The sequence below is a fragment of the Spea bombifrons genome, chromosome 1 (genome assembly GCF_027358695.1).
Source record: "Spea bombifrons isolate aSpeBom1 chromosome 1, aSpeBom1.2.pri, whole genome shotgun sequence".
NCBI classification, from domain to species: domain Eukaryota; kingdom Metazoa; phylum Chordata; class Amphibia; order Anura; family Pelobatidae; genus Spea; species Spea bombifrons.
Window position 1 is genome coordinate 162,893,554 of NC_071087.1, and position 71,423 is coordinate 162,964,976.

Sequence of the window (71,423 nt, forward strand, 5' to 3'; positions counted from 1 at the left end):
GCTAGATCACAGCTGAAATCCCTGCTTGAATACAGGTGACTTCACTCAGTATCTCTTTTTTACTCACAAGCCATGGTTTCCATGAGGACCATTATGAGAACCTTTTTGGCTGATACCAGACTCTTTATGACCGGCTGTTAAAGGGTTATTAGTTGAAGGCTCGGATTTTGACGTTTTCCAGGTATAATGACGGAAAATCTTTCTGATGAATCCGCCCCGAAGGACGTTCCAGAGCAAGAAGTCCTAATCTAACACTAGGGGGTCCGAGGCGGAGATGGAGGGGTATAATGGGGAAAAGAATACCCCCCCGAGCATGGGGCATGTGCCGCCTCGGGCACCTCCTGATTAATATTCTCCCAGTGATCTGGAGTCATTGCAGCTGCCTGTCCCCAGGAGGAGGCGGACGTTCCGGAAAACTTTCCTCCCAGCTTCGCCTTCCCCATCAAAAAAAACCCCCATATCTGCATTTTTCTTTTCCTTCCACAAACAGCCATAATTGCTTTTTTTCACTCCCACCTCTCCTCCCCTCCTTAGGAGGGAGTTTTAGTTAAAAGGCTCTCTCTGCCCCACCAGGTTTTATTCTCCTTTCCTGACTCCGGACGGACTTCCCAGAAGCTCCATTATTCCCAAAAAGCGAGACTTTCTTCTGCTTTGTTGCTAAGAGACGGCATGGAGTTTGGCAGAACATACCTTGGCTGCGCCTTCTTCTGGCTCATTCTTCAGGGTAAGTTTATGAATCCCCCCCCAAAAAAAAGTCAAAATATATATATATATAAAAAAAGAGGCAAAAAGTAGACTTTTAATGAATGAAAAAAAATTCAGACGGTTTCAGGACAGAAGACGCTTCTAGGTGCTTCTGGAATCCAACTCCCATCAGCACTGTATTCCGGCACTGAAAAGGTTAAATAAGGACACACACGCACACGCACACACACACACACACGCACACGCACACGCACACGCACACATATATATATATACACTGCTCATGCCCCTGGGCTGTACGGGAGCAGGTGATACGAAAATATCACATTTAACTCTTTCACTGCCGGGCCTTATTGTGCGGGAAATTAATTAAATATGACAGATCTGCCACTTTCCGCCTCAGATCTCGGCTGCCTCTGGAGTAAAGTAGACTTTTTAAAAGTCTAAAATAAGGATATTTTTAACCCTTAAGAAGGAAGGTTCTTGTTGAGGACACGTAGTTTTTCTTTGAAAAACATATATATTATTAAAAAAAATGAAAATAAACATAAAAAGCGAAATATATACTCATTATATGCAAAAAAAAAAAAAATACCGTAATAATAATAAAAATTACCAGTTATAAATTGTTCATTGTGATACAAAAAAATTTAAAAATTTCCCTGCCAACCTCTTCTAAAGAATGCGGAAGAAAATAAAACTGCATTTTGTTGGTACGATCAGTAATTATTTAATTAGATTAAAGGACGAAAAGGCTTCGCTGCATTACTTTTCGGGTAGGGAGGTCTGGGGGGGTCTGAGTTTTAGATATAAATATAAATATCCACCAACAGGAGTGTTTTAAGAGTTTTTCTTACACTTTTCGGTAATTTCTATTTTTTTGTTTTTAATATTTTTTACTTGTTTGAAGATGGAATCATTTGATGTTCATCCCTCCCTCTCTGGGCTCCATACCTGATCCTAGAAAAGAGTTTGACAGCAAATAAAAATCACTCAGCCCATCCTTATTCAACTCTCTTACTGTATTAGCCTCTACCACTTCTGCTGGGAGGCTGTTACACTTATCTCATGTCAGGGGAGTGTGGAGTGTGAGGGGAATGAGGGGAGTGTGGAGTGTGAGGGGAGTGTGGAGTGTGAGGGGAGTGAGGAGTGTGAGGGGAATGGAGGGAGTGAGGGGAGTGTGGAGTGTGAGGGGAATGGGGGGAGTGAGGGCAGTGATGGGAGTGTGGAGTGTGAGGGGAATGAGGGCAGTGAGGGGAGTGTGAGGGGAGTGAGGAGTGTGAGAGGAATGAGGGCAGTGAGGGGAGTGTGAGGGGAGTGAGGAGTGTGAGGGGAATGGGGGGAGTGAGGGCAGTGAGGGGAGTGTGGAGTGTGAGGGGAGTGAGGAGTGTGAGAGGAATGAGGGCAGTGAGGGGAGTGTGGAGTGTGAGGGGAGTGAGGAGTGTGAGGAGAATGGGGGGAGTGAGGGCAGTGAGGGGAGTGTGGAGTGTGAGGGGAGTGAGGAGTGTGAGAGGAATGAGGGCAGTGAGGGGAGTGTGGAGTGTGAGGGGAGTGAGGAGTGTGAGAGGAATGAGGGCAGTGCGGGGAGTGTGGAGTGTGAGGGGGGTGTGGAGTGTGAGGGGAGTGAGGCGTGTGAGAGGAATGAGGGCAGTGAGGGCAGTGTGAGGGGAGTGAGGAGTGTGAGAGGAGTGAGGGCAGTGAGGGGAGTGTGGAGTGTGAGGGCAGTGAGGAGTGTGAGAGGAATGAGGGCAGTGAGGAGTGTGAGAGGAATGAGGGCAGTGAGGGCAGTGAGGAGTGTGAGAGGAATGAGGGTAGTGAGGGCAGTGTGAGGGGAGTGAGGAGTGTGAGAGGAATGAGGGCAGTGAGGGGAGTGTGGAGTGTGAGGGGAGTGAGGAGTGTGAGAGGAATGAGGGCAGTGAGGGGAGTGTGAGGGCAGTGAGGAGTGTGAGAGGAATGAGGGCAGTGTGAGGGGAGTGAGGACAATAATGTTTTATATCAGGACTTCCTGTCTCTCTCAAGACCTCGGGCTGTACCGCATATGTGGTTGTAAATGTTCATACCCTACAAGTATCCCGGTTCAGTTTCAGCAGTCCCTCTTTTGGGACCCAGCTTCATCTCACCGTCTATGTCCCTCTCAGAATGTTTGGTGGGCACGGGGGGCATTGCAGTTTATTCTTATAAGTCCCAGTAACGTGCGCGGCCGGGCTAGCAATAAAAAGTCAGCGCTGGCACTTTAAGGCGGGAGGCTGCCGGATGACGTGAGTGCGATGTCTGGATACGAGCGGCCGCAGTAGATCACATTGCGTCCTCTGTAGAGAAACAGCAGGAAGCGGCTTCATAAAACCCATTGTTCTTCTAAATGCCCCGCTCAGTTACACAAATACCCCACAATAGGTAAATCAGTAAGTGACCCCCAACCTCCTAATAGATTGTAAGCTTGCAGGAGCAGGGCCCTCTTCTTTTCCGGCCCCAGCCTGCCTTAGTGTGAGTTAATATTATTGTCAAATTGGGTATTATCGATGTTAATGTAATTGTTGAATATTTTACAGCAGGAAAAATTGGCAGCCTACATGGGGGCCGGACGGGGGCCGATCTGTCAGCATGTTCCAGGTTTCTGTGTTTATGGTAACAGCGCTACAAAACTCGCTGGCGCTCTATAAATAAAGTTAGCGTAATATTCATCTCTCGCAAAACTTTTGGTAAAGCCACACCCCCGGCCACACCTCTAGCCACACACCCCAAACGAAACATCTCCCTATTGGGCTACTTGAAATATTGGGGGATACCTTCTCGTCGGGGAAACGGAAAAATCCTCCATGAGCCTCAGCCCAGAGGTGATTATACTGGCATATAAATCAGGACTCCTGTTTTGGAGGGGGGGTATCAGGACTCCTGTTTTGGAGGGGGGGTAGAAAGAAGTGAGGATGGGGCAGTTAGGGAAGTGGCTGTGAGGGAGGCCTTACCTGTCTTACCTAAATAGCCACCTCAGTTGGAGAGTGTCACTTGCCTTACAGCCGTCTATATGCTCAAACACCACACTGAACCGATGCTTTATGGCAATGCTAATGAAGTCTGTTCCTCCATTGATTTTCATTAGTCAGAGAGTCCAACTGGGTAGTTAAGACCAGGGTATTCTATTGTTCCCCAAAGGCAGTATGATAAGGAATCGGGGTGTTTGTCTAGTTGATTGGGGCTATAGCTGCCGCTTTTATTTATATTTATATTTATTTATATATATATATTTATTTAATATTTATCTATTATTATTATCACAGAAGTCCTTTAAATCTAGATATTCACCAATTCTTTCTTTTAACCCGTTTCCGTGAATTTCCGCAACTCTGATGAAAGAAATGGAAGCTGAATTTACACATTGTGCTCATACAATGCCGTACTGTTCCAGGGAGCGGCTCCATCACGCCAGACAAGAGCCATATTTAAAAGGCAAAATAACCCTTAAAATGCTGCTTTTGACAGTTTTTGCTGAGTGTGACCGAGTGGATCAAACACCACAGAACAATCCCCCCCCCCCCCGCCTGAACAGCATTTAGAACAGCATTTAGAACAGCGATAGGCAAAATACAAAGCGGAATCTGAAAGTAAGGTTTAGGAATCATAAGGCATTTTGTGAATGAATGTAGAATTTCCAACATTTTTTTTTTATCATTTTTACCCCATTTGTACTTTTTGCCCCATAATATAAAGTTTTCAGGCAGCTGCATATCAGCCATTTGTATGATTCTCACTCTGTTATCTGACCCCCGATCTACTAAACACCGCGACTCCTTATCATATTGCATGGGGGAAAGAATAGAATGGCTTAGTCTTAATATCCCAGTCAGACTCCCTGACTAATGAAAGCATATAAAGGAACGGGCTTCATTAGCATTGCCATAAAGCATCAGCTCAGTGTGGTGTCTGAGCCAGGAAAGTCACCCAAAATATCACATGACTGACAAAATGCTGTATACAGCGCTGGGGGGTTATATTACTGTATACAGCGCTGGGGGTTATATTACTGTATACAGCGTGGGGGGTTATATTACTGTATACAGCGCTGGGGGTTATATTACTGTATACAGCGCTGGGGGTTATATTACTGTATGCAGCGCTGGGGGGTTATGTTACTGTATGCAGCGCTGGGGGGTTATGTTACTGTATACAGCGCTGGGGGTTATATTACTGTATACAGTACTGGGGGTTATATTACTGTATACAGCGCTGGGGGTATATTACTGTATACAGCGCTGGGGGTTATATTACTGTATACAGTGCTGAGGGGTTATATTACTGTATACAGCACTGGGGGTTATATTACTGTATACAGCGCGGGGGTATATTACTGTATACAGCGCTGGGGGTTATATTACTGTATACAGCACTGGGGGTTATATTACTGTATACAGCGCGGGGGTATATTACTGTATACAGTGCTGGGGGGGTTATATTACTGTATACAGCGCTGGGGGTTATATTACTGTATACAGCGCTGGGGGTTATATTACTGTATACAGCGCTGGGGGTTACATTACTGTATACAGCGCTAGGGTTATATTACTGTATACAGCGCTGGGGGGTTATATTACTGTATACAGTGCTGGGGGTTATATTACTGTAAACAGCACCAGGGGGGGTTATATTACTGTATACAGCGCTGGGGGTTATATTACCGTATACAGCGCTGGGGGTTATATTACTGTATACAGTGCTGGGTTGTTATATTACTGTATACAGCGCTGGGGGTTATATTACCGTATACAGCGCTGGGGGTTATATTAGTGTATACAGCGCTGGGGGGTTATATTACTGTATACAGCGCTGGGGGGTTATATTACTGTATACAGCGCTGGGGGTATATTACTGTATACAGCTCTGGAAGGTTATATTAATGTATACAGCGCTGGGGGGTTATATTACTGTATACAGTGCTGGGTTGTTATATTACTGTATACAGCGCTGGGTTGTTATATTACTGTATACAGCGCTGGGGGTTATATTACTGTATACAGCGCTGGGGGTTATATTACTGTATACAGCGCTGGGGGTTATTACTGTATACAGCGCTGAATACCGATACTTCCAGCCCCCCCCTTGGCGTACCCCCTATAATAAAACCTCCACTTCAAACAGAACCCTCCTTATGGAGCAGCCACTTTTACTTCCTGTCCTCAGGATTTTGACAATTATTCCTCCCCATCAGTCCAGGCAGGGACTGTGGGGGGGGGGGGGGGGTGAGTTCAGCGCAGTAAATTGAGTTTATATGCTAGTTGTGTCACCTTTCATTTATGGTGGAAGACACTCTGGGTCTGACCCCTCTTTTGCACCTTATTCTGTAGGCATAGAGTCGCAGACCTTCATGATAAAGAACGTTCCCCTGGAGAAGTGCATTCACTCGGCCCACGACACCGGCCGCGTCTCGCTGGCAGCCTGTAAACTCCATGCCCTCCACCAGCACTGGATCTGGGACCCGGAAACGGGGTCCATCGTGAACGCCAAGAGCATGGAGTGTCTCACCGCACTGAAGACTAGCAGTGACTTCTCCACCTTGAAGATGAAGCCTTGTGACCGTAGTGACCATCAAAGTTGGACCTGTGATAATGCAGGTCACCTGACGCTGCGGGGCCACGAGCTATACCTGACTGCCAAGCAGGGCACCAAGAAGGTCTTTGTCTCGAAGGAGAGAGATAAGTTCGGCAGGTGGAGGACTCTGATGGACTCCCCAATCTGCAAGGAGGTTATTGAACCAACCGAAATATATGAGACAACAGCAAAGCAGGAGCTGGAGGAGGTCACTGGACCCATCCGTGAAAGTAGGTATTGGGGTCTCCTCTGCAGGTTATGTGCCAGGGACCCCTAGGCTTTGTAGGAGCAGCATGGGCAGAATGGGTCAGTAGCCAAGTCTATTCATATTTTCTTCTTCCAGCTAAACTCACAACAGAAGAGACAAAAACCGTATCCGGCGTTCCGTTTATCGGCCGGAATGTATCAACCACGCATGGTCCGGGGCCGGTCTGTACAAAAGACAACGGTGAGTGATTTCAGGGAAAGTCAGGGAGATGCTTCGTTGGAGGGACAAACATGGCGATGAGACACATCCAAAAACAAGATGGCTGCCCTTCCATCTATTAGCCTTAATTTATATAAAAATAAAAATGTGAATGGCCGGGAACTCTCCAGGTTTGGCCCGGAGGCTTCAGGAATCACAGAAGGGACCTTAGATACTCCTGCCCCCTGTTCTGGTCCTACATACCCCCTTTCAGGTCTTTGGGGGGGGTTAAGGAGTAGATGAGGGGACGTTGGTCATTCCCAAGCGTCTCTACAATAAAAAGTAGATGCGGGGAAAGACAAATACGTCACTCGACAGCAACATTGCCGGTCAGTCTCTGAAGAGGGACCGCATTGTTACCCCGGTGGGACCGGCTGGAGCCCCCTACTGGTTGGCCCTGATAACGAACGCGCTGCATCTTACAGAGGTACAGAGAGAAATGTGTCGTGAGACGTGTTTAACATGCATTCTGAGGAGCGGGCCGGTTAGATAACCCAGGACCATGTATGACTGGAGTAACAGGGACTCACATTTTTCCCAGGTGACCTCGACCAACAGTTTGTCGGCGCGGAAGGGAACTCCATTGAGATGGAGAAGTACGAGAGGGTGCAGTCCGGTAAGTGGGGAATCTGGTATTTACCTAAACCGGGGGTCTACGCCTGGGAGGGTAATGGGAATAGAGAAACAAAAGCCCAAACGACTGATTTCCCACAGCTGGGGTACCAGAAACACACTCACACTCACGCTCACACATCTTCTGTACCCAACAAACTTTTCTCTTCTTTTGTCTACAACACATACTGACCACTCATACTCACCCCACAAATGCCATGCCGGCGTCCCTTTAAACCCCTCGTATGGACCACCGTGTGACGTCACGTTCTCCTCCCGCAGGCCGCGGCTGGATGATAGCCATGCTCATCCTAAGTCCATTGGCGTTAATGCTTGGAGCGCTCATCCTGGCCATGAGTGTCCGTTTCAACAAGTAAGTGCAAAGTTTTGGTGACTGAGTGAAGCAGAGACTCATGTGTTACGTCAATTTGATATATTTTTTTTATAATAAATTTCGGGGGGGGGCAGAGTTGTCAAGCAGGGGGTCTGTCATGGAAAATACACCGTGCGGGACCCCTAATGCCGAAAGGAACAGAAATCCAATTATCCTAATAAAATAAAAGGCTAATTACTATTTCCATCCACGTTCAGGGGCCGCGTAGCTTTTTTTACAGAAAAGACGTATAATCCCCCCGGTAAAAATATAAAATTAATAAAAATTTTATTTTTTTTTTACTTATTTTGGAGCATTTAGTAAAATAACCATTTTTTGGTCACCCTGCAGGAAGAGAAAGCTGCTCTCGGCTCTACCCTCTCGCCCCAGGTCCATTATTAAACTTGGATCGTCTTATGAGCAATGCCCTCTGACAGAGAAAGGAGAAGAAGCTGCGCGCACGGCCTCCGAGCCTCACTCACCCTCACTGAGGCACGGGGAGATTCTGATTGAGTGGAAGGACGGGACAGTCACTCCACTCTTTGATCCTCCACAAAACTGAGCTTTAGGGGAAATCAGTGATCAGCTTCATTCACGCAACATGCTGGTTTTTCCTTCACGCATTGCCACGTCCTGCCACGCCGGTCAACTAATCTCTCTACTAAACGGGAAATATGATTGCTATATGGGGACCAGCGTGGGCAGATGGAAAAGGACTGAATCCACCATCATCATGTACATTCACACACCTGTGTTAAAGCCATGAAAACCATCTCAGTGACTTAGCATTATGCTTCCCAATTTTAACATCCACCAAAGGCATGGTCAATGGAAATTCCCCTCCGCTTCCCACGATCCCTCAGTGCAGACGGCATCAGAATCCTCCTCTCAGCCCAAGGAGGAAGTTGTAAGCCGCTTCCTGTTCTCTCCCTGCGTCAGCCAAAGCAGGTAGTTGTAAGCCGCTTCCTGTTCTCTCCCGTCAGCCCAAGCAGGAAGTTGTAAGCCACTTCCTGTTCTCTCCCTGCATTGTTTTAGCGGATGGTGCGGGTGCCTCTAGCGCTAGAGATTGTTTCCAGCCGCGCAGGTCCCTCCGTAACGCTATTATCACAGATATCTCAGGGCGACGGGGCGATTTACACCATGTTGATAAACTATGTACACAAAATACACAATTCTCCTTAAAGCTAAATAATGAAATTTAACATCAGCTTTGTGATAGAATCCCTTCAAAAAAAAAACAAGACAAAAAAGTAAAAAAAATCTTTATCCTTGGATTCCTGTAGAATTTTTATATATATATTAAAAGTCATGTTATATTTTCATTTCATTTTTAAAGCTGTCCCTGCATTTTATATTTGGCTGCCTCTGGGATCATACACAGCGCCGTTCAGAGGTTTGGGGTCACTTAGGCATTTCCTTGTTTTTAAAAGAAAAGTCTATTTTGTCCATTAAAATAACATGAAATGGGTGAGAAATCCAGCACAGACGGGGTTAATGCTGTAAATGACTACTGAAGCCGGAAACTGCTGATTTTTAATGGAATCTCTTCATAGGCGCGCAGAGGCCTTTATCACTCCCATCACTCCTGTGTTCCAATGGCCCTTTATCACTCCCATCACTCCTGTGTTCCAATGGCCCTTTATCACTCCCATCACTCCTGTGTTCCAGTGGCCCTTTATAACTCCCATCACTCCTGTGTCCCAATGGCCTTTTATCACTCCCATCACTCCTGTGTCCCAATGGCCCTTTATCACTCCCATCACTCCTGTGTTCCAATGGCCCTTTATCACTCCCATCACTCCTGTGTTCCAGTGGCCCTTTATCACTCCCATCACTCCTGTGTTCCAATGGCCCTTTATCACTCCCATCACTCCTGTGTTCCAATGGCCCTTTATCACTCCCATCACTCCTGTGTTCCAATGGTCCTTTATCACTCCCATTACTCCTGTGTCCCAATGGCCTTTTATCACTCCCATCACTCCTGTGTTCCAATGGCCCTTTATCACTCCCATCACTCCTGTGTTCCAATGGTCCTTTATCACTCCCATCACTCCTGTGTTCCAATGGTCCTTTATCACTCCCATCACTCCTGTGTCCCAATGGCCTTTTATCACTCCCATCACTCCTGTGTTCCAATGGCCCTTTATCACTCCCATCACTCCTGTGTTCCAATGGTCCTTTATCACTCCCATCACTCCTGTGTCCCAATGGCCTTTTATCACTCCCATCACTCCTGTGTTCCAATGGCCCTTTATCACTCCCATCACTCCTGTGTTCCAATGGTCCTTTATCACTCCCATCACTCCTGTGTTCCAATGGTCCTTTATCACTCCCATCACTCCTGTGTCCCAATGGCCTTTTATCACTCCCATCACTCCTGTGTTCCAATGGCCCTTTATCACTCCCATCACTCCTGTGTTCCAATGGTCCTTTATCACTCCCATCACTCCTGTGTTCCAATGGTCCTTTATCACTCCCATCACTCCTGTGTCCCAATGGCCTTTTATCACTCCCATCACTCCTGTGTTCCAATGGCCCTTTATCACTCCCATCACTCCTGTGTTCCAATGGTCCTTTATCACTCCCATCACTCCTGTGTTCCAATGGTCCTTTATCACTCCCATCACTCTTGTGTCCCAATGGCCTTTTATCACTCCCATCACTCCTGTGTTCCAATGGCCCTTTATCACTCCCATCACTCCTGTGTTCCAATGGTCCTTTATCACTCCCATTACTCCTGTGTCCCAATGGCCTTTTATCACTCCCATCACTCCTGTGTTCCAATGGCCCTTTATCACTCCCATCACTCCTGTGTTCCAATGGTCCTTTATCACTCCCATCACTCCTGTGTTCCAATGGTCCTTTATCACTCCCATCACTCCTGTGTTCCAATGGTCCTTTATCACTCCCATCACTCCTGTGTCCCAATGGCCTTTTATCACTCCCATCACTCCTGTGTTCCAATGGCCCTTTATCACTCCCATCACTCCTGTGTTCCAATGGTCCTTTATCACTCCCATCACTCCTGTGTTCCAATGGCACGTTGTGTTCACTGATCCAAGTTTAAGTTTTAGATTGATGGTTAGAAAACCCTTTTGCAGAATACTTTTTTCAGGTACAAAGTGCAACTCTGGTGCAAATTAGCACAAGTAGTGCTTTCGCCATAGCAACCAAGAAAGTATCTCTGGGTCACTAACTTCACTTTCTTACCATTTTTGCACCAGGATTGATCTTTACTTTAAACAGAATCCTTCGTGGGGAAGGGGCAACAAAGTGCCCACCATGCCCAGCCTGGAGGTACCCCAGGGGTATTTCAGAAATGTTTTTTTTATTTGCTCTTTATCTTATATTAAAATTTTCTTTAATAATATAAGAGTAGGGCTGCAACAACTAATCGATAAAATCGATAATAATCGATAATGAAATTCGTTGGCAACGAATTTCATTATCGATTAGTTGAATCGATTATTATCGATTATAAAATGAGGGTTTTTTCAGAGCAAACGCTCTGAAAAATCCCCCTCATTATATAATCCGTTTAGTCTGACTCACCGTCTCACAGCAGCAGCTCCTACTTACTCCCCCTCCCTGTAATCACTGTGACAACTGGCCCCGCCCCTTCCTTCTCCAGGCCAGAACCACATGGCTGTGACACTCATCTAACTGTAAGTATATGTGTATATATATATATATAATGTGTATGTGTGTGTGTATATATATATATATATATATATATGTGTGTGTGTGTATATATATATATATATATATATATGTGTATGTGTGTGTATATATATATATATGTGTATATATATATGTGTATATATGTATGTAATATATATATATATATTTGGGCTACTGAAAGTTAGGGGAGGTGGGGGTTAATTTAGGGGCAGTTATGGTTAGTGGGGTGTTTAGGGTTAATTTAGGGGCAGTTATGGTTAATTGGGTGTTTAGGGTTAATTTAGGGGCAGTTATGTTAATAGGGTGTTTAGGGTTAATTTAGGAGCAGCTGTGGTTAATGGGGTGTTTGGGGTTAATTTGAGGCAGTTGTGGTTAATGGTGTGTTTAGGGTTAATTTAGGGGATGCTGTGGTTGATGGGGTCTTTAGGGTTAATTTAGGGGATGCTGTGGTTAAGGGGGTGTTAAGGGTTAATTTAGGGGCAGTTATGGTTAATGGGGAGTTTAGGGTTAATTTAGGGGAATCTAAATCCTGGGGGCAGTGAAGTGACATATCTGGGGGTATAAGGCATATACAGTATATAAGGCATATGTGGGGAGGGCAGTGTGGCATGTCTGGGGAGGACGGAGTGGTGTATCAGGGTGTATAAGGCATATCTGGGGGTAGAGTGGCATATCTGGGGGTAGAGAAGTGGCATGTCTGGGAGGCAGGGTGGCATGTCTGGGGAGGATGGAGTGGGGTATCAGGGGATATAAGGCGTATCAGGCACAGTGGCAGATGTGGGAGGCAGCGTGGAGTGGCAGATGTGGGAGGCAGCGTGGAGTGGCAGATGTGGGGAGGGCAGGGTGGCATGTCTGGGGAGGATGGAGTGGTGTTTCAGGGGGTATAAGGCGTATCAGGCACAGTGGCATGTGGGGGGTAGAGTGGAGTGGCAGATGTGGGAGGCAGCGTGGAGTGGCAGATGTGGGAGGCAGCGTGGTGTGGTATATGTGGGAGGCAGCGTGGAGTGCTGTAGTAGGCAGCGTGGCAGATGTGGGAGGCAGCGTGGAGTGGCAGATGTGGGAGGTGGCGTGGCGTGGCAGATGTGGGAGGCAGCGTGGAGTGGCAGATGTGGGAGGCAGCGTGGCGTGGCAGATGTGGGAGGTGGCGTGGCGTGGCAGATGTGGGAGGCAGCGTGGAGTGGTATATGTGGGAGGCAGCGTGGCATATGTGGGAGGCATTGTGGCGTGGCAGATGTGGGAGGCAGCGTGGAGTGGCAGATGTGGGAGGCAGCGTGGGGTGGCAGATGTGGGAGGCAGCGTGGAGTGGTATATGTGGGAGGCAGCGTGGTGTGGTATATGTGGGAGGCAGCGTGGAGTGCTGTGGTAGACAGCGTGGCATATGTGGGGGGGCAGCATGGCATGTCTGGGAGGCAGCATGGCAAGCCTGGCTCAAATGTGCATATATTGGGGGGCTGGTTGGGAAATAAAGACAAGAAATGTATTATCAAAGTTTTTTTATTCTGCTGTTTGTATTTAACATCATTTGTTTAGTAAATTATTTTAAATAAATGAAAAATTTACATTCATTTTTTTTATCCGATTAATCGGCCAACTAATCGATTATTAAAATAATCGTTAGTTGCAGCCCTATATAAGAGTATTAAGAGTATTTGAAGACACATTTTGATCTTCTTTAGCCAGCTTTTGGGTTTCAGATTGTTACTTGTTCCTCTATCTTTGTGTTTCATAGATCAAATTAAAATGTCTTAATGTTTTATAGTATGTGTCAGTGTCTATTCTTATTATTTTAATAATATATATATATATAGATATATATTAAATATTATTATAGTTATTGATATATATAATATTATTTTATTATAAAGTATTATGTTTCATGCATTAGAAGAAGAATCTAAACCCAATGTCGAGCTTCCGGTTGGGGTCTAGTTGTGTAGTCAGTTGTGTTATGTAGGTGACACTTTCTGGTTCGCTCCCCCCTCATACGAAGCCACGTATTGCAGAATATAAGAACGCGGCACGCAGCTTCCGTACGGATCGAGGCAGCATCCGTATAAACGCAGTTATGATCACGAGGAGATGAGTTCTTATGTGAAACGTTAATGTAAGTGAAATAATTATGTTATTATACGTGGGAATAATAATGGGGTTTCTGTCCCTTTCAGGGTCATTAAGCTAAAGCATTAACCTGCTTTATAAAAAAAAAAAAAAAAAAAAAGCCAAAACAGAGCCGGTCCAGGAAAAATCTTAGTGGTTTTGTTCAGTAACATTATATATTTCTACTGAGGTCATGAGAGGTCAAGCTCTCACCTGGGTCAAGGTTTGGGTGAATTTATGTCTAATTGGGCACTTTGTGTCTCCTTCTAGAATTCTAGGTCCTGTCGATGTCTTGAGTCGGTATTACCGTCACCAGGTGCTGCAGAGGGTTTCTACGTGGATAGAGGACGGATAATTTATTTTTTAACTGACAGCGCTATGGCATCTGCCGGCGCTATATAAATAAATGTGATGTAACATCGCTACGGAATCTGCCGGCGCTATATAAATAAATGTAATGTAACAGCGCTACGGAATCCGCCGGCGCTATATAAATAAATGTGATGTAACATCGCTACGGAATCTGCCGGCGCTATATAAATAAATGTGATGTAACATCGCTACGGCATCTGCCGGCGCTATATAAATAAATGTGATGTAACATCGCTACGGAATCTGCCGGCGCTATATAAATAAATGTGATATAACATCGCTACGGCATCTGCCGGCGCTATATAAATAAATGTGATGTAGGTTCCGTCAGCAATAGAGTCGGGATGCAGTCAATCCCCTGGATCTTTATGAGCTGGACTTAGTGAATACGCCCAATGGTTCCCCCTGGCTTCCTTCCTGTGCCACAAACTCACATGGGACCCACAGATTCCACCTAACGGTAAAAGTCCACGGAGGAAATGCCTGAAACTATTATTTAGGATTCCCGTAAAAACGCTCCTTAGCCGGACAACCCCAATCATCCAGCAGAGACCAAAGCGCTCACGGGAAGTCCTGGTATTTATTGTCCCTTGGACGGGATCCAGGAAAATGTTAAACTATTTCTTTTCCAATTTCATGCAGAAAACCGCACAGCGAAAAATAATTAACAAAAAATTAAAAAACATTCACATATCCTATATTATACTATATACAGTATACATATATATATATATATATACAGTATATACCATATATATATTTCCATATACGCACAGTACATATATATATATATATATATATATATATATATATATAATGAAAGCGACATATAGAAAGGTAAAATTAACATGTTATTAAACCAATTATAATGATCTATGTTATTAAATACATAAATAATTATATATTATTATTATCTAAAATGAGTTCGGCTCTTAAAAGAAACAAAAAAAAATACTTTGGGCTTAAAAGGTAATCGTTACTGAAAAAAAAAATTAATCCACTAGGTGGCAGCCTTTTGAAACTTTTATGTATAGCGCTGCGGCAACGTGTTTTTTTTTTTTTAAATTCTTTCTTTATTTAGTTATTCTTTTATTTATTTATTTTTTTTGCCTGTTTTTAGCACAGTATGGATGGAGATCCCTTTAGGTATCACTCATTCATCTTATGTATGCCAATGATGTCACCATGACATCACTGAGCTCACTGTATTGTTAATTTTTACTGGTTTGTTGATGATTTTTATTGTCACTCCCGGCCCCCTATTAACCCTGCGCTGATCCCACCAGCAGGGGGAGCAACTGGAGATCGTAACCCTGCGGGGTCTATTCTGCCCTCCAGAGGCGGTGATTTCTTGGATCTCCTAGCGTATTATCTAATTTTACAGACTTTCATGTATTTTGCATACATAGAATTGGGTATAAAAGACTGACTCTGATGATAAAGTAAACAGGCATTTATTTTCTCTGTGTTGTTAATGGGTTAATGGTGTTTGCAGTCACTCTGAATCGTGTCTACGCAAACATTTTGCATGGAAATTTGATAATGAATTTGCTGACAGATATTTATCTTACTGTACAGCTGTCTCTCGGATAACGTTGTTTCATTATAGTGCTGATGAGAAAACACTCACTCTCACCAATACTCCCACTCACTCTCTCATTGTCTCCCTACCGGCTCCCTCCACTGCTTCCATGTCACGGTCTCTTTTCCTCTTGCATCTTCTTGTTCTTCTTTCTTCATCCGCTTCTCCGTGAACCAGGCCTCCCGGCGCACTTCCGCTAAAAAGAGCGTGGAGTGGGTGTTCCCAGAGGCTCCGCCCTTTTATAGCAGCGGCCTGGGAGGGCGGTTCACGGAGACACTGAGGAAGACACAAGAGAAGCGGACGAAGACCGAAGAACAAGAAGATGCAAGAGAAGCGGAGCAGCAGGAAAGGTTAAATCCCTCTATTTCTATCAATATCCACCCCTCACCCCCAAAACCTGAGCTGCGCGGCTGGAAGCTGATGTGCCGTCCGCTAAAACTATGCGGGGAGAGAACAGGAAGCGGCTTACAACCTCCATGCTTGGGCTGACGTGGGGAGAGAACAGGAAGCGGCTTACAACTTCCTACTTGGGCTGACGCGGGGAAAGAATAGGAAGCAACTTTCAACTTCCTGCTTGGGCTGACGCGGGGAGAGAAAAGGAAGCGGCTTACAACTTCCTGCTTCGGATGCCGTCTTCATGAGAAGTGGAGTTGAATTTGCATTATGGAAACAATATTTAAAAAAAAAAAAAAAAACTCAGTAAGAACACAAGGGATGGATTTCTGCGCCGCTTTAACTCATATGTGATGCATTTCAGAAACGCCATCTTTACTGAGAGACAGCGGAATCTGAAATGAGGGGCAGAATGAATAAAAAACAATTTATTTGTAATTTACCCTGAAAATTCTAATGAAGAACAGTTTGTTTTTTTAGCGGACACATTATTTGCTCGGAATTCACTTGTTATGATGTCGTTACCCGGAGCGTCCCGTTAGGAACACGTGAGCCTCTTTCAGCGTGTGCTGCATGTCTTCATACCCGGCATACTGACAGGCTTCCCCGAGGCCCAGCCAGCGGAAGTCTTGGTGCTCGTCGGACAGCTTCACTTCCACGTTCGAGTCGTTCAGCTCCGCCAGCCAGTAGACTACGGTTTTGGGCTTCTGGTTGACGTTATACTTCAGCTCTTTCCGGAAGCCGTCCACCAGCCGGAAGTGGTTGGGGTGAAGACCAGCCTCTTCCTCCGTCTCGCGCAGCGCCGTGGTCAGATCATCTTCCCCTGGGTCCACGTGGCCTGAAAATACAAAAGCATGTCAGCTCTTAACCCCTGCAGTCCCCTATGGACGTACCCATACATCCAAAAAACGCACCCCAAGAATCCCCTATGGGCGTACCGGTACGTCCTGCCCTTCTTGCAGCCTGGACTCTGACATCGCCGGCTTTCTGCTGCCCGATTATTATCTTTTATTTATATAGCGCCAACAATTCACGCAGCGCTTCTTATGTAACAGCTTCCGGCACAAACATAATGTAAAGATTATAGAGGCATGCATTTATATTTGCTGTCTTTATCCCAATGTGACTTAGTCTATTTAAAATCCTGGTACTAATTAACTTACTAACATAAGGCCCCCCATAACACTGCTGCCCCCGGTACATTTCTGCCCTCATAAGCAATACTCTCCTACTCGATCCCTACGTTCTTAAGGCTCTCCTCCTCACTCATCACCTCTTCCTTTTCACGTCTACAAGATTTCACTCGAGCTGCCCCCATATCTCTGGAATCTCCCCCCGAACCTTCAGCTTCCTCCCTCCCGACATTCAAGAAACATCTAAAAACCCACTTCTTCAGAGAAGCCCCCATAACCTCCCTGTCACTGATACCCCCCCCACTACCTCTCACCCGTCACTGATACCCCCCCCCCACTACCTCTCACCTGTCACTGATACCCCCACACTACCTCTCACCCATCACTGATACCCCCACACTACCTCTCACCCGTCACCGATACCCCCCCGCACCACCTCTCACCCTTTCTCTGTGCCTTATACCCCCCACACTACCTCTCACCCATCACTAATACCCCCCGCACCACCTCTCACCCTTTCTCTGTGCCTTATACCCCCCACACTACCTCTCACCCGTCACTAATACCCACCGCACAACCTCTCACCCTTTCTCTGTGCCTTATACCCCCCACACTACCTCTCACCCGTCACTAATACCCCCCGCACAACCTCTCACCCTTTCTCTGTGCCTTATACCCCCCACACTACCTCTCACCCGTCACCGATACCCCCACAATACCTCTCACCTTTTCTCTGTGCCTTATGTTTGTCACCCCATTCCTCTAGATTGTAAGCTTGCGAGACGAGCCTCTCCATCTAATGTATCGTTTTCGTCTTAGTCTCATCTTGTCAGACCCCTTGAATATATGGATTGTATTAAGCGCTGCGTAAACTGTTGGCGCTATATAAATAAAAGATAATAATAATAATAATAATAATATACCAGCCCAGAAATAAAAGGCAAACAAGCCCCGTGGCTTCGATCATTTGCCCCCCACCCTGGTGGCAGTGCTTAGATGTTTTACATTTTGGGGTGATTGTGAAGAACGATGCAGAGGAAGCGGCCGGTGAGCACACGAAGCTCCAGAAGGCATATTAGTGTCCGGAGAGACAGAAACACGTGTGCTCCAGTGCGTGTCATCGATACGGAGCCAGAAAGTTGGGTGCTTCCATCCCTTTTCAACCACAAAAACTAGCAAGACGTGTCAGGGATTCTTACCCAAAATACCAACGGGAGAAATGCTTCATATACGCGAGGGTAACAGCTGCGGGGGGTATTTATTCACGGGGCCCGGATTGAATTTCAGATTTTAATCATTCTGCGTTGGAGGCTCCTTAAATAATCTCGGGAAAGAGCGAAGGGGAAATGCGGTGAAATCCACAGCAAGAGGCGCATTCTTCGTAATAAGGACACCGCGGAGGGACGTATGGGAACGGCCGATGGATAATTCGGTGGCGCATGTACTATACCCTCTAGGGGCGGATAACCTGTTTAATCGAGGACACAAACCCAGCAGACTCCGTTGTCAGGGCTGGTTTGCTTTGAAACAGACAGCGGGATATCAGAGACTTTTTCTATAATTTACTGTGTGATAAAAAGTTTACATTTTTTACGACGTGTCCATTATTTTTGGAAGAATACTTTCTCCTCCAATGGTTGGCAGCACAGGAGGGCTAATAAATTAATAAGGGGAATGGAAGAGACTAGAAAAAAGTTGCCTCTATATAGGCTAGAAAAGTGGTGTGTTATAACGTTGTATAAATATGTGCGGGGTGAGGGCAGTAAAGGTGCGGAATCCACCGCCCTGCACACCGGATGTAAGAGTAGAACATTCCGGGCTATAAATGACAGAATAAAAAGCATTTTGGAGTCAATAAGGAAATGTTTCCCCCCATGTGGCAAAATCAAAAAAATTGCTTAATTGGGTTTTTTGCCTTTGTTTTAATTAAAAGCAGGAAGGATCAGTATACAGGGGGGGGACTTTTATCAACCTAAATTACTGTTACGCTACAAGACCTGGAATGACCCTTAATGGTCTAACCGGTGGCAGATGGGAGCCGCGCATGTCCGAACATCTGTGACAATAAGCTTTTCCGAGGTCAAGGTCACCTTTAGGAGGGGTCCAGTGGTGAGCGCCGTAAGAGGTCTGTAGAAGCAGAAACTCGATATCATCCACGGCAGCAGCTGGGATTCCGGCTTTAATCCTCCTGAAGATGATCAGACCGCATGCTCTGACGGCCATTCTACCAGAGCCTGAAATGACAAAGAAATTGTTTTACCTCCAAAACATATATATCTATATTTCCTTTTTTATCAAAAAATAGCTATTTTATAACTATAACCAAAATGAAAACTCCACTGCTGATTTAAATGACCTCATAGCAGGAGTGCACATTAATGCAATATTCTTCAACGGCAGGCACCAAAGGGGTTAAAGGTGCTGTTCCACTTTAACAGGGGTGCTGTAACCCGCCAATAGGGATGCCCATGAGATCATTAAATGAATTCAATTAAAATTATTGTCAATTTCATTTAGTCATTGTAACATCGCTACGGAATCTGCCGGCGCTATATAAATAAATGTAATGTAACAGCGCTACGGAATCTGCCGGCGCTATATAAATAAATGTAATGTAACAGCGCTACGGAATCTGCTGGCGCTATATAAATAAATGTAATGTAACAGCGCAATTTAAATAAAGGGTTAAATGCAGTGTGGTCATGCAGTACCCCCGAGAACTGGGCCTGATCTCCTCTTCTTCCATTAAACGAGTAAACCTTGCGATATTACGGTTACAATTCAAACAGCACTGAGCTGAGCATTTACAGCAAAGCTAATGAAGTCCATTTCCCCCCACAGACCTTATCTGAATGGTCCCACTGGGTGATTAAACAGAGGCATTCTATCAATTATAAGAATATAGTGAATAAAACACCTAAATACATCCAAACAAAAAATACCGGGGGGGTTCCGCCATTAACAGACTTGCTTTCTGGCAGCAAGACCTTTCAGACTCGGTAAGGGGGCAAAAATCAAGAGGGAAAAGACTCTAAATATCATACAAAGCAGATCCGAGACGCTCAGCCAAGAAGAGACAGCCGCTCGAGAGCCTGTCCCGCGGTGCGTCTGTCGCTTGGGCGAATCTCAGGTTTTAGCTCATTTGCATCCACATTATGGCTACTGCTTTGGGGTCACCCAAGGACACATAAAAAGAACAAAAATCCATGAATTACAACCACAGCACACAAACGGTTACTGGATTGTGTCTCTTGCATTTAGTGACACACACATTTTATATATATAGACAAGTATTGGGACAGCTGACCATTACACCAACAGGGACTTTGATGACATCACATTCCAAATACACAGACATTAATATGAAGTCGCCCCCCCTTTGCAGATATAACTGTTTCCGCTCTTCTGGGAAATTTTTCTACAACGTTTTGGGGAGTTTCTGTGGGATTTTTGCCCGTTCATCCAGGAGAGCGTCTGTGAGGTCCGGCGCTGATGTTGGACGGGATGCCCGGCTCACAATCTCCATTCCGGTTCATCCCGAAGTTGCGCGATGCGGTTGAGGTCGGGGGTCTGTGCGGCCGGTCAAGTTCTTCCTTCCCAAACTCATCCAGCCGTGTCTTTATGGAGCTCGCTTTGTGCGCCACTATACGGACAAAAGTATTGGGACGCACCTCTTAATCACTGAAACCAGGGAAATCTTAACGTTTCAGCACCATTACGGACGACGCTCGGCTGTTTTGGGGAAACCCTTTTCTATTCCCAGCGTGACTCTGGCCCCGACGCACAAAGCGAGCTCCATAAGGACATGGTGGGATGAGTTTGGGGAGGAAGAACTTGAGCGGCCGCACAGAGCCCTGACCCCATCGCACACCTTTGGGATGAACCGGAACGGAGATTGTGAGCCGGACGTCTCACCCAACATCAGCGCCGGACCTCACAGACCCTCTACTGGATGAACGGGCAAAAATCCCACAGAAACTCCCCAAAATCTTGTAGGAAATCCTTCCCAGAATAGCAGAAGCCGTTATATCTGCAAAGGGGGATGACTTCATATTAATGTCTGTGTATTTAGAATATGAGGTCATCAGTCCCTTTATATTTGTTCATATAGTGAGTGGGACAGACCCCCCCCCCCGTATGGCTGTAATCTCATTAATTGCTCATGATCACAATTACAGCTCAGGACGCCACTTTAACCCTTTGGCTGCTAACGGAGAGGGCATTTATTCAATAAGCGCTGGGGTAAAGTTTAAAAGCGCCCCCCGGTAGCCCGAGGGTTAATATAAATATTTCAGGAAGCTCTCTGCAGCTGTCATGATGCTCACCCTTCCCCGGAAGCGCACACCGGCCGGACGGACACAGAGCTACAGGCGCCCGCAAGAACCAATCCTTGACGTGCGACCTATTGGTGAAGCAAGTCCCGCCCACTGAGTGCGCTGATTCGCTGCTGTGGGGTGCAGGCGCGAGGCGGCGCGCGAGCCTCGCTTCCTGTGTTTAAACTGGCGGCGCGGCGTTGCCATGGAGACCGCCCCAGCTGCTATTGCCCAGACCGCAGGGTGACTGTTGGTGGCAGCGCGCGGGCACCGGGGCAAAAAAAACATGAGCGTAGAGGCAAACATATAAGGATCAGGCGGGGGTTCTGGGGCGGCTAGGGGGCAAGATAAAGGGGGTAGTTTTTTGGGGTGTAGGGATAGTGGGGGGTCTCCTGAGGGCAGTGGGGGGTTTCCTGAGGGAAGTGGGTTGCTGTGATACAGGAGCTGAGAGGAGCCCCCCGGCTGACGTGGGTGATATTCCGTGGTAAGTGCTGTTATTATTCTGAATGACTGATTTTATGGCGCCATCATATTCTGTAGCTCTGTACAGTGGTATTTACAGTGTGTGTATCTCCGGCCAGGCTGGGCTAATGTCTGTTGCAAAGTGTTTTATATATAGTTATTATGTAAGGATGTATGCAGCGCCACCATATTCCAAAGTGCTGTACATTGTATTAAACTATAATAAAACATTAATTAAAAACAAAACATTTCATTTGTAACATTCTACCAAGTTACACGAAAGATAAAAAATGTATCCAAAAGAAAGTCTAAATGAACAGAAATGTTTGCCTGTTATATATATTTCTATATATACTGTATATCTCATGAAGGGTTAACCCCAGTGAGCGTCTCCTGGAAGAAGCTGTTAACTTGGTGTAAGGATTAACCCCGTGTGGTTACTGTATTTTGCCCCTGTGTGTATCTGCACGTTATGGGGGGGGGTTATGTATAAGAAGTTGTTCTGATGCATTTTTTAAGGGGTCTTATCTCGTTGATTGCGTCGGCCGCGGCTCACGCTGCCCCAGGATCGCTTTTTATACATAATCTCCAATATTGCTACTCTAGTTATAATTAATGCCCTTAAATGTTGGATATAGGGTTAATTGAACGCTCTCTAGGGGCTTATTTACTAAAAGAGGAGCTGGCCGGAGAGCCGTAACGTTTGGTGAGCCGTAGTCCGGTCATCTGAAACACACCCAGCACTTTATTCTTACGGGGATTTATTATTATTATCTTTTATTTATATAGCACCAACAATTCCCACAGCGCTTCTTACAGTCCCTACATTCAGGGTCTGGCAGAACTAGAACTGACAGACTGACGACCCGATACTCGGCTTGTGTGCTGACAATCTAGAGGGATTTAGTAAATGTAGAAAGGTTGGACACCTAAAAGCTTGCATCCATCTCTGTTACTTTGACATCAAGGCCTTTGGGTATAACCTATCCTTCCCCATGTATGCATCCAAACACCCCCCAGACTGGGTAACGTCCACCCTGAACCCCACAACGGGAGATGCCCCCCAGGAACACGCGAACACGCACAGTGACGTGTATGCCTCCCGGGTAACACGTGAACACGCACAGTGACGTGTAGATACCTGGTCAGGACGTGTCCCCTGGGATGACGGGGCCAATGACACTGTCTGTCTCGTAGAGAAGGTAACGATGCAGAGACGTGCTGGCATCGGATGAAAGACGGACTCTCTCTATATATAAACGTAACGGGTTAAAGGGACGCGAAAGGATGGACTCTTATGTTAAAGGTTTACCTGCCTCGCTCGATGTCCTTCTCTATCCCGTCTTACCTCTTCTGCCATTTCCCTCTGCCCCCCATCCTATCCCTTCTCACCCCCCATCATAATGCTCCTGAGTGGTGGCAGATTAGACCGCTGGCGTGGGGCGTGTGGCGCATGACGTGATCCGAGTGCAGGAGCGGAGCGGTTCTATAACACCTTGATCAGGTACAGCGCTGCCTCGTTTTGTCAGAGGTGTCGTGTTTATGGAGTAGAAGCTTCGTTATGGCATGACTTGGTTGGCATGACTTGGTTGGCATGACTTGGTTGGGTAGATGTTTTATCGCCTGGACCTTTCCGTCTCCTTAACCTTCATCGATAACCAATCAGTAAAGTAGCAGCGCGTGCCTGGTCTTACCTATCAACCAATCAATCAATCAATAATTTATGGTCAGGCCAGATCTGGGGTGTGTTGGAGGAGCTCGTTATCGTTACACGGGATGTCTTGAGCGCCGTGTCATTGACCTCGGAGAATGTCAGGCTCTCCCCCGCTGTAACACGATAGCCATCAGGGGGTCTTATTAAAATAGCTGAGACCGGTAGAGGGGAGCGGCGTGCGCTGGCGGCCACTCGGGGGCCGTACAGCTGCTGTTGGGGCAGCTGCCGGTATCAGCTGCGAGGGAGTGTGCGCTACGCACCCGCTGCTATAATAAGAACAGCGAAAGAAGGAGATCGCATTCACTAAGGCAGCCGAGGGCATCGTTTCTTATACACTTTCCCGGGTTCCGGGGCCCTTCCTTTATGAATCGCCTCCCGTCACTTTTAGACACAGATGCAGAATGATTTAGCGAGACGGGGATGTTGTAAATAGAAGCCCTCGTTGTTGTTGATCCGTACATTTGCTCGCATGCGTTGTGTGCATTATACTTTGCTTTGAGCGTCCGGGGCTCTTGTAATGTCGGTGATCAGTGTGTTGTTTATCTTGTAATGGGTTTATGGGACGGACGGGTGTTGCTTCGCTGGCTGTGGTCCGGTGTAAACCTCCTACACCTCCTTTAATGTGTTTCCCAATAAAACAAGTCCATGGAAGTGCGGATCAGTAAATCCATGAGCCACGACGCCATGCCCTGTCTTAAAATCGGACTAACCCAGTCCTGGCGCTCAGCGCATTTTATTGCCCCGTTTCAGCTCCTGTCCCGGCATTAAAATCCCGTTTCTACAAGCAGCAATGTGTCCTGTCTGCGTGTCGTGGCACATCACGCGTGTAAGTAATCCCCCCTGCCGGGTCGTGTCCATGCGAGCGCATCCCGACGCATAGACCGCCGTCGTTCTCTTAAGATCAATGCACGTCTTTCTCTGTAGGTTGGTGATAATTCCACGAACAGATATGGGATTCCGGCTCGAGTGCCGTTCAGACTTGCTTTTAATACACGCGGACTAAGTTATATAATAAGTTATATACACGCAGATATATATATATATATGATCACTTTCTCTGGGACCGAAGGGTTAATCTTTCTTACGAACCAGAGATCTTTCCACAGAGATCAGAAGAAAGCAGGAGTCACCAGGAACCAAATGCTGTAAACGTCCCATCGATAATTAATTAAAAATGATTAAAAATCCCCCAAAAAACATGATCATCCGGCTTTCAGGATATTTAACTTTACAAACTTTTCATTAATTAAACCAAAATAAACTTTTCAAGAAAATATAAAACTTTTATGATGTTTTCCATATTATTATTATTATTATTTTTTCCATTTACCGGTATTATTATAATAATTAAACAAATATTATTAAGATTAATATCTGCCTAAAAGACCTATGTGAAGGCGCTGTAGCGATTCCTGATCACCTGTTCTATTCAATAGCTGATATTTTTCTTTAATATTATATTTTTACCTTATTTTTCTTCTTCTTCAGTAAAGTGAGCTCTCGATCGCGGGAAGATGGCGTCCTGCCTGTTCGAGTGTCTGTGTGAGGCGGATCTGGAGAAATACTACCCGCATTTCATGGCTGTGGGACTGCAAAGGATTGAGGAGCTGGCGAGGATAACGATGAAGGATTACTCCACGCTGGGGGTTCACAACATGGAGGACCGCAAGCGCCTCTTCCAGCTTATTAAAATCATCCAAAGTGTGTCCGAAGAAGACCGGACTCCTCTGCAGCCCGGCTGCGTGTACCTGCAGCCCGCAGCGAGCCGCTCCGCCACCCGACGGCAGCTGCAGTTTGATTCTTCCCTGGAGATGGAGAGAGGCGCGTTTTCACCGCCTCAATTCTGCAGCTTGTCCCACGCCTGCTGTCCGAACCCGCCGGGACCAACGGACCCGCCGGCGGAACCTCATCACGCCAGGAAAGTCCCTCCGACAGAATTACATGACGATTCCCCCTATGCCGCGAAGACTCCTAAAGCTGGCAAGGGCCCGGCCGCCGGCATCGGTGACAGCGAGGTCCCCGTTGTTCACAGGGTCACCCATGTGTCCGGGTACAACTACGGGGTTCCACAGACGTGTTTAAGGTAATGACGGAGGTGTGCAACCCGATTCGCCCCACCGCACCTACGCGGCTTTACCCACCATGGGGAGCTTGTCTGGCTAGAAGGACCAAATAGGTTAAATGTAATATTTAGTTAGGGCTGTATGACTGATTCGTAATGAAAGGTAAGTCAGCGACACAAAACATCTCGCCTAATCTCAGTGTGGGGGATAACCTCACAAAAAGTAAAGACTCTGACGTTCTGTGCTGTGCATGCAGGCACGTGTGGTTGAATAGTATGTCGCGTAACACACGTGTGTTCCGGCAGGTCTGGCGCATCTGAGAAAGAGAGTCCTTGGACGCAAACCGAGAAAATCCGAGTGTGCGTCCGCAAGCGCCCTCTCGGGCTAAGGGAAGAGAGACGGGGAGAGGCGAATGTGGTTACGGTGGAGAATAATGAAACCATATCGATTTATGAAAGAAAAGAAGCTGTTAACCTGAAAGAATATGTTCTCCAGGTAAAGTATATGTCTGCAGGCTCCTCCACGTCAAGCTGAAAACAATGTGTATTTGCTTTAGAAAGGAAAAAAAACAGCCAATCACAGTAAATATATTCCATCTTTATGTCTTTTCATTAGTTTGGAGAGTGTCAAAGTTAAGTTTGGGGTCACTTTGGCTTTTCTTGCAAAAAGTTTTGTCCATTAAAATAACATGAAATGGATCAGAAATCCAGCGCAGACGGGGTTAATGTTGTAACTGATTTTTAACAGAATCTCTTCAGAGGCGTACAGAGTCCCTTTATCACTCCCATCACTCCTGTGTTCCAATGACCCTTTATCACTCCCATCACTCCTGTGTTCTAATGGCCCTTTATCACTCCCATCACTCCTGTGTTCCAATGGCCCTTTATCACTCCCATCACTCCTGTGTTCTAATGGCCCTTTATCACTCCCATCACTCCTGTGTCCCAATGGCCCTTTATCACTCCCATCACTCCTGTGTTCCAATGTGCTTTACTGTCTCTATGCACTGAAGGATTAAACCCCCAAATTGCCCCCAGAGCCCCAACTTCAACAGCTAGTCTTTGCCCCCAAACAACTGGTCTGTGCCTGCTTTGCCCCTTGCTCCCCCTTCCAACATATAACAAATGTAAACACACTTACTCATACTTAGTAACACACACTCCATCTCACCCCACTTACACATCCATGCTCAGTTTCACTGCCGAGTCACGTGACCCCAATAGACTGCTGTATCCCCGTGCCGGTTCAAAATACTGCAGACCCCTCGGCAGAGATTCGCCTGCGTCCGGCATCTTCAGTAATAAAACGTATAAGATCTCTTACCGTCACCGCGTGCAATAATCCTTCACAACGTCCGGCTTGTCAATCAGAGAGGCTGTTCTTTCAGACTGTGATGAATTTTTGCAATATACAGAAAAAGGGCAGACTTTTGGCACGAATTTGTTCCTTTTCGGCCCTTTTAAGTTGTTTATTCACATTAACAATGGAACCGTTTTGTTTTTCAGCACGTGTTTTACTTCGATGAGGTGTTCAGCGAGAAGCTCAGCAATCAGGACGTGTATCTGAAGACCGCGCATCCCCTCATCCAGCATGTGCTAAATGGGTAGGAAGAAACATATCCGGCGTCTTCTTCACACGGAGGACATGCGTTGTGTGGAGGATTTGAATCATGATTTTTCCTGCCAATTACTTGGGGGCTTCTTGGGTTTTTTTTTTTACTTTCTTAAAGCAAAGAAGAATTTTAGGATTTGGTTAGGGAGTTGAACATGAAAGGGACCCTCCAGCCGTCATATGCTTACGATGTAACCTTTTAATTGCTGTTTTTCACATTCAAATGCGTAGAGGGATCCCATCACGAGGGAATGTAAAAGATATTGTGGATCCGTTCGCTGAAATTTGGTAGGGTTGGGGGTCGGCCTCTCAATAGCATTGTTAGCGATGTTGCGTTGCTTTTTATTCACGGGCTTTTGTCCCTCCCCCGCAGAGGAAACGCTACGTGTTTTGCGTACGGCCAGACCGGGGCTGGGAAAACGTTCACCATGATCGGTACCCCGAAGAGCCCGGGGCTGTACGCTCTGGCTGCAGAAGACATCTTCGAGCATCTGGACAGCAGCCGCGCCAGGAGCGAACGCTGTGTTTGGATCAGTTTCTATGAGATTTACTGCGGGCAGCTTTATGATCTGCTGAACGGGAGAAAAAGGTAATATACCCCATCTCCGACATGCAGTACCGCCTCGACCGGCTGGACAAACCGTGGATGGCTGAGATTCGCTCGTTCGCTTTCGTCTGCGCGAGTAAAAAATGAGTTGCATTTTTTTTAAAAGCTTGAGCTATCTGATCAGTGATTCCCGAATCGTTCTATAACTTAAACCCACAAACCAGCTCCGTGAAGAAAGCTCCTAATATAGAACCAAGAATAGAAGCAGTTGGAGAGTGTAGACTCGCCCAACGTAGAAAGTGTCGAGGAACACGGACGCTCCCGTGGTCAGCCTGCGCAGCGATCTGAATTAAAACGCGCTTGGTTTGTCGACGGCCGGATTTAGTCTGTAACAGAAGTGAATGGCGGCTGCCAGATTCCGTTAAAACCTGATCCATAATACGTGTGAAGATAACGAAGGGTGTCTGCTTCTCTCCTACAAGGGAAATACATTTTATTGTATGCAGGTTGCAGGGCGTTCATCATATGGCTGGTGTTTGGGCTGGATTCATCCGCTCTCTATATTAAATATAAATGAGATTCCATCACTGACTTTACCAAGATTTTATCCAATAAATCCTTGCATTTATCACAGTTAATTTTGCCATTTTTTTGTGTCCAATATTTAGGCTGTTTGCAAGAGAAGATGGCAAGCACGTGGTGCAGATTGTGGGACTGCGTGAAGTACAAGTCAGAAACGTGGATTTACTGCTGGAGGTAAGTGACCGACAAGCCCCGATCAGCAACACGGATCCGCAGGTCACCCTCGGAGTCGAGCAACAGAGAACGGCCTGTCCTTCCGATCCATACAGTACACAATAAACCTGTTTCTAACATATAATACATCAGAGGGATTATTCTGTACTAGAAATGAATTGGGTTTCATTTTCTGTATATCACTCTGCTTTAAGCATCAGTTTCTTCTGATAGAATATTTTATAGCCGTCGCGTCATTAAGTCCCACTGTTACTGTTGGGATTAGACTGCTTTTCACGTTTTGTACCGGAGGCAGAGTATGTGTAAATATATCATACTTTGCTATAGTGGGGATACTTGGCCGTTCTTTGGCTCGCTGATTTAAATGAAGCCGTCTGTTGGGTTCGGGGTATCTGACGGATCCTTCTCATTTCTCCTGTGGAGCGCAGATTATCCTGAAGGGTAGCAAGGAGCGAAGTACGGGGGCTACAGGCGTGAATTCGGATTCTTCGCGCTCTCACGCTGTCATCCAGATCCAGCTGAAAGACGCCGGAAATCGGAAACTGGGGCGGTGAGAATTCATCATGACTTTACGTGCTATCCTGGCAATGTAAACGGAATGAAACCTCTTTCCCAGACAGGTCCTCGATGCCCGCGTTACACAAAGCGGTAACTTTGTAGCAGGTCACTGAACCGATGATGTTTAAGGTAATCCCGACCCATTAACTTTCCCTTTGTTGCAGAATCTCGTTCATTGATTTAGCCGGCAGCGAGAGAGCCTCTGATTCCAGAGAGTCTGATAAACAGACCAAGATGGAAGGAGCTGAGATTAACCAGAGTCTGCTTGCTGTGAGTTTCCAGTTCGTCCGGCACTTGGCAGGGGAGCTCCAAACAGATTTTATTTTTATTACAAATCATATAAAAAATTAGCTTTCCAAATATTTTCTTTTTGTAAAACCATTCTGGGCCCAATCTACTAGACTAACAGCGCAACTCCTTATCATTCTGCCTGCGGGAAACAATAGAATGACCAAGTCTTAATCACACAGTCGGATACTCTGACTAATGAAAGTCTATGGAGGAAAGGACTTTATTAGCATTGCCATAAAGTGTCAGCTCAGTGTGGGGTTTGAGCCGGGAAAGTCACCCAAAATATCACATGACTGACAGCAAATAAATTCAACTTATAACAGATTGAGGCAAAACGAGGTTAGTTCGGTGTTTACTTTCTGTTGTATACAGCAGCTGGTGTGATACTGAAGGAGAATTTTTACTTTACTCGTTCAGATGGAATCAAGAAGAAGCCTCTGAGAGCCTGAAAGCTTACGCGACTTTACATTTTGTCCCTTTTAAAGGTGTCACAACAAAATACTCCATCAAACCCTCATATTGATTTGTTATTAATTGTTGTATTGCAATGAAATCAATGCGATAAATAAATAGGGCATTTTTCCATGTATTCCAGCTGAAAGAATGCATCCGGGCGCTGGATCAGGAGCAGGCTCACACACCTTTTCGGCAAAGCAAGCTCACTCAGGTAATGGTGCCACCTGCCCTAGCGTGACGAATGCCTGCACCCGCTGTGTACGCTGTCTGCTCCCTCCCCTGCACGCTGTCGGCTCCCTCCCCTGTACGCTGTCGGCTCCCTCCCCTGTACGCTGTCGGCTCCCTCCCCTGTACGCTGTCGGCTCCCTCCCCTGTACGCTGTCGGCTCCCTCCCCTGTACGCTGTCGGCTCCCTCCCCTGTACGCTGTCGGCTCCCTCCCCTGCACGCCGTCGGCTCCCTCCCCTGCACGCCGTCGGCTCCCTCCCCTGTACGCCGTCGGCTCCCTCCCCTGTACGCCGTCGGCTCCCTCCCCTGTACGCTGTCGGCTCCCTCCCCTGTACGCTGTCGGCTCCCTTCCCTGTTCGAGGGTGCTATGGAAGCCGAGTAATGATATGTGGCCAAAATACCCTCCCGCTATGAACCAAAGGAATGAACACCGGTCTTTTTGAAGCTCCATAAGCAAGATAAAGGAATATAGTTATTAGGATTGCACATGGAGACACAGTGTGTTGGAGTAATCCACGTCCACTCCTCCTCTGTCATTTTCTTTAACACAGGAGGTTGTTAGAGTCGGGTTAATTATTATCATTATTATTTATTGATTTATATCGCGCCATCATATTCCACAGGACTGTAAAGTGTGGTTTATGATGTCATGTTGCTGCAGTGTTGGCCAAGAGAGAGAAAAGCCATGAAAAGTATGGCCATTTTTTCTCCGTTGGGTGCAAGGAGTGAAGTTCTTGCTTCAATAAGATAGAGGAACGTTAGCTTTAATTAAATGTCATTAGAGGATTGGGTTAGAGCAGAGGCACTTGGGATGTTTGCTAACAATCAGGGGGTCACATCATTGTTGCGCTTAACCCAGCAATGTTCAGGTCACATCCGAGTCATGTTGGCCGAATTGCTAGTCACCCCGGTGAAATTGAGTGTAGCATCTTTATTACACTAGGAGTCATCTTGGTGGAACCTGCCCCACGTGTCTGATGCCGGATTTCTTTCTCTATAGGTATTAAAGGACTCGTTTATTGGGAACTCCAAAACATGCATGATTGCTAATGTATCTCCGAGCCACGTGGCTACTGAGCACACACTCAACACCTTGCGCTACGCAGACAGGTGAGCGAGGAAGTAAAAGTAAAACATCGGCAATTAAAGTATCCGGTTCCAAAATAATGTTGCAGGCAGCAGCCATGCCGTCCCGTTACCAAATAATGTTTTCTGCCAGGAACGGGATCGGTAACGCCATCAGCTGTTACATTTAAAATGCTCTGAGCGAGAACGATGAAAGTTTTTACGCAGAACGTCACTCTTTATTGGATGACCGGGTTGCATTCATTGGATTGTTGCGTTTATTAGTTCCTGGAGTGATTCAGACATTCTAAAACAGACTGCTCGTGAAAACCACAATAGGTTAAAGGCTGAAACCTCAAAACCTTCTGTGATCACATTTAATTTGATTTCTGAAATGAAGAATGAACGGTAGATCCTCGGGTTCAATCGTTTTCCATAAGATTATTATCACCTGTAATAATAACACTCCGGTACCCCAAGCTTGCTGCCCCAAGTCCCCTTAGCACATGCCCCAAAATCCATGGATAGATAATCGGTTTTACATAATTACCCACAACCTTGATTTGATTGATTTTTTTTTTTACCTTGGTACGTAAGTATGTTTTTTTCTGTTCACCTCACACAATGTTCTTATTTGTAGGGTCAAAGAGTTGAGAAAGGGGATAAAATGTGCCACGTCTTGTGGCAGCCGCACCAGAGCCGCGTGCCCGTCCCCGAAACGCGTGCAGAATTCATCTTCAATGCTTGGAGAAAAGATCTCCCCGAAGAAAGTGAAGCTGGGATCACAGACCACGTCAACCTCAAACAAAGTAAAGGCCAAGCAATGTTCCTCTGTCTTCCATCCCACCAATGGCCCGCTCTCGTCCACCCCAAAGACCCACAACAAGGCCAACGGTTGGAAAGAAAACCCCGGCCAAGCTTGGCTGAATCACGCTACTCCGGGTAAAGGAGCTGTCAGGCCGGGAAACGCTGGGAAAAAGAAAAGCGAAAACCAAGCGAACAATAAAAATTCTATTGAGAGTAAAACAGAGATAAGGAGTGAGTTAAAAGGGTCAGAGGTGACCGGTAATCCTTCTTGGAGCCAGCAGAGAATCCAGGCAGTACATCCAGTGCAGAAGCCAGCCGTCCCGAGCACCGGGGTGTCCTTCAGAGGCCAGAACTCTCAAATAACTTCCTATGAGGATGAAAGTGCGCTTTACAAAGACCCAGAAACAGATTCGGGGTGTTGGGGTACCAAATATCCACAGCAAACCGACAGAGAGCAGCATCTGAGATCTTTCCACCAACAGTTTCAACATCCGCCGATTCACCAGCAGAACCTGCGCTATCAACCCCTGGAAAAAGGAGCGCTCCTCGAAGACCTCGATGACAGCGACTTCAGCGAAGACTCCTTTTCATACAGCGCCACTCGTAAGAAAGGCAGGAAAGAGGAGACCGTACGCGAGAGGCTGTCGTTTTTCCTACACCAAAGGTCTCCAGGAGCGGAGGCGACAGAACCAAAAGACGAACCGGGAGACTCAACCTTTAATTTGTCCCAAGAGTTCACCCGGGTCTGCGGCTGGACCTGTGGAAACAGCTCTGCAAGTTTAAAACATCAGGCCGAACGCGTTGACAACGAGCAGCCGTACTTTTGGAGCTCTGGAGAAGATTCCTTCAGCGTCCGTAATTCATCAACGATCAGTAATATCCCCGAAAAGCCTTATTTCTCTCAGGAGGACCTAACAGGTCGGTTAAAGAAACCAACCAATCAGCCATGGGCACACAACCTCATACAAAGCATCGGTGTTCTTCCTAGCGATCTGTCCTCCTTACCTCAGGAAAGCGATCAATCTGTTTCTATTAAGGCTACAGAAGAAACGGGGGAAAATGTAGAAGACGCATCTGAAAGAAACGACGGGCGTTATGACCATCAAAGCGCGTTACACGAGTCCAGCTCGGGGCCGATGCCCCCGCTGACAGCGTCTCTTCTGCAGGATAACTGGTCGGTGGAACTCATGCGGGGTTTCGGGACTATGGGGTCTTCTGAGAGATCTGGGGATGTTTCTAAGAATTTGGGTTCCGACAAAGCATGGACTGGAGGGGCTGATCTGGATCCTGCCAACAGCAGCGCCGATGACAAATCTGTTGGAAGGAACATATTTGATTTTGTCCAGCAGGTGCTTCAGCGAGATGGATCGGTAGATCTGGACAAGGCCCGCCAGGTGTGCGGTGGCTCGGATAGTCGCAGTGGTGGCTCTTCACGGTTAAGTCTAGGACAGGAATTCCGAGACAAAATATCGACTCTGGAGGCAAATCTCAGTCTCTCGCCAGTATCTAGATCGAGTGACACCCTCAGCCGAGGCTCTTCTCTGGACTGTGCTAGACGCGGCGAACCCCCGGGCGTTCTGCACTATGACGCCGATACCGAGGAGAGCCAAGTCAAAATGAAGGCTGCTGAAAATACCCCGGAACGCAACGAGAAATGCAAAAGCAGATGTCGGGAGGATTCTGGAGACAGGAAACGGGCGTCTGATGTTTCTCCAGAAAATACCCATAGATCCGTCACAAACTCGAATCCCGAATCCAGCAGCCCTGCCGGGCCAGGGGGTCTTCCTCCGTCCGGTCGCCACTCCGGAGATTTAGAGAGGAAATCTTCAAAAGTCCCCTTTGACCTGGACTTTAGAGAAAGTGACCTGGAGGACCTCAAATCCACATTCATGAAATGTACGCGGCGAGGGACGCGAGAAGAACGGAACCCATACTGTGCGGCCATCACCGGGAGCCCTAGAAACGCGGCAGCCGAGAATAGCCATGCGCAGCCTGCAGATGCGCCAAACCCACCTGCGAGACCCCTGGATAAAGCCCAGTATGTATCAATAAAATGCCAGTCTGGTCTGGGTGGTCCTCATTTGGTCACCGGAGGCCTGAAACACTCAGTTTTAGTTTTTTTTACTACATTTTTTATTAGAACAGAGCTGAGCGAGTTTTATATATAATCAGCACCTTAATGTTCTAAAGTTACTTGTATTAATAGTTTCTGGATCGTATTATTATCTTAAGGACTCGCGCGGTTTGTTCCTTAAACGATATCTTCCTTAAACAAAATGCGATGATTTCCTTCGCTCTGATTTAGAAAGAATATCAATAACGTCCAGTTTTACAAACACTTCCATAAAAATCTAAACTGGGTTGTCGCAAGCAGTAGACGTGAGAGCGAATCTGTCACAGATACTAAGCGTGTGTTACGGGGTTTATAGAAAGCAATATAGATGTAATAGAAACCCACCTTCACTTCCCGTTCTCGGTAAGTTACTTACCTCCTTTCGTGGAAGCTGTTTGGCTCTCGCAGCTTTTGTAAGGATTTTCTAGGAAGGTAGTAATGGGAACGGCCATGCAGGCCGCGGGGCTCGTTTTACGGGCGATATCAGCGTCTTCGATGTGTTTCAGGGAACTCGTGGTCCGAGCGCATCGGGAACAGCTGGATGACGTGGCGGCCTTGTGTTCCAGAGAGGAGCTGCTCTTGAGCCAAGTCACAAATTCAGTAAGTGAACACAACGCAGGCGGCTTTCCTCCTAAGGCTGTGGGAAGTGGGGCGGAAAACCGCAGGGGCAAAAGTAACCGTGGGAACCGGCAGGTATATTGGGTATAAAAGCACATGGGGGAGGGGGAGTTAAAATAATGTATAAGGCTACGTGTTGGAATTCTGTGTATATTGTTTTAAATACATAGCACAAGGGTGTTTAACCTGCGGCCCTCCAGGACTACATCTCCCATTTAGCTAAGGGGCTGGCTGAGGAGAATGGGAGATGTAGTCCTGCAGCAGCTGGGGGGCCGCAGGTTGGACGCCCCTGGCAGTTTCTGAGGCTCTATGTGAATTACCAGCTCACGTTCTGATCGTCTTCCCTTGCAGGATTTTAAGGAATATGTCGCCAAACTCAACGAGCTCCTGGTGCTGAAATGGAAGTGTATCCATGGCATGCGTGCGCAACTGCAGCTCTTCATGGCCTGTCCCCGGAGCGGAGCTAGCACCGACCGGGCGGGATCGCCCCAACAGCCGCTGTAGGCGATATTCTAAATAACAGCCTCGGGAATCAAGGTTGGTCTCATGAATTCGCGACGGCAGAACAAACGACTAAATCGAAACAAAGCGCACTTTTACATCGTTAAGGACATCTTGGTGAAACGGTGAGAGGTCATCTAACGCGCCTTACCCTGATGTTACGCAAGGAAGACGGCAAATTGTTTCTTGTCTTTAAAAATTTTATACAAATATAAAGTTGGTTTTTTTTCTATTGCTATGGAAACCAAGCCTCTTAACCAATTGTCAGGCTTTGCGTGTCAAATGACTACAGGTCGCTGACAATCCGGACCTTGAACAAGAAATCCGCTGACGATAGCGATGTCGTCTCTTACCTTATATGCAATTTTTAAAGTTTTTTTATTTGGTAGCGGGGTGGGGGGGCACCTTTTAAAGACTAACTAAATGAATAATTTATATACACGGAGGAACGATGATACAATTCAGGGATCAGACTTCCTTACTTGAAGTTTATTGCTCACCCGTCTCAGACCCGTATTTCTCGATGACCTCACTGGGAATTTTGGAACCTAATATTTTTATTTATTACACACTAAATATTGTTTAATATGATGACATCATATATTGTTTAATATGCTGACGCCGTCAGGCTGGCAGTAGACGGCGGATTTCCACGAAGGCTGTGATGAATTCTTCCTTCTCGCCCCGTAGCACTTGGACACTTGGTTAGGAAGCCACCCTTTACGCTCTGACTTGGTGTTATTGAGGATGGGATTCTTTTTTTTTTTTGGAAATAAAGACAGAATTGCGAGTCCGTTCAGCATAAAATACAGATATTTTATTCTAGGCAAAGGTAGTTTATCCGCCTTCATTCTAGCGACAGCTTTAAAGGTTCTTTAAAGGAGGAAGCACCCAGCGACGTGCTGGAGCTCTGCCTGTACGAGGGTTATTATCCTTAACACCCCGTGGAAAGGGTTATCCAGTTACTCCTTGGGTACCAGAAGAGCCAACGACCCGAAGCTCGATGCTCTGCCATGAAGCACCGCTAAACGCTCGTTTAATGCTGTATTAAAAAAAGAAAGAGGAATGTTTGTGACTTTGTATAAAATCTGAATCCTGGTATACGTTTGTAAGTAATGTATCTGTGCAGAGAAGGGCTGGACACCCTAAAAGCTGATCAAGTGTCGCCTTGCTGCAGGCTTTATAATCCAAACATGCGCAGCTACCTTTGGAGAAGTCGCTGATATTAACGGAAAAAACAAGCTTTGAAAACACGGTAATGGAGCCATGCAGGTGTTTGTGGCCAGCGGCAAGGCCCCGAGTACTGTTTGCCTTGTAAGGGTTTGAGCTCATAGTCTGTGAGTATCACTTGCATAAGGGTTTCTGCTCAGTGCCTCGGCTCTGAGTGGACCAGGAAGTGGAATCTCACCGAGTACCGTTTGCCTCAGTGTTTGCGCTCCGCGGCTTGGATCCGAGTACCGTTTGCATTGTTAGCGTTTCTGCTCCGCGGCTTGGATCTGAGTACCGTTTGCATTGTTAGCGTTTCTGCTCCGCGGCTTGGATCTGAGTACCGCTTGCCTCGTTTTTGTGCTCCAGTCCCTGAATCTGAGTACTGTTTGTGCTCCGCGGCTTGGCTCTGAGTGCCGTTTGCCTCAGTGTTTGCGCTCCGCGGCTTGGATCTGAGTACCGTTTGCCTCTTTAGTGTTTGTGCTCCGCGGCTTGGATCTGAGTACCGTTTGCCTCGTGTTTGTGCCCCAGTCCCTGAATCGGAGTACCGTTTGCCTCAGTGTTTGTGCGCCGCGGCTTGGATCTGAGTACCGTTTGCATCGTTAGTGTTTGTGCGCCGCGGCTTGGATCTGAGTACCGTTTGCCTCGTTAGTGTTTGTGCTCCTCACCACCAGATACCAATCTGCAGCTGCCTGCATCACCCATCCGCAAGCGTGTAACGGGTTTACTCGGGCCCCGTGACACTAAAACCCAAATATAAGAGGCAGTTGTGACAGACGGAGCATAAAGTCCCCAAACTAATGCGATATTCACAGAAAAAGGTATCCGAATAAACAAGGACTTTAACTCGAAGCATCCTCGGCACAACGATCATTTAAGATTCCATTCTAGTTTTAATTACCGAAGGCCTAGCAATAAACAGTATTGAAGGAGGGAAAAGGTTTGTTCTGCAACTCGTTTGGGCCGTGTTTGAAATCATTATTTATTGTTTTCTACTTTGGAAAAAGTTTATATTCAAAATACATTTTATGCTTATTTAATAAAAAAACGATTTTCACCCCTGCAACTGGTGCAATAATTACGGTATATTTACTAAAAACGTATTATCTCACACTCACCAAAGGCCTCAAAGTTTAATACGGGAATAGAGGCTATTTATAAAGGTTTGATTATATAGGATTTATAATTATATTTATATAAAACCTGCTTCACGCGTCCAAATTACTAAAATTGCGAAACACCGGGCCTGACGTAATTGCATCATAAAATACGCTAAATACCCGGCAGGGCAACAAGAAAACGAGCAGAAGGCGTTTTCCTATTCAGCGGCACCGTGTTTCCGGTGGTCAGTGGTTAAAGGGGATTTAAAGGTCTGAGTGACATGTGAAAGAGCTGAGGTTGGTGCGTTCACCAGTACAGACCTCCACATGCTCGCTGTCCCATCGGCTGCAAGACCGCTGAGCTGGAATACGATGTCATAACCCGACTGATGTCATAACCCGACTGATGTCATAACTCGACACAGCTCACCTGCGTGTAAAGTAAAATAAAATCGACCGCTTACGTACCTTTTTAAAGTTTTATTAGTACCTTCTTTAGGCAGAATCAAAATATTAGATTCATCAAGACTCCGATTTACAGGTTTTCTTCCGCCCTGTGACAATGTACAGCGCCTATCAAAACGTATTTGTAATACTAGATAGAAATCTCAAAAAAGGAACATAGAATGGTGAGAAATAACCCAATAAAGGTCAACTCAAAGTGCTTGAGGAAATCCAATTCACCGAAGTAACGGCTCAGCGTGTAAAGTGAATACGTTTTAAGGGGGAGGCAGATTTCGACGCACATATAAAGCTTTTTTTGTTCAACAAATAACTTAGAAATATTTTAAACGTTCAACTATGAATCCAGTGCTGATCCCAGCCGCGTCCGAGAGCGTGATGATGCGTAAGACGGAATCGAGAGAACCGGTTAGTTCTATACTCTATGCTTTGAGAGTAACTTAATGACCAGTGTAGCACTAAATATCTAAAATAAAAGGAAAAAAATAATAAATTCATTGCACTATAATCATCTTATCTGAAGTACAACAGTCTGTACCCCAAAATAAGAGCCGGGGGGAGGGGGAGCAGCATCACTCGACTCCTTTCCACGTCCAAGGAAAATAAATTCCCATCCTTTCCTATAATCTGTTAAATGGGGGTCACTTTTTGTATATTTTCACAGCTGGCGATGTGTGCGAAGGAGTAGAGGAGAACCGGAAGGTTTGCTCTTCGTTGCTCCGGAAGGTAAAGCTTGATATGCGATTTTCCAACCCAAAATAAAAAAACAAAGCGTTCTTTATCTCCAAATCTGGAATGATACGGAAGGAGGATTCAGCTGGCCCCCGCGCGGGCCATTAGATCTTCCAGGGCTTTGTCCTGGTCATTATTATGTAGTAACAAAACTTCTTTAATGTCTTTTTGCTCAAATCCCATTTCTTTGAATTTACTCATCAGCTGGAGAAATTCAACCGTCTGCGGGAATAAAAAAGGGGACACAGAAAGCGTTAATCGGATGCAGGCACCGCGGCACTCAGAGAATTACATTAACCACGTATTATGATTTATTGTTTTATATAGCGCCATCAAACGGCATAGCGCTGTACAAGGTAGGGATTAGCTTCTCTCCAGCCTATCGGCAGCCCAAGTTACCCAATACATATCGGTTCGTCGGTATCGGAATCCGTAAATTCTAGTTTTGTCAAACCCTTTGAATGTAGGGACTATAAGAAGAGCTGCGGTGATTGTTGGTGCTTTATAGATAAAATCATTTATAATAATTATAATGTAAATAATTATTAATCTCAAAACTACGGATGTGGTTCACAGCTTTAGGGCATAAAGAGCAACACTGGACACAATAATGAATGTGGAGCTATCACCGCGGAAACCAATGGAAAGTTCTACATTTTATTACTTGGGCCCAGAATGGCTCTGGGGTACATAGAGTCCAGCGTTTCTCCGTCAGAGCCCCCCGGAAAGGGGTTTACTGGCGGCGGATCTCACCTTCTCCTCTGAGCACTGGTTCATTTCCAGAGCTTCTTCCACCAGGAGAGGGTCGAAGCCTTTCTCGCAGAGCTGGGAATGAACGAACAGGTACTCGAGCACCTGGAAAAGAGAAAAGCCGCGTTACCACACACGAGGCGTCAGAAAGAGAGGATTCTACACCACTTTCTGGCCCCTAAAATAATAGATAAGGTGGATCGATGGGAAAACGCAGATGCCCCCCCAGCCTAATGAGCTACAGTTTAGGATTTAGCTGCAGCATGCGCGGCCGCATCCCTGGGAGTTAAATACCCCGGATGCGCACGTTTAAGGTGCAGACGGAGTCACCAATGTCAATATACACAACCAGACATCTGTCTGAGACCCACAAGTCCCCGGCGACTTACTGCAGCCCAACCGGACCAGAGCAGCGACTGGCTTACAGACTGAAATACATTTATTCATAATAAAAATATAAGATTAACTTTTCCTTGGAAATCCGGATCTAAATTGTGCTCAACAGTCATTGTTTAGAATCAGAGAAGCCTGCAACGAATGCTAATTTGGCTTTACAGATATTAAATGTAGCTGATCAGATTCCATAAACAATAAACCGTTGGACATGCGCAGCCTCACCTGCTCCACGTTCTGCCCCTGTTTCTGCATGGCTCTCATGACGTGCTGGTACGAGTATCCCATGCTGACGATGGTTTCCGCGCACTCCCTCTCGCTGCTGGAGAGCGCTTGCAGAAGCTCCTCGTAGCCGGGCACGCTCCGCTGCTTAACAAAGGCGACTTTGTTGGGCACTTTGGGCACTGGAACGGGGAGATCGACAGTCTGTCAAAGAAAAATAAGAGTTTGGCAATGTGGAGAGATCAAAAGAAATAAAAACACTTATAAGCTTTTCCTAAAAGAAGCAAAATGTAAGCAGAAACCCAAATAAAAATAAATGGAACCCAATAATCGCACTGTTATGTCATAAGGGGCGTCTACAGACCCCAAAGGGTTACCCAGGCAGAAACATTTCAGAAATAAAGATAAAGGGAAAAAAGAAGATGCCCTAAACACCTTTTACCCCTCCCACTACCAATAAAAAAAAAAAGAAAATCTCTTTTCTGCCCCACATCAAAAGTTATAAAATCTAAAAAAAATATATATTTTATATAAAAAATTTATATTAATATACATATATATATGTAAAAACTGTAAACTATAATAAAAAAAAATAAAAACAAAGTTTGCGGAACATTCATCGGTGTCAGACGTGCCTAACCTTCAAAAGAAATACCAAGCAATATTGTATTCGCCCCCCCCAAATAAGTCCTTGTCTCCGGGGTGGGAAACAAGCTTGTCATGAAGAGGTTAATAACATAATGGGGAGGAATAATCATCCAGCTGCTAAGAACAGGTAGTTAAGGTGGCTGCTGCCACAGCATTACGTGCGCTTCCCTGAGTGACCAGCAGGGGCGCATTCTCCCGACTCGCAAAAATAGCGATCTATATCGATCCAAAACGTACGCATTACGAGTATTTGTGATGGAAATAAAATGTATCCGCCAAGCTTGTAATTCATACACAGCTGACAGAACGCTGAGTCGCGTGGAATGAAAATAAATCCGGCCTTTTTATGGGTTTTTTTACTGCAGAAAATGGAACGTTGAGCCCAATCCTGTGATCTGTAATGATTGGGATTTAGTGACCAGGCTAGAAGCTCTCACTAAACGGAAAGACTTCTGCATCCGACCGTCATACAATAACTACAGATTTACATAAATCACAACGTCACGACAACAAAGTGACACAAAAAGTAACAAAATATGCTTAATTAAAAAAAAAAAAAACTCCAAAACGTGGCACTTGGGCATCGGATCCGGTGAAGGCAGCCAAATACATTTCCCAGATCCAGAGACGGCCCTCAATTTAACACTTTCACAACTTACAGTAAATATACAAATCTGAGTCAATTTATATTGAACTAGGTATATAGTGGTTTCCATTACTTAAAGGGGATGTCTCAGCGCTGTATACAGTAACATAACCCCCCCAGCGCTGCTGTATACAGTAACATAACCCCCCCAGCGCTGCTGTATACAGTAACATAATCCCCCCAGCGCTGTATACAGTAACATAACCCCCCCAATGCTGCATACAGTAATATAACCCCCCAGCGCTGCTGTATACAGTAATAAACCCCCCCAGCGCTGTATACAGTAATATAACCTCCCAGCGCTGCATACAGTAACATAACCCCCCCGGCGCTGCATACAGTAACATAACCCCCCAGCGCTGCTGTATACAGTAATATAACCCCCCCAGCGCTGCTGTATACAGTAACATAACCCCCAGCGCTGCTGTATAAAGTAACATAACCCCCCCAGCGCTGCTGTATACAGTAATATAACCCCCAGCGCTGTATACAGTAATAACCCCCAGCGCTGTATACAGTAATATAACCCCCAGCACTGTATACAGTAATATAACCCCCAGCGCTGTATACAGTAATATAACCCCCCAGCGCTGTATACAGTAATATAACCCCCCAGCGCTGTATACAGTAATATAACCCCCCAGCGCTGTATACAGTAACATAACCCCCCAGCGCTGCTGTATACAGTAACATAACCCCCCCAGCGCTGCTGTATACAGTAATATAACCCCCAGCGCTGTATACAGTAATATAACCCCCAGCACTGTATACAGTAATATAACTCCCCAGCGCTGTATACAGTAATATAACCCCCAGCGCTGTATACAGTAATATAACCCCCAGCACTGTATACAGTAATATAACCCCCCAGCACTGTATACAGTAATATAACTCCCCAGCGCTGTATACAGTAATATAACCCCCCAGCGCTGTATACAGTAATATAACCCCCAGCACTGTATACAGTAATATAACCCCCCAGCACTGTATACAGTAATATAACCCCCCAGCGCTGTATACAGTAATATAACCCCCAGCGCTGTATACAGTAATATAACCCCCCAGCGCTGTATACAGTAATATAACCCCCCAGCGCTGTATACAGTAATATAACCCCCCAGCACTGTATACAGTAATATAACCCCCAGCGCTGTATACAGTAATATAACCCCCCAGCGCTGTATACAGTAATATAACCCCCAGCACTGTATACAGTAATAACCCCCCCAGCACTGTATACAGTAATATAACCCCCAGTGCTGCTGTATACAGTAATGTCGGTCAGTGACAAAAACCCAGTTATCTAATTTTTTCCCAATAAACTCATTTTATCTGCAGACCTGGAGCCGCCATTATTGTCAGTCATGTGATATTTTGGGTGACTTTTCCTGCTTAAACAACACACTTTATGGCAATGCTAATGAAGTCCATTCCTCCATTGACTTTCATTAGCGAGTCCAACTGTGTGATTAAGACTGAATCATTCCATCAGGATGTTTGTCTAATAGATTGGGGCTCATAACAGAGCGAGAACTCATACAAAAAGCTAATATGCAAAAAAAAAAAAAAAAAAAAGTTTAAAAACATAAATAGCACAATATTTTTTTTTAAAACCTATTAATCCGATACCAGTAGTAAAAATAAAAGGTGAGAGCGGCTTTGTTAATCCTGCTGGGTTCTTACCTTACAGGTTCCGATGACTTCCGTTTCAGGTGAGCGCAGGACGCGGTGGCCGGTGCCGGTGCCGTGGTGTCCGTTCAGCTCACTGGGGCTCGGCTTAGAGGAGGCTCTTAAAGAATCCATGAAAGTGCCATTGGGTAGACAAGATGTACTAAGAAAAGTGCTAGCAAACAGGGACATTTTCTGATCTCCATCATCAGAGTCCAACTTAGGAAAGGAGAGCGATTTGATATTGCTCACCGAGGCGATGGGTGCAAGGGACACTTTGGAAGACGGGGGTACTAGTTCACAGTTTTCTAACTGTGGCAAAGTGATGAAGCCGTTGGGTTTGCGCAGAAGCTTGAAGTCCACGGCTTCTTCTTTCGTGGAGGTGGAGAGGTCCTCGCCGTTGCCCGACGAGCCAGAGCTCTGCACGTTTCCAATGGCAGAGGGGTCCGGGTTCGCTGCAGGATGAACATGGATGTCAAGAATGCTTTTTAACTCTTCTCTGTCATTGAGGGTTTTTAGCTCTACATTGTTAAACGGATCCTGTTCACACTCGAAGTCCGCAGGGTTGAAGTCGGCGTTGACGTGAGGCGGACTCATCACCTTCATGTTTGTGGCACTGCTGTCGGCTGGGGTGGGAGTCAGAATATTGTTGTGCTGCAAGCTGGCCAGAATAGGGTTGATGGGAGGCGGAACGCCAAGGTTTTCATCGCCGGTGCGGCTGTCCGCCGGGCCGGCATCAGCTTGGGCGTGCGCGGCTTCGGCTTTCAGCTCGGCTGCCTTCTGGATAGCTTTGATCTTCCTGATTTCCTCAGCCCACTGGATAGCTTTCTTCTCCAATGAAAAATCATACTGCAAAAAGAAACAAGCAGGGGGATCAGTGCCCGACGTTTCGCTATCGCTTTGTTAAGGTGCTAGGGTATTATTACATTCTACTGCCCCCGTACATTTACCGCGTGGTTTACGAGACACATCCGGCCCCCGCAGCCAGTAAATGTCAGTGAAGTGTTGGAAGGCTCCGGATTACTTGCTTCTTGTACCAAAGTAATATAAAGTAACATAAAGCTCATGTATTCGTCGCGGAAGCAAAGGCGCGTTATAAAGGCACCCATCGTACTGGGTTTGGTCTGATTTACTGGGAAATAATTCTTAGAACTTCTCCCAGTAAAAATATATTTCACATTCTACGGCGATATACAGGACATGGCGGCAAAGTTTATAGCTGGACACCTACGTGAGCTTCTCCTATGAGCTGGGCGATGTCGGGCACACAGAACCCAACGGGTAACCCAACCTTATCCGGCACTCTGAACTTGTCGCCAATCTTGAACGGGACGTCCTCTAGGTAACTGGAAGGCCCTGCAAAGAACATCAAGTCCATCATAAGAGGAGAACATGAAACGATCGCCTTGAATCGGAATTTCTTTAGGATTAGATTTTTTCTTTTCTCTATACATTGTGTATTTGCTGACATTATGAAGCTGAAGTATTTCGCGCCTTGAAGTGCAGCCATGTAATGTACGGCCGAAGGCTTGATTCGTGGCGTTGGGAACTCTCCCGGGGGTCAATCTGTTCCCAGCGGAGGGCTGAACCCGTTCCATACGTCACTGAGATACATAAACAGCGGCCTCTATACCAAGGGTGTCCAACCCGCGGCCCTACATTATGGGAGATGTAGCTGCTGGAGGGCCACAGGTTGGAAACCCCTTGGTCTATACAGTCCCGGCATGATGGCAGCAACGGGCGAGACGCTAGCTGGGGTGGATTTAAATATTTAGTTTAGTTATTCATTCAAAGTATCTCCAGCGGGGGCCGTGTACGCTGTGCCTGACAGCCTCAAAACTCCCAAAATATAACTTGGTTGGACAGTAGACTCATAGTGTTCGCTGTGTATAAACGGCTGCGCATGCACGGTAAATGACTTGCTTTTGGCATCTGGTATGAGAAAGATGATTGGAATCCCGCCTAGCGATGGGCATACATGGATTTTTTTTATTTTTTTTAATTTATTTTAGTTTTTTGCACGCCAGGGTTTTTTGACTTCTATGAGTCCCTTTAAAACAGCCCCCAGAGGCCAGAGACGGTCTTTGCCCCCCCCCCCCGAGTCCCCCTCCACCCAACAAGCGATTTGCTAAAAAGAATAAAGAACTAAACCCCTCATCACTCGTACTAAACAGAGATCAACGGGAAACCACGGAACGCGCAACGTAATCGGAGGATAACAAGAAAACTCACCCTGTAAATCCGACGCAGACTTCCTAGAAGCCATTTAGAGTCTGAAATAAAACAGAAGAGACGCAGATATTATCAAAAGTCCGGATACAATCTCATAAGCGGGGGGATACCTCTTACAGCAAGAAAAATGGAGGTAGTCGTGGCTAAGGTTGCCATATCAGTGAATTTTTCCACTTTTTTTTTGTTGTCACTGCCCCCCCCACCAATATTTCTGCCCCTGCGGTATCTGGGAACCAACTACAAATACAACAAACATACGAACAAATACCCTTCATACGCGGCATCGGCAACAAGTATCCCGGAAGGAAAACATGGCCAGTATGGCTACCCTATGCGGAAACAGAGAGGCCCCCCCGACATTATTAATAGCAAGACATTTAGTGCTACTAAACATTGTACCCCCCAAATAAACTACTGAAAACCACTGCCGGCCAGTCACGGCTCAAAGCTTTAGTAGAAGACTTGCTTCAAACAAACCAAAAAAAGTTAATATTTAACCTTAAACGTTTCCTTATTTACCTTAAATAAAAGCAACGGCGCTTAAGGGGCATTTTGGTAAACGTGGAGCAATCCTGCCATCGCTTTACGGCTTTTATCCCGATTTATAAACGAATATCGTATGAATCGGACAGAGGTTTCCAGGCGAGATCGGCTTAAAAATTACAAAAATATACAAAAAATAAAAAGCGATCTATAAAAGGCAAAATAAAATCCAATCGAAGCGAGGCAATGAGCAGGAACCGGTTGCTATAGTAACTGCATCACCAGCATCCTGTTGCAACAGAACAGTTTTTAAACATAAAACCCCCGGTTTACTGCATAAGGTGACATTAGGGGTTAAGCGCGTATGAATCGGTTGCTATGGTGACTGCCCCATTTAAAGTGCTCTTTATACAGCCTAATGTTTTCTATCCCCAAAGATCAATTCCATTCGCCAAACGCGAATCCTTAACACCTCAGTGCAAACCGAACGCTGACTCGCCGCCCCCTAAACCACCGACTAGATTGCAAGCTCCCGGGCCCGCTTCTCCTTTTGATCCAGTTTGTTATTGTGCGTGATTTTAAATTATGTTGCCGGCTATTAGTAACAGCGCTACGGAATCTGCTGGCGCTATAAATAAACGGAACGTAATATACAGACTGATAAAACGGATCACTGTACAAGAGTCTCCGAGGCCGGGAAGAATCATTAAATCACTTATATTACATGAAATAAAACGCGCGTCTGTATTGGCCGGCTCACTGATGTAATGGACGGGGTTATTCATCATTATTAAACATGGGTTATGATGCGGAGCGATGCGTAATAATTAAATTATTGCTTTGCAAACACTGGGAGGAAAGGGGCTGAGTGAAGACGAGTCTACGCCAGAAAATGGTGCGTAATCGTCCGAATATCTCAAGAGGGAACTGCCAGCGTCCCAACACACCAGTCCCTGTGTCTGTACCCGGCAGATCGGCCCCATCCAGCCCCCGTCTAGTCTGCCCGTTTCCCCTGCTGTAACGACTCAAACCTTAATCAGTCGTTGGTCTCGTCTTAGATTCAGGAGCCGTATGTCTATCCCATGCATGTTTAATCCCCTCACTGTATTACCCTCTACCACTTCTGCCGGGAGGCTGTTCCATATGCCGATCACATGCAAGTTTAAATCCCCTTACTGTATTAAAGCCACTAACGCGCAAACCCTGCATTCCTCCGGATCCAAACACCGCTTCGGGGGAAACATTTCTCGGGAATTGCACCAGGGCAGGGCAGTTCTCCATTTATCTGCCTCCCTCTCTTGCGCATGGCCAGTTCAATTTAATGTTTGTTATTCAGGGTTATATTTTCCTCCCTCGACAGTCGACAAAAAAGCAGAGAGCCAGAGCCCCTCGTGGAAATTTTCTTTAATCCCCTATAAAGTCCTAGAGGAAGATGAAAGTCGTATTTCTATTAATTTATTACCTTAAAAGAAAGAATTCGGGAAAACGACAAATGTAGCAGTCAGTCAAAAAAAAAAAAAAACAAACAAAAAAAAGGACTATTAAGAAAAGAAACATGCATTGCTCCCGCGATCCACTTCCACGCTCACTTTCACCATAATAGTGTGATATTGTGGTCTGGCTCATCGGGCAAATATAGGAAGATTCAGATATATAATGTTCTGAATATTCGAAGGATGACGATTCACGACGACTGCTTGGGAAGCGACTTGATGACAACGAATGAGTGAATCCGGAATAATCTTCTGATTTGTGGCCCTCGAGTTAAGCCGAGGGGCCTCCTGCTGTAACGTTAATTATTCATATGGAGATCCTAAATAGGTAATGACCACAAAAAGCTAGCAAAAAAACCCCAAAACAGCAAAATACACCGTTTTTCAGAGCAAAGCATTAAACTTCTAGCTCTGGAAAAAGAAAAGTGAAAGGAGCCGAGGCTGCGCTGCCAGAGAGAGACTTACGAGTCCTTACTTCCGATGACTGAAAGGTAAGCAGACAATGTAATAAAGCATCAGAAAAAGCAAGCGTATTAGTGGCGGGAAGGGGGAGGGGGTTCAGCCGCTTTACAGATCTCTGGTCAGACACAATTAGGGATCCAATATCTTGTTAGAACAAGAGGTCAAAATATAAAACTACAGGGCAAGAGGTTTAGATGGAATGGAAGGAAGTTTTACATTATGGAGAGGGTGGTAGATAAGTGGAGCAGCCTCCCAGCAGAAGTGGTAGAGGGTAATACAGTGAGGGGATTAAACATGCATGGGATAGACATACGGCTCCTGAATCTAAGACGAGACCAACGGCTGATTAAGGTTTGAGTCGTTACAGCGGGAGAGACGGGCGGCGGATCGGATGAGGCTCAAGTTCTATGTTTTTATAAGAAGAGGGAAATTCATTAAATTTGAGAGAAAAGATCACTTCAAAACTTCGCTTTTTAGTTCCCAGCCAGGAAAAAAAAAAAAAGCAGAAATAAAAACGTACGAATCCGCCGGACTTGGCTTAGAAAGAAACGGCTGCCGGTGAGGACAGGATTATTAAACGTGTCCATATTTTGTAAACACGCTAAGGGCTTTTAAGACGTTTGCCTAATGGAACGCGTTGTTCCTTCTGTCACGCGCCTGTCCTCCGCCTCCCGAAGCCCCGCAGCGTGTTTATATGATATTATATATATTTACTATATTATACATGATATATATTTTATATATATATTATTATATATTTGTTATACCGTTATATATTACATATGATATATATATTATTATATATTTGTTATACAGTTATATTATTTATATTATATATATTATATTTATTATATTTATTATACTTAATATCAGCCGCTTGCCCTGAAAACTTCCGGACACCTTTCCAATGATACAGATCGGCATCGCTGGGAATAAAAACTGGCAACTGTGCTGCCTCTATGAACACAAAAAAATAATCTAGGCATGACAGAGCTAAGGATTGCTTGGGAGGCGACATGGAAACCATTATTACTTTATATAGCGCCGTCATATTCCGCAGCGCTGCACAATGGGATACAGGCCTTGGTGGTCTGGGACCTCGGCGTTATAATAACACGGAGGGTGACGTAATTGGGAAAAAAAAAAAAGGGCAGATAAACGAAAGACTGGAAGCGGTCACCGCGCCGGCACCACGAGCGGAACATAAAACTCACAACTCTCAATCGGAGAAGTTACACTAAATCCCACCATCAAGTTAATAAGACCCAGCCTTTCCGAATGGTCAGCATGAACCGCAAATAGAATGTCGGTGTTTGACCTCTAACCCCATCGTATGGTCAGAAGAATTCCAAATCCCGGGGCAATGCCTAACGTCAGGTGACTTCGCCGGACGGAGGTCACTCGCTGTTAGGTTACGGTAAGACAATACTGTAAAAGATAAAGGTTATCCAAGAGACCCATGTGGTCTCATCTAGCAGCCCCCTCCTCGGCAGCATTTGGATGAGGGGTCAAGCCCATCCCAATAACCGTGCACTATGTACACCAATAGTGATCCAATCAGGGTGTAAATACCTTGGTTACAGACACAGAAAGGTTTATGGTTACAGCCCAAAAAAACTCCAGGTAAGGGCAGCAACTACCCTCTTACCACCCCTTATCAGCCCACCCCAGATACGGAGTCAATGAAACCTGCCCAAAGGTAAAGAACAACTGTGTACGGCAAGCCGGAGGAGCCTCGTTACAGGTGGGTAATAGCGGCTGATCCATGGAGTTACCCTGACCCCAATCTGCCCACCAGAGGAACGCCAGCCCATCACCAACCCCCCTGCCCACTAGCTGAGTGACCCCCACTCTGCCACCACTACATACTAGCTAAGGGATATCCCCACCCTGCTCACCAGCTGAGTGTTACTCAACCTCGATTCCTCCACGCTATGACTAATACTCACTGCCAACCCTACCATCAGTGTGACGATCCTTTAACCCCTTACTTTCCTCCTACCAGCTGAGTGGCACTACATGCCGATCAACACTGCATAAAGAAACCCCTAAAGCTGAGTAACAGTGCTTAGCCCACCCCCACTAGCTGAGTGGCACTCCATAAACCCTCTGGTATCTCCCAAAGCTGAGTGAAAGTACTTAGCCCCAAGCCCCAGGTGAGTGGCACTCCACAAACCTTCTAGTAACTCCCAAAGCTGAGTGTCAGTTCTTACCTCACCGCACCAGCTGACTGGCACTCGATAAACACTCTAGTAACTCCCAAAGCTGAGTGACAGTACTTACCCCCCACTAGCTGAGTGACGCTGATCAGGCCTACTCATCCAAGTGACAGGAACCCTCTAGTTACCCCTAGCTGAAACTATTAACCCTTGCCAGCTGAGTGAGCGCACTTAACGCTGAATAATTCCCACTGGCCAACGACCTGGCCCAGGAGTAGAACATGCCAGTAGTAATACCTCATGAGGGGAAACACCCACCGAGAGACCCGACGAATTACCCGCCCCTCACTTACCCTGTGTCCGTTTGCCCCCTACTGCCACGGTAAATCCGCCCGCTCCTACTGGAAAAGCTCTCGGGCCCCTGCCTCAGTGCGCGAAGCCATCTTTGGACACTTCCTACTTCCTCCTCCTCTGGTCGTGAGCCATTGACGTCACCGCGCACCCAGGTCACGGGACTTTAGACGCAGCGTCCTAAACGTGAGGCACAACCGGAAATAAAGTCGTCAAGTAGGAGCCATTTTGCTGGAGACAAAAGCGGCTAATGTCGCCAGCAAGATGGCAACATCTGCGCAAACAGTTGTCATTGGAGACCTTTTACCTCTCGTAGACAGCTGACATTCTGTATCTAGCATTCTCAGAGACCGCTGTGTCTGATGGAAGGTTCTGGAATTAGAGTCATTTTCGAACCAGAACCACAGTCCGTAAAGCAATCATTGTACAGTCTTATCATCCTGGGTCACCTTAGTTACCAGAGGTGCTACACCCGACTGTCGGCCTTACTGAGTTACCTCTCTGAGTGCCGAGGTACATTCTCATTTGAAATAGATACAGTTTCTTATATTTTATATTTATTTTATTCCGTGGGTTAATATATTGATAAGATTACCTTAAAAGAGAAATCACATGGAAAGAAAACACGTTTCTATTTGAGTTAAATACGGGGCCGCGTAGCCTCTAGATTGTAAGCTCCTGTGTGCAGGGCCCTTGTTACTGCTTGTTTACGTAAGTCGACTTGTTATGTGATATACTACATGTTATGTCCTGTTTGCCCAGCGCTGTGGAATATGATGGCGCTATACAAAACAATAAATAATAATAATAGGCGTGCATTGCTGACCGCCAGGGCCGACCTCAGGGGTGTGCGACCTGTGCGACCGCACAGGGCACCATGGTAGCAGGGGCGCCTGCCCGGGACTTAACTTAAAACATCGGTTTTTTTTTTGTTTTTTTTTAAACTTTATTTAACATCATTCAGAGGGGAGGGTAGTTTGAAGGGGCAGAGAGGGGGGTAGTTTGAAGGGGCAGAGAGGGGGGTAGTTTGAAGGGGCAGAGAGGGGGGGTAGTTTGAAGGGGCAGAGAGGGGGATAGTTTGAAGGGGCAGAGGGGGGGGTAGTTTGAAGGGGCAGGGGGGGGTAGTGAGGGGGGGCGCCAGAGGAGTAGTCCGCACAGGGCGCCACAACGCCCAAGGCCGGCAATGCTGACCGCTGTCTGTGTGATCAGCCAGCAGGGGCCCTCCCGGGTCTCTTCTCTCTAGTCCTTCGGGGACAATCGGGCTAATGTCATATGCTAGCACTCCAATGCCACGGATGCATACCTCCCAAGTGTCACACTTTGCGTAGGACAGTCCCAACTTTGTCACTCAATAAGTGGGTTTTAATAGCGCTGGCAGTTTGAGTGACGCATTACCCCCCAAGCTCCGCTCCCCGCCGTCCAGATTTGGTGGGGGGTGGTTGGGTAGAGGATGGGAGGTATGTAGATGTATGTCCAAGGGGGTGGCTGTTGCACTTCCCTGGGTCAGGCCTAGTCAAAAGGCCAACTTGAGTACATCACTACCACAAAACTACGTGAACTGAAACATTTTGGGCTCTAGTTTTCGCAATGGGTTTTGTAAGACTTGCTATTCAGTCCTGGATTGTCTATCTTTTCCCCTCTCCCCCACGACCAAAAATGATACCGAATTTTATTGACGTTTTTAACTTTTTTAATAACCCATCGTTCCCAGTATGAGAGATTATAACCCCTGATTAATGGCAAACTACTTCTTCTCATGGTGGTATAGTGGACTGAAGTTGATAGAAGCTTAACGTGTTTCGCGATATTAGGCAGGTGGTCATATTGTTATATCTGATCGGTATATGAGTAAGTAGGGTATTTAACTCTTCACAGATTACAAAAACAGCAGCATAGGGTATTTAACTTTCCATAGACTAAATTAATCACATGAAATAGAGAATAGAAAGGAATCAATGGTTTAAAAAAATAAATAAAAATATATATATAGATATATATATAGATATATATATATATACCGTATATGAGAAGGAGACCCAATAGTTAATAAACTCTGGGAACAAACATGTAGAAAGCTGTAATATGCTACCAAAAACAATTATAATTCACAGTGGTTTGTAACCAGGTTAAAAGAATAAATAGCATATTTAACTTCATAGACTAAAAAAGCAATAGCAAATGGTATTTACCTCTTCATAAACTAGAAAAGTGGCATCAAAATACATAAATACTACATAAATCGCAAACATTATAAATGGTTAAAAATATATTACACTAAAATAGAGAATAGAAGTATTATATTACAGAGATAGCGATAGATATATAGATATACCATTACATAAATTATGGCGGGTAAGGTGATGGAAAACCCTTCTACTTCCTGTACAGCAGGCAATTACTTTCAAGGGATCCATGTATAAAATAGATATAGAGGCAAACTTCTTGGCTCCGGGTACCTGCAGCCTTCCCTTATTGGGCGCTGCCAGGACTGCACACTGATGTCGGTGGGTGGTCCTGCTGACGGCAGAGGAAAACATCCCCATTTCAAGGGAATAAATGGGTGGGCAGCAGGGCGTGTCAAGACCCCGCTCTCATGACCCGGATGATTTGGGTCTTGACCCGGAGAATCGGAGGAGCAGCGCTCAACCGGCAATCTCCGGGTCAAACCCAGAGAGTTCCCAGGTATGGTGATAATTGTTGACCTTATTTGCATGAGCCTTCCCAGAATCCCTTGTGGTCGCCGCAGCACCATGAGATTTCTGAGGGAAAAACAAGCCATCTGGCTTCTCTGGTGTCTGTAGATGAGTGTTTAATAATGCTTCTACCACCCCCCCATGTAAGAAGGAAACCCAATCGTTAATAATCTCTGGGAAAGCAAGTATAGAAAGCTATAATATGAAGTCAGAAGTATCTATAATGTAGTTTGCAGCTATGTTAGAAAAAACAAGTGAAATCATACTCCGTCTCCATCTTTTTTGTGCTGAGAGCAAATATCCATCGTATCCCCCCTCTCCGGACCCTGATGGATAAGATATTTTACGTTACCAGAGTTACAGTTTTGGAAATATTTGCTGGCATCATCCTATCAAATATAATATGTTCATATATCCTGCATTTAACCTGTCGGTTTGTCCAACCTGTGTAAAAATAAACAAAAATTTACCGGATAACATATATAACACACTCTGTTGTACAGTTAGCATACTCTTTAAAACTGTTTTTTTTTTCATTTAAAGTGGAACTAACTATATTAGAGTTATCCATAAATCTACAGAGTTTGCAAATGTTAAACATTTAACCATGCAGTGTTTCTTGTGTCTTTCCTCTATAAAAAGTGGCTAGGGTATAAAATATTCCTTTTAATGTTTTAAGTCTACGAGATATGGAAAGCAACTCATTATATCCGGGAGCAAGCTTCAGAAGAGGTAAGTGTCGTCATACAATACCCACAATTACATTTAAATATTGACTATAGTTTGTGAAAAACAGGTCCAGATGTATGTACATTTATATTTTTTGCTTCTATATTTAAAAGGGTGCCAGGGGCAGGCTGGCCCGAGGGGGCAAATACTCTTTGTCACCAATTTTTGACAGGAAATGAAATGCTGGAATGCAATGAGAGAAAAAGCTGCCAGTGAGGTGCAGCACGGTATGATTGAGTGAGAGTATGTATGTCTACTAGGATGTATGTCTAAGTGGTGAGAGACGGAGTGTGTGTTAGAATGAGTATGTAAGTTTGTATTTGTGCAATTACATCTTAGTACATGGTCCCCAAGACAAATTTCAATGAGTAACCAATTAACTCAGCTGGCAACCTAAGCATTAAATGTTCCTCCATGCCACAGTAGCGTATCATCTATATAAATCCAAGGTGTTTTCTTGAATAATAACATAAGATGACCCTACCAAATATCAATAAACCAACTACTAAGCTTTTTGCCATGCTGTTGTAGCCTTCCTACCATCTATATAAACCCCACGAGTGTTCTTGAATTCTAACATAGGGTGACACAACTGCTCCCCTACCAAAGGCAACCAAAAGTGTATTTTACATACCTTGATCAAGCTGCCAATAAACATTCAAATGCACTCGCGGACATTAATTCTGTCGAAGTTGCAAACTCTTTTTTTCTATTTATTTGGGGGGGGCGTTTTCTATTAAATTGTTATACGACAGGTTCATGGGAATATATTTTATTTGAATAAATGCAAATGAAGATATTAGCATATATGGCTAATATATGTTTGGAGAGAATGCTGCCCTCTGTTGGTTAGATACATTAACCCCTTAAGGACCGGGCTCATTTTTCGTTTTGTACCCTGTGGGACCGAGGCTGTTTTGACACTTTTGTGGTGCTTGTGTTCAGCTGTAATTTTCTCCTCACCCATTTAGTGTACCCACATAAGTTATATATTGTTTTTTTCAGGACAAGATGGGCTTTCTTCAGATACCATTATTTTGATCGTATCATCTTATTTACTATAAAAAAAATAAAAAAAACATGGTGAAAAATTGAAAAAAAACACATTTTAGGACTTTTATTTGAAAAATCTTTTACTCACCTAAAAAAAGCAAGTAAAAAAACTAGCTAAATAGATTCTACTACTTGTCCTGAGTTTAGAAATACCCAATGTTTTTATGTTTTTTTGCTGTTTTTTGTAAGTTATAGGGCAATAAGTACAAGCAGCGTTTTATGATTTCCAAATCTTTTTTAACAAATCTGGTCAGTCTGCCTCCATCTCCTCTTTGGAACATCTTTGAAGCCGGTTAACTCAATTTAACCCATTCAAACCATATATTTTTGAAAACTAGACACCCCAGGGTATTCCAAATGCTGTTATTTTAACCCTTTCCATGCACCAATTATACAACTACACTTTGTCAAACTTTGTAATAGTAATTTTTTTTATTTTTTTTTCCACACAAATTGTAATTTAGTTATAAATATACAGCTCCTGGTATATGTCACTGTCAAACAACACCCCAATATGTGTTCAGCAACATCTCCTGAGTACAGCGATACCCCACATGCATGGGTTTGTCAGATTGTTTGGCTGGTAAAAGGCTACTTTTGGGGCATGCGTAATTCAGGTGGTCATTTGGTCATTGTGCCTCCCTCTCCTCTTTGGAATATCTTTGAAGCCGGTTAACTCAATTTAACCCATTCAAACCATATATTTTTGAAAACTAGACACCCCAGGGTATTCCAAATGCTGTTATTTTAACCCTTTCCATGCACCAATTATACAACTACACTTTGTCAAACTTTGTAATAGTAATTTTTTTTATTTTTTTTTCCACACAAATTGTAATTTAGTTATAAATATACAGCTCCTGGTATATGTCACTGTCAAACAACACCCCAATATGTGTTCAGCAACATCTCCTGAGTACAGCGATACCCCACATGCATGGGTTTGTCAGATTGTTTGGCTGGTAAAAGGCTACTTTTGGGGCATGCGTAATTCAGGTGGTCATTTGGTCATTGTGCCTCCCTCTCCTCTTTGGAATATCTTTGAAGCCGGTTAACTCAATTTAACCCATTCAAACCATATATTTTTGAAAACTAGACACCCCAGGGTATTCCAAATGCTGTTATTTTAACCCTTTCCATGCACCAATTATAGAACTACACTTTGTCAAACTTTGTAATAGTAATTTTTTTTATTTTTTTTTCACACAAATTGTATTTTAGTTATAGATATACAGGTCCTGGTATATGCCACTGTCAAACAACACCCCAATGTGTGTTCAGGAACATCTCCTGAGTGCAGTGATACCCGACATGCATGGGTTTGTCGGGTTGTTTCAGATTTAAAATGCCACATTTGGGAAGTGCGCTTTTTTTCTCCATTTTGGTCAGTCTGTACCTATGCCCTATCTTTGAGCTAGGCCACTCCAATTTACCCCATCAGCCATTTTTTTATATATTAGACACCCCTTGGGTATTTGAAGTGCTTTTATTTTAACTCTTTGTTGAGATTTTTGAGAAATTTTAGCACTTGCTCAAAATAATAAACTTTATTTTTTAATTTTATTTTATTTTTTTAATACTTTTTTTATATTTTTTTTTACACATTTTGCTGGTACTGGATGGTTCATCTAGTGACATCACTGCATAATTATTTTTAAATGTTAGCACATTTTTTTTTATTTTTTTTTTCCATTTTTTATTTTTTTTTATTTTTTTTTAAATATTTTACTAATCACAGTGATTAGAAAGCTGGGCTCCATTGACTTGCATGGTTGAATGCAGTACCTGCATTCAACCAGCAAGTGGAGCCAGTTCTCTGGAGGGTCTGGAGACCCTCTAGCGAACTTTTTCATCTTTATTGTTTTATTTCCCGGGCCGCCGCCATCTTGCTTGATGGCGAAGATCACCGGCAGCGGCGGCTGTGACCGCTCTCCGGAGCAGTCACAGCCCACCCAGAGGTAAGCGTTTGGTGTCGCTGGATGCCTCCTGATCGAGGCATTCCAGCGACACCATTTAAGTTTAGGAGGCGATCGTTGATCGCCTCCTAAACGCTTTTAAAACGGGCGTCCCCGGGAAGGGGCCAGACATGGCCCCCGATGCCGATCTCAGCCTTGCTGAATGCCTCGACATCGAGGCATTGCAGCAAGGCCGTTTAAGCGAAGAAAGTGATCCTTGATCACTTTCTAAGCTTATTAAATTTTTTGACGGTTCAGGACCGTCAAAGGTCATTTAGTGACCTTCTTGTTATGACGGTCCTGAACCGGCAAAGGTCGCGAAGGGGTTAAGTAGCATAATAACTTTGGATTTCAAGCATATGGAACAATGCTACTCAATGTATAACCAATAGAGGGCAGCATTCTGTCCGAACATATATTAGCCATATGTGGCAGTGTGCTCATTTGCATTTATTCAAATAAAATATATTCCCATGATCCTTTCGTCTAACAGTTTAATACAAAAAACCCCCAAATAAATAGAAAAAAAGAGTTCGACAGAATTAATGTCCGCGAGTGGGGACATTTAACTGTTGCAGCGGGAAGACCAGCGGATCATGGGAATATATTTTATTTAAATAATTAATAAATGAAAATGAACACACTGCCACATATGGCTAATATATCTTCGGACAGAATGCTGCCCTCTGTTGGTTTTACATTGAGTAGCATAATATTCTGCCCGAGACTATATTAGCTATATATGGTAGTGTGCTCATTGGTTGCCAGCAGGAGGCCCCCTGCTGGCGACCAATAGAGTTGCTCATACGCACATTTAAACTACTGGCGCCAGAGCTGCTGCAGTACGCGTTAACCCCGTATTCACCCCTTAACCTGAAAAAAAAAGAAGAAAAAACGAACACGAAGAATGTCCATTGAATTATCGCGGAATACGAAGATTTTTTTTTTTGACGAAGACGAGCATGAAGACGAAGAGCCCCCTGGTGCCCAAGTCTAGTTAAAATCATTTAGTGTTAAATTCTAAATTCGACTATAGGTTTTAATACAAGTTAAACAGTTTTTGGTTTCAATGAATAGGAATGACTCATAAAAGTATTGGAGAAGGAGTAGTCTGAATTGGGTTGGGAAACTCTTACCTGCTTCCTCTTAGTCATTGGACTTGAAATTGCTAGCCATGAGCCACTTTCAAATCTGCAGCTCAAGCATCCATAGTCAACTTCACCAGGTTAGGTGACTATATCTTATGCATTCCAAGAGCAGTAAGATGGTTGATGGGAACTCACTTGCTTGGATCAAGTAATGCCCTGTGAGGGCAGCCAAGGGCTCTTGTCTCAGACTTTCCCCAAGGTCAATTTTGATGAGTAACCAATGCACTCAGCTAGGAACCTCAGCACTAAGCTTTTCTCCATGTTTTCTACAGGCTTCCTACCATCTATATAAACCCCAGGAATGTTCTTGAATTCTAACATAGGGAGACACAACTGCTCCCCTACCAAAGGCAACCAAAAGTGTATTTCACATACCTTGATCAAGCTGCCAATAAACATTCAAATGCACTCGCGGACATTAATTCTGCCGATCTTGCAAACTCTTTTTTTCTATTTATTTGGGGGGGGGCGTTTTCTATTAAATTGTTATACGAAAGGTTCATGGGAATATATTTTATTTGAATAAATGCAAATGAGTACATTAGCATATATGGCTAATATATGTTTGGAGAGAATGCTGCCCTCTGTTGGTTAGATACATTAAGTAGCATAATAACTTTGGATTTCAAGCATATGGAACAATGCTACTCAATGTATAACCAATAGAGGGCAGCATTCTGTCCCAACATATATTAGCCATATGTGGCAGTGTGCTCATTTGCATTTATTCAAATAAAATATATTCCCATGAACCTTTCGTCTAACAGTTTAATACAAAAAAAACCCAAATAAATAGAAAAAAAGAGTTCGACAGAATTAATGTCCGCGAGTGGGGACATTTAACTGTTGCAGCGGGAAGACCAGCGGATCATGGGAATATATTTTATTTAAATAATTAATAAATGAAAATGAACACACTGCCACATATGGCTAATATATCTTCGGACAGAATGCTGCCCTCTGTAGGTTTTACGTTGAGTAGCATAATATTCTGCCCGAGACTATATTAGCTATATATGGTAGTGTGCTCATTGGTTGCCAGCAGGAGGCCCCCTGCTGGCGACCAATAGAGTTGCTCATACGCACATTTAAACTACTGGCGCCAGAGCTGCTGCAGTACGCGTTAACCCCGTATTCACCCCTTAACCTGAAAAAAAAAGAAGAAAAAACGAACACGAAGAATGTCCATGAATATTCGCCCAAAGAGAAGACAGGAACGGTTGAATTATCGCGGAATACGAAGATTTTTTTTTTGACGAAGACGAGCATGAAGATGAAGAGCCCCCTGGTGCCCAAGTCTAGTTTAGAATCATTTAGTGTTAAATTCTAAATTCGACTCTAGGTTTTAATACAAGTTAAACAGTTTTTGGTTTCAATGAATAGGAATGACTCATAAAAGTATTGGAGAAGGAGTAGTCTGAATTGGGTTGGGAAACTCTTACCTGCTTCCTCTTAGTCATTGGACTTGAAATTGCTAGCCATGAGCCACTTTCAAATCTGCAGCTCAAGCATCCATAGTCAACTTCACCAGGTTAAGTGACTACGTCTTATGCATTCCAAGAGCAGTCAGATGGTTGATGGGAACTCACTTGCTTGGATCAAGCAATGCCCTGTGAGGGCAGCCAAGGGCTCTTGTCTCAGACCTTCCCCAAGGTCAATTTTGATGAGTAACCAATGCACTCAGCTAGGAACCTCAGCACTAAGCTTTTCTCCATGTTTTCTACAGGCTTCCTACCATCTATATAAACCCCAAGAAAGTTCTTGAATTCTAACATAGGGTGACACAACTGCTCCCCTACCAAAGGCAACCAAAAGTGTATTTCACATACCTTGATTAAGCTGCCAATAAACATTCAAATTCACTCGCGGACATTAATTCTGTCGAGCTTGCAAACTCTTTTTTTCTATTTATTTGGGGGGGGCGTTTTCTATTAAATTGTTATACAAAAGGTTCATGGGAATATATTTTATTTGAATAAATGCAAATGAGGACATTAGCATATATGGCTAATATATGTTTGGAGAGAATGCTGCCCTCTGTTGGTTAGATACATTAAGTAGCATAATAACTTTGGATTTCAAGCATATGGAACAATGCTACTCAATGTATAACCAATAGAGGGCAGCATTCTGTCCGAACATATATTAGCCATATGTGGCAGTGTGCTCATTTGCATTTATTCAAATAAAATATATTCCCATGAACCTTTCGTCTAACAGTTTAATACAAAAAAAACCCAAATAAATAGAAAAAAAGAGTTCGACAGAATTAATGTCCGCGAGTGGGGACATTTAACTGTTGCGGCGGGAAGACCAGCGGATCATGGGAATATATTTTATTTAAATAATTAATAAATGAAAATGAACACACTGCCACATATGGCTAATATATCTTCGGACAGAATGCTGCCCTCTGTTGGTTTTACGTTGAGTAGCATAATATTCTGCCCGAGACTATATTAGCTATATATGGTAGTGTGCTCATTGGTTGCCAGCAGGAGGCCCCCTGCTGGCGACCAATAGAGTTGCTCATACGCACATTTAAACTACTGGCGCCAGAGCTGCTGCAGTACGCGTTAACCCTGTATTCACCCCTTAACCGGAAAAAAAGAAGAAAAAACGAACACGAAGAATGTCCACGAATATTCGCCCGAAGAGAAGACAGGAACGGTTGAATTATCGCGGAATACGAAGATTTTTTTTTTGACGAAGACGAGCATGAAGACGAAGAGCCCCCTGGTGCCCAAGTCTAGTTTAGAATCATTTAGTGTTAAATTCTAAATTCGACTATAGGTTTTATTACAAGTTAAAAAGTTTTTGGTTTCAATGAATAGTTATGACTCATAAAAGTATTGGAGAAGGAGTAGTCTGAATTGGGTTGGGAAACTCTTACCTGCTTCCTCTTAGTCATTGGACTTGAAGTTGCTAGCCATGAGCCACTTTCAAATCTGCAGCTCAAGCATCCATAGTCAACTTCACCAGGTTAGGTGACTATGTCTTATGCATTCCAAGAGCAGTCAGATGGTTGATGGAAACTCACTTGCTTGGATCAAGCAATGCCCTGTGAGGGCAACCAAGGGCTCTTGTCTCAGACCTTCCCCAAGGTCAATTTTGATGAGTAACCAATGCACTCAGCTAGGAACCTCAGCACTAAGCTTTTCTCCATGTTTGCTGCAGACTTCCTACCATCTATATAAACCCCAGGAATGTTCTTGAATTCTAACATAGGGAGACACAACTGCTCCCCTCCCAAAGGCAACCAAAAGTGTATTTCACATACCTTGATTAAGCTGCCAATAAACATTCAAATTCACTCGCGGACATTAATTCTGTCGAACTTGCAAACTCTTTTTTTCTATTTATTTGGGGGGGGGCGTTTTCTATTAAATTGTTATACAAAAGGTTCATGGGAATATATTTTATTTGAATAAATGCAAATGAGGACATTAGCATATATGGCTAATATATGTTTGGAGAGAATGCTGCCCTCTGTTGGTTAGATACATTAAGTAGCATAATAACTTTGGATTTCAAGCATATGGAACAATGCTACTCAATGTATAACCAATAGAGGGCAGCATTCTGTCCGAACATATATTAGCCATATGTGGCAGTGTGCTCATTTGCATTTATTCAAATAAAATATATTCCCTTGAACCTTTCGTCTAACAGTTTAATACAAAAAACCCCCAAATAAATAGAAAAAAAGAGTTCGACAGAATTAATGTCCGCGAGTGGGGACATTTAACTGTTGCGGCGGGAAGACCAGCGGATCATGGGAAGATATTTTATTTAAATAATTAATAAATGAAAATGAACACACTGCCACATATGGCTAATATATCTTCGGACAGAATTCTGCCCTCTGTTGGTTTTACGTTGAGTAGCATAATATTCTGCCCGAGACTACATTAGCTATATATGGTAGTGTGCTCATTGGTTGCCAGCAGGAGGCCCCCTGCTGGCGACCAATAGAGTTGCTCATACGCACATTTAAACTACTGGCGCCAGAGCTGCTGCAGTACGCGTTAACCCCGTATTCACCCCTTAACCGGAAAAAAAGAAGAAAAAACGAACACGAAGAATGTCCACGAATATTCGCCCGAAGAGAAGACAGGAACGGTTGAATTATCGCGGAATACGAAGATTTTTTTTTTTGACGAAGACGAGCATGAAGACGAAGAGCCCCCTGGTGCCCAAGTCTAGTTTAGAATCATTTAGTGTTAAATTCTAAATTCGACTATAGGTTTTAATACAAGTTAAACAGTTTTTGGTTTCAATGAATAGGAATGACTCATAAAAGTATTGGAGAAGGAGTAGTCTGAATTGGGTTGGGAAACTCTTACCTGCTTCCTCTTAGTCATTGGACTTGAAATTGCTAGCCATGAGCCACTTTCAAATCTGCAGCTCAAGCATCCATAGTCAACTTCACCAGGTTAGGTGACTATGTCTTATGCATTCCAAGAGCAGTCAGATGGTTGATGGGAACTCACTTGCTTGGATCAAGTAATGCCCTGTGAGGGCAGCCAAGGGCTCTTGTCTCAGACCTTCCCCAAGGTCAATTTTGATGAGTAACCAATGCACTCAGCTAGGAACCTCAGCACTAAGCTTTTCTCCATGTTTTCTACAGGCTTCCTACCATCTATATAAACCCCAGGAATGTTCTTGAATTCTAACATAGGGAGACACAACTGCTCCCCTACCAAAGGCAACCAAAAGTGTATTTCACATACCTTGATCAAGCTGCCAATAAACATTCAAATGCACTCGCGGACATTAATTCTGCCGATCTTGCAAACTCTTTTTTTCTATTTATTTGGGGGGGGGGCGTTTTCTATTAAATTGTTATACGAAAGGTTCATGGGAATATATTTTATTTGAATAAATGCAAATGAGGACATTAGCATATATGGCTAATATATGTTTGGAGAGAATGCTGCCCTCTGTTGGTTAGATACATTAAGTAGCATAATAACTTTGGATTTCAAGCATATGGAACAATGCTACTCAATGTATAACCAATAGAGGGCAGCATTCTGTCCCAACATATATTAGCCATATGTGGCAGTGTGCTCATTTGCATTTATTCAAATAAAATATATTCCCATGAACCTTTTGTCTAACAGTTTAATACAAAAAAAACCCAAATAAATAGAAAAAAAGAGTTCGACAGAATTAATGTCCGCGAGTGGGGACATTTAACTGTTGCAGCGGGAAGACCAGCGGATCATGGGAATATATTTTATTTAAATAATTAATAAATGAAAATGAACACACTGCCACATATGGCTAATATATCTTCGGACAGAATGCTGCCCTCTGTAGGTTTTACGTTGAGTAGCATAATATTCTGCCCGAGACTATATTAGCTATATATGGTAGTGTGCTCATTGGTTGCCAGCAGGAGGCCCCCTGCTGGCGACCAATAGAGTTGCTCATACGCACATTTAAATTACTGGCGCCAGAGCTGCTGCAGTACGCGTTAACCCCGTATTCACCCCTTAACCTGAAAAAAAAAGAAGAAAAAACGAACACGAAGAATGTCCATGAATATTCGCCCAAAGAGAAGACAGGAACGGTTGAATTATCGCGGAATACGAAGATTTTTTTTTTTGACGAAGACGAGCATGAAGATGAAGAGCCCCCTGGTGCCCAAGTCTAGTTTAGAATCATTTAGTGTTAAATTCTAAATTCGACTCTAGGTTTTAATACAAGTTAAACAGTTTTTGGTTTCAATGAATAGGAATGACTCATAAAAGTATTGGAGAAGGAGTAGTCTGAATTGGGTTGGGAAACTCTTACCTGCTTCCTCTTAGTCATTGGACTTGAAATTGCTAGCCATGAGCCACTTTCAAATCTGCAGCTCAAGCATCCATAGTCAACTTCACCAGGTTAAGTGACTACGTCTTATGCATTCCAAGAGCAGTCAGATGGTTGATGGGAACTCACTTGCTTGGATCAAGCAATGCCCTGTGAGGGCAGCCAAGGGCTCTTGTCTCAGACCTTCCCCAAGGTCAATTTTGATGAGTAACCAATGCACTCAGCTAGGAACCTCAGCACTAAGCTTTTCTCCATGTTTTCTACAGGCTTCCTACCATCTATATAAACCCCAAGAAAGTTCTTGAATTCTAACATAGGGTGACACAATTGCTCCCCTACCAAAGGCAACCAAAAGTGTATTTCACATACCTTGATTAAGCTGCCAATAAACATTCAAATTCACTCGCGGACATTAATTCTGTCGAACTTGCAAACTCTTTTTTTCTATTTATTTGGGGGGGGCGTTTTCTATTAAATTGTTATACAAAAGGTTCATGGGAATATATTTTATTTGAATAAATGCAAATGAGGACATTAGCATATATGGCTAATATATGTTTGGAGAGAATGCTGCCCTCTGTTGGTTAGATACATTAAGTAGCATAATAACTTTGGATTTCAAGCATATGGAACAATGCTACTCAATGTATAACCAATAGAGGGCAGCATTCTGTCCGAACATATATTAGCCATATGTGGCAGTGTGCTCATTTGCATTTATTCAAATAAAATATATTCCCATGAACCTTTCGTCTAACAGTTTAATACAAAAAAAACCCAAATAAATAGAAAAAAAGAGTTCGACAGAATTAATGTCCGCGAGTGGGGACATTTAACTGTTGCGGCGGGAAGACCAGCGGATCATGGGAATATATTTTATTTAAATAATTAATAAATGAAAATGAACACACTGCCACATATGGCTAATATATCTTCGGACAGAATGCTGCCCTCTGTTGGTTTTACGTTGAGTAGCATAATATTCTGCCCGAGACTATATTAGCTATATATGGTAGTGTGCTCATTGGTTGCCAGCAGGAGGCCCCCTGCTGGCGACCAATAGAGTTGCTCATACGCACATTTAAACTACTGGCGCCAGAGCTGCTGCAGTACGCGTTAACCCCGTATTCACCCCTTAACCGGAAAAAAAGAGGAAAAAACGAACACGAAGAATGTCCACGAATATTCGCCCGAAGAGAAGACAGGAACGGTTGAATTATCGCGGAATACGAAGATTTTTTTTTTTGACGAAGACGAGCATGAAGACGAAGAGCCCCCTGGTGCCCAAGTCTAGTTTAGAATCATTTAGTGTTAAATTCTAAATTCGACTATAGGTTTTAATACAAGTTAAACAGTTTTTGGTTTCAATGAATAGGAATGACTCATAAAGGTATTGGAGAAGGAGTAGTCTGAATTGGGTTGGGAAACTCTTACCTGCTTCCTCTTAGTCATTGGACTTGAAATTGCTAGCCATGAGCCACTTTCAAATCTGCAGCTCAAGCATCCATAGTTAACTTCACCAGGTTAGGTGACTATGTCTTATGCATTCCAAGAGCAGTCAGATGGTTGATGGGAACTCACTTGCTTGGATCAAGCAATGCCCTGTGAGGGCAACCAAGGGCTCTTGTCTCAGACCTTCCCCAAGGTCATTTTTGATGAGTAACCAATGCACTCAGCTAGGAACCTCAGCACTAAGCTTTTCTCCATGTTTACTGCAGACTTCCTACCATCTATATAAACCCCAGGAATGTTCTTGAATTCTAACATAGGGAGACACAACTGCTCCCCTACCAAAGGCAACCAAAAGTGTATTTCACATACCTTGATCAAGCTGCCAATAAACATTCAAATGCACTCGCGGACATTAATTCTGCCGAACTTGCAAACTCTTTTTTTCTATTTATTTGGGGGGGGGGCGTTTTCTATTAAATTGTTATACGAAAGGTTCATGGGAATATATTTTATTTGAATAAATGCAAATGAGGACATTAGCATATATGGCTAATATATGTTTGGAGAGAATGCTGCCCTCTGCTGGTTAGATACATTAAGTAGCATAATAACTTTGGATTTCAAGCATATGGAACAATGCTACTCAAAGTATAACCAATAGAGGGCAGCATTCTGTCCGAACATATATTAGCCATATGTGGCAGTGTGCTCATTTGCATTTATTCAAATAAAATATATTCCCATGAACCTTTCGTCTAACAATTTAAAACAAAAAAACCCCAAATAAATAGAAAAAAAGAGTTCGACAGAATTAATGTCCGCGAGTGGGGACATTTAACTGTTGCGGCGGGAAGACCAGCGGATCATGGGAATATATTTTATTTAAATAATTAATAAATGAAAATGAACACACTGCCACATATGGCTAATATATCTTCGGACAGAATGCTGCCCTCTGTTGGTTTTACGTTGAGTAGCATAATATTCTGCCCGAGACTATATTAGCTATATATGGTAGTGTGCTCATTGGTTGCCAGCAGGAGGCCCCCTGCTGGCGACCAATAGAGTTGCTCATACGCACATTTAAACTACTGGCGCCAGAGCTGCTGCAGTACGCGTTAACCCTGTATTCACCCCTTAACCGGAAAAAAAGAAGAAAAAACGAACACGAAGAATGTCCACGAATATTCGCCCGAAGAGAAGACAGGAACGGTTGAATTATCGCGGAATACGAAGATTTTTTTTTTGACGAAGACGAGCATGAAGACGAAGAGCCCCCTGGTGCCCAAGTCTAGTTTAGAATCATTTAGTGTTAAATTCTAAATTCGACTATAGGTTTTATTACAAGTTAAAAAGTTTTTGGTTTCAATGAATAGTTATGACTCATAAAAGTATTGGAGAAGGAGTAGTCTGAATTGGGTTGGGAAACTCTTACCTGCTTCCTCTTAGTCATTGGACTTGAAGTTGCTAGCCATGAGCCACTTTCAAATCTGCAGCTCAAGCATCCATAGTCAACTTCACCAGGTTAGGTGACTATGTCTTATGCATTCCAAGAGCAGTCAGATGGTTGATGGGAACTCACTTGCTTGGATCAAGCAATGCCCTGTGAGGGCAACCAAGGGCTCTTGTCTCAGACCTTCCCCAAGGTCAATTTTGATGAGTAACCAATGCACTCAGCTAGGAACCTCAGCACTAAGCTTTTCTCCATGTTTGCTGCAGACTTCCTACCATCTATATAAACCCCAGGAATGTTCTTGAATTCTAACATAGGGAGACACAACTGCTCCCCTCCCAAAGGCAACCAAAAGTGTATTTCACATACCTTGATTAAGCTGCCAATAAACATTCAAATTCACTCGCGGACATTAATTCTGTCGAACTTGCAAACTCTTTTTTTCTATTTATTTGGGGGGGGGCGTTTTCTATTAAATTGTTATACAAAAGGTTCATGGGAATATATTTTATTTGAATAAATGCAAATGAGGACATTAGCATATATGGCTAATATATGTTTGGAGAGAATGCTGCCCTCTGTTGGTTAGATACATTAAGTAGCATAATAACTTTGGATTTCAAGCATATGGAACAATGCTACTCAATGTATAACCAATAGAGGGCAGCATTCTGTCCGAACATATATTAGCCATATGTGGCAGTGTGCTCATTTGCATTTATTCAAATAAAATATATTCCCTTGAACCTTTCGTCTAACAGTTTAATACAAAAAACCCCCAAATAAATAGAAAAAAAGAGTTCGACAGAATTAATGTCCGCGAGTGGGGACATTTAACTGTTGCGGCGGGAAGACCAGCGGATCATGGGAAGATATTTTATTTAAATAATTAATAAATGAAAATGAACACACTGCCACATATGGCTAATATATCTTCGGACAGAATTCTGCCCTCTGTTGGTTTTACGTTGAGTAGCATAATATTCTGCCCGAGACTACATTAGCTATATATGGTAGTGTGCTCATTGGTTGCCAGCAGGAGGCCCCCTGCTGGCGACCAATAGAGTTGCTCATACGCACATTTAAACTACTGGCGCCAGAGCTGCTGCAGTACGCGTTAACCCCGTATTCACCCCTTAACCGGAAAAAAAGAAGAAAAAACGAACACGAAGAATGTCCACGAATATTCGCCCGAAGAGAAGACAGGAACGGTTGAATTATCGCGGAATACGAAGATTTTTTTTTTTGACGAAGACGAGCATGAAGACGAAGAGCCCCCTGGTGCCCAAGTCTAGTTTAGAATCATTTAGTGTTAAATTCTAAATTCGACTATAGGTTTTAATACAAGTTAAACAGTTTTTGGTTTCAATGAATAGGAATGACTCATAAAAGTATTGGAGAAGGAGTAGTCTGAATTGGGTTGGGAAACTCTTACCTGCTTCCTCTTAGTCATTGGACTTGAAATTGCTAGCCATGAGCCACTTTCAAATCTGCAGCTCAAGCATCCATAGTCAACTTCACCAGGTTAGGTGACTATGTCTTATGCATTCCAAGAGCAGTCAGATGGTTGATGGGAACTCACTTGCTTGGATCAAGTAATGCCCTGTGAGGGCAGCCAAGGGCTCTTGTCTCAGACCTTCCCCAAGGTCAATTTTGATGAGTAACCAATGCACTCAGCTAGGAACCTCAGCACTAAGCTTTTCTCCATGTTTTCTACAGGCTTCCTACCATCTATATAAACCCCAGGAATGTTCTTGAATTCTAACATAGGGAGACACAACTGCTCCCCTACCAAAGGCAACCAAAAGTGTATTTCACATACCTTGATCAAGCTGCCAATAAACATTCAAATGCACTCGCGGACATTAATTCTGCCGATCTTGCAAACTCTTTTTTTCTATTTATTTGGGGGGGGGCGTTTTCTATTAAATTGTTATACGAAAGGTTCATGGGAATATATTTTATTTGAATAAATGCAAATGAGGACATTAGCATATATGGCTAATATATGTTTGGAGAGAATGCTGCCCTCTGTTGGTTAGATACATTAAGTAGCATAATAACTTTGGATTTCAAGCATATGGAACAATGCTACTCAATGTATAACCAATAGAGGGCAGCATTCTGTCCCAACATATATTAGCCATATGTGGCAGTGTGCTCATTTGCATTTATTCAAATAAAATATATTCCCATGAACCTTTCGTCTAACAGTTTAATACAAAAAAAACCCAAATAAATAGAAAAAAAGAGTTCGACAGAATTAATGTCCGCGAGTGGGGACATTTAACTGTTGCAGCGGGAAGACCAGCGGATCATGGGAATATATTTTATTTAAATAATTAATAAATGAAAATGAACACACTGCCACATATGGCTAATATATCTTCGGACAGAATGCTGCCCTCTGTAGGTTTTACGTTGAGTAGCATAATATTCTGCCCGAGACTATATTAGCTATATATGGTAGTGTGCTCATTGGTTGCCAGCAGGAGGCCCCCTGCTGGCGACCAATAGAGTTGCTCATACGCACATTTAAATTACTGGCGCCAGAGCTGCTGCAGTACGCGTTAACCCCGTATTCACCCCTTAACCTGAAAAAAAAAGAAGAAAAAACGAACACGAAGAATGTCCATGAATATTCGCCCAAAGAGAAGACAGGAACGGTTGAATTATCGCGGAATACGAAGATTTTTTTTTTTGACGAAGACGAGCATGAAGATGAAGAGCCCCCTGGTGCCCAAGTCTAGTTTAGAATCATTTAGTGTTAAATTCTAAATTCGACTCTAGGTTTTAATACAAGTTAAACAGTTTTTGGTTTCAATGAATAGGAATGACTCATAAAAGTTTTGGAGAAGGAGTAGTCTGAATTGGGTTGGGAAACTCTTACCTGCTTCCTCTTAGTCATTGGACTTGAAATTGCTAGCCATGAGCCACTTTCAAATCTGCAGCTCAAGCATCCATAGTCAACTTCACCAGGTTAAGTGACTACGTCTTATGCATTCCAAGAGCAGTCAGATGGTTGATGGGAACTCACTTGCTTGGATCAAGCAATGCCCTGTGAGGGCAGCCAAGGGCTCTTGTCTCAGACCTTCCCCAAGGTCAATTTTGATGAGTAACCAATGCACTCAGCTAGGAACCTCAGCACTAAGCTTTTCTCCATGTTTTCTACAGGCTTCCTACCATCTATATAAACCCCAAGAAAGTTCTTGAATTCTAACATAGGGTGACACAATTGCTCCCCTACCAAAGGCAACCAAAAGTGTATTTCACATACCTTGATTAAGCTGCCAATAAACATTCAAATTCACTCGCGGACATTAATTCTGTCGAACTTGCAAACTCTTTTTTTCTATTTATTTGGGGGGGGCGTTTTCTATTAAATTGTTATACAAAAGGTTCATGGGAATATATTTTATTTGAATAAATGCAAATGAGGACATTAGCATATATGGCTAATATATGTTTGGAGAGAATGCTGCCCTCTGTTGGTTAGATACATTAAGTAGCATAATAACTTTGGATTTCAAGCATATGGAACAATGCTACTCAATGTATAACCAATAGAGGGCAGCATTCTGTCCGAACATATATTAGCCATATGTGGCAGTGTGCTCATTTGCATTTATTCAAATAAAATATATTCCCATGAACCTTTCGTCTAACAGTTTAATACAAAAAAAACCCAAATAAATAGAAAAAAAGAGTTCGACAGAATTAATGTCCGCGAGTGGGGACATTTAACTGTTGCGGCGGGAAGACCAGCGGATCATGGGAATATATTTTATTTAAATAATTAATAAATGAAAATGAACACACTGCCACATATGGCTAATATATCTTCGGACAGAATGCTGCCCTCTGTTGGTTTTACGTTGAGTAGCATAATATTCTGCCCGAGACTATATTAGCTATATATGGTAGTGTGCTCATTGGTTGCCAGCAGGAGGCCCCCTGCTGGCGACCAATAGAGTTGCTCATACGCACATTTAAACTACTGGCGCCAGAGCTGCTGCAGTACGCGTTAACCCCGTATTCACCCCTTAACCGGAAAAAAAGAGGAAAAAACGAACACGAAGAATGTCCACGAATATTCGCCCGAAGAGAAGACAGGAACGGTTGAATTATCGCGGAATACGAAGATTTTTTTTTTTGACGAAGACGAGCATGAAGACGAAGAGCCCCCTGGTGCCCAAGTCTAGTTTAGAATCATTTAGTGTTAAATTCTAAATTCGACTATAGGTTTTAATACAAGTTAAACAGTTTTTGGTTTCAATGAATAGGAATGACTCATAAAGGTATTGGAGAAGGAGTAGTCTGAATTGGGTTGGGAAACTCTTACCTGCTTCCTCTTAGTCATTGGACTTGAAATTGCTAGCCATGAGCCACTTTCAAATCTGCAGCTCAAGCATCCATAGTTAACTTCACCAGGTTAGGTGACTATGTCTTATGCATTCCAAGAGCAGTCAGATGGTTGATGGGAACTCACTTGCTTGGATCAAGCAATGCCCTGTGAGGGCAACCAAGGGCTCTTGTCTCAGACCTTCCCCAAGGTCATTTTTGATGAGTAACCAATGCACTCAGCTAGGAACCTCAGCACTAAGCTTTTCTCCATGTTTACTGCAGACTTCCTACCATCTATATAAACCCCAGGAATGTTCTTGAATTCTAACATAGGGAGACACAACTGCTCCCCTACCAAAGGCAACCAAAAGTGTATTTCACATACCTTGATCAAGCTGCCAATAAACATTCAAATGCACTCGCGGACATTAATTCTGCCGAACTTGCAAACTCTTTTTTTCTATTTATTTGGGGGGGGGCGTTTTCTATTAAATTGTTATACGAAAGGTTCATGGGAATATATTTTATTTGAATAAATGCAAATGAGGACATTAGCATATATGGCTAATATATGTTTGGAGAGAATGCTGCCCTCTGCTGGTTAGATACATTAAGTAGCATAATAACTTTGGATTTCAAGCATATGGAACAATGCTACTCAAAGTATAACCAAT

At 44.2% G+C, this 71,423-nt stretch overlaps 4 protein-coding genes across 4 annotated transcripts; 2 read left to right on the forward strand and 2 right to left on the reverse strand.

Moving 5' to 3' along the window:
* The first annotated feature begins 562 nt into the window (after positions 1–562).
* LOC128467111 (uncharacterized) lies at positions 563–9,280 on the forward strand. Its single transcript, XM_053448639.1, has 6 exons — positions 563–724; positions 6,042–6,515; positions 6,629–6,733; positions 7,293–7,367; positions 7,646–7,736; positions 8,088–9,280. Exons 1-6 carry the CDS (start codon positions 670–672, stop codon positions 8,296–8,298), a joined length of 1,011 nt encoding a protein of 336 aa, XP_053304614.1. The 5' UTR covers positions 563–669; the 3' UTR covers positions 8,299–9,280.
* Positions 9,281–16,274: 6,994 nt separating this feature from the next.
* NUDT2 (nudix hydrolase 2) lies at positions 16,275–21,410 on the reverse strand. Its single transcript, XM_053448672.1, has 3 exons — positions 21,320–21,410; positions 19,085–19,228; positions 16,275–16,699 (listed from the first exon to the last, which is right to left on the reverse strand). The coding sequence occupies exons 2-3, from the start codon at positions 19,215–19,217 to the stop codon at positions 16,383–16,385; spliced, it is 450 nt and encodes a 149-aa protein (XP_053304647.1). The 5' UTR covers positions 19,218–19,228; positions 21,320–21,410; the 3' UTR covers positions 16,275–16,382.
* A 3,587-nt stretch (positions 21,411–24,997) lies between these two features.
* On the forward strand, positions 24,998–35,268 carry KIF24 (kinesin family member 24). Its single transcript, XM_053454726.1, has 12 exons — positions 24,998–25,566; positions 25,852–26,041; positions 27,052–27,149; positions 27,531–27,746; positions 28,373–28,460; positions 28,889–29,010; positions 29,183–29,288; positions 29,905–29,976; positions 30,992–31,101; positions 31,697–33,901; positions 34,483–34,576; positions 34,946–35,268. Exons 1-12 carry the CDS (start codon positions 24,998–25,000, stop codon positions 35,096–35,098), a joined length of 4,023 nt encoding a protein of 1,340 aa, XP_053310701.1. The 3' UTR covers positions 35,099–35,268.
* Positions 35,269–38,578: 3,310 nt separating this feature from the next.
* Positions 38,579–50,225, reverse strand: UBAP1 (ubiquitin associated protein 1). Its single transcript, XM_053448577.1, has 7 exons — positions 50,105–50,225; positions 45,155–45,195; positions 44,154–44,278; positions 42,938–43,771; positions 39,964–40,164; positions 39,349–39,450; positions 38,579–38,817 (listed from the first exon to the last, which is right to left on the reverse strand). Exons 2-7 carry the CDS (start codon positions 45,186–45,188, stop codon positions 38,677–38,679), a joined length of 1,437 nt encoding a protein of 478 aa, XP_053304552.1. The 5' UTR covers positions 45,189–45,195; positions 50,105–50,225; the 3' UTR covers positions 38,579–38,676.
* Between the last annotated feature and the right edge of the window lie 21,198 nt (positions 50,226–71,423).

What these genes read in the sequence shown, in the direction of transcription:
- LOC128467111 (XM_053448639.1), top strand. Translation starts at nt 670, where the DNA reads ATGGAGTTTGGCAGAACATACCTTGGCTGCGCCTTCTTCTGGCTCATT. An exon ending in CTTCTGGCTCATTCTTCAGG is followed by an intron (nt 725 to 6,041) that starts GTAAGTTTATGA and finishes CTTATTCTGTAG; the next exon opens with GCATAGAGTCGCAGACCTTC. An exon ending in GGTCTGTACAAAAGACAACG is followed by an intron (nt 6,734 to 7,292) that starts GTGAGTGATTTC and finishes CATTTTTCCCAG; the next exon opens with GTGACCTCGACCAACAGTTT.
- KIF24 (XM_053454726.1), top strand. Translation starts at nt 24,998, where the DNA reads ATGGCGTCCTGCCTGTTCGAGTGTCTGTGTGAGGCGGATCTGGAGAAA. An exon ending in AGACCCCTGGATAAAGCCCA is followed by an intron (nt 33,902 to 34,482) that starts GTATGTATCAAT and finishes GATGTGTTTCAG; the next exon opens with GGAACTCGTGGTCCGAGCGC. An exon ending in TGAGCCAAGTCACAAATTCA is followed by an intron (nt 34,577 to 34,945) that starts GTAAGTGAACAC and finishes CTTCCCTTGCAG; the next exon opens with GATTTTAAGGAATATGTCGC.
- UBAP1 (XM_053448577.1), bottom strand. Translation starts at nt 45,188, where the DNA reads ATGGCTTCTAGGAAGTCTGCGTCGGATTTACAGG. An exon ending in AAGTCATCGGAACCTGTAAG is followed by an intron (nt 40,165 to 42,937) that starts GTAAGAACCCAG and finishes TTTCTTTGACAG; the next exon opens with ACTGTCGATCTCCCCGTTCC. An exon ending in ACCAGTGCTCAGAGGAGAAG is followed by an intron (nt 38,818 to 39,348) that starts GTGAGATCCGCC and finishes TTATTCCCGCAG; the next exon opens with ACGGTTGAATTTCTCCAGCT.
- NUDT2 (XM_053448672.1), bottom strand. Translation starts at nt 19,217, where the DNA reads ATGGCCGTCAGAGCATGCGGTCTGATCATCTTCAGGAGGATTAAAGCC. An exon ending in CCACTGGACCCCTCCTAAAG is followed by an intron (nt 16,700 to 19,084) that starts GTGACCTTGACC and finishes TTGTATTTTCAG; the next exon opens with GCCACGTGGACCCAGGGGAA.